This window comes from Rhipicephalus sanguineus, chromosome 5 (genome assembly GCF_013339695.2).
Source record: "Rhipicephalus sanguineus isolate Rsan-2018 chromosome 5, BIME_Rsan_1.4, whole genome shotgun sequence".
NCBI lineage: Eukaryota > Metazoa > Arthropoda > Arachnida > Ixodida > Ixodidae > Rhipicephalus > Rhipicephalus sanguineus.
This window is the reverse complement of record NC_051180.1, coordinates 7,374,048-7,434,995: the sequence shown is the minus strand read 5'-3', so window position 1 is coordinate 7,434,995 and position 60,948 is coordinate 7,374,048. Positions and strand designations below refer to the sequence as shown.

Here is a 60,948-nt window from a genome sequence, read left to right as displayed (position 1 = left end):
TTTATATATTGGCGGATTGTTCTCATCAGATAAAGAGTTGGAAGTGTGCGCTTCTTCCTATCTGTCTTTCTTCTTTCCTTCGTCGTGCCCGCGCAGCACGCTACACGTTCGCTACGCACAACTAGCCTGCAAGAAGGTCCTACTGCTTGGTTACGCCCTCAGAGGTGATTAGGATTTGAAGAGAACAATATGATATTCTTAACTGAGCACGGAAGGAAAATAAAACAGAGGAACAGGGCTGGCACATTAATCTGAACCGATGTGATTCTAGAGAGCGTGATTTAATTCAAAGCAGGAATCCTGACGTCAACAGTGCTCATTCGACGAGGAGGGCGTCTCGGTAGCTTCAGTTTTAACTTCGTGGGTTGACGGTATGTGCGCGCAGCAAGCGGTCACTTTTATTGACTAGCAGTATAAAGCTCTGGTTTCGTAGGCGGTGACATTATGGATGGGTCTCTCCAAGAATTCAGCAGGTGTCCACTGGGATCTTGACGGAAATACCTACAAAAACATACGCCGTTAAAAGCACCGGAAATAATTGCATCCATCATATAAAATCTAGTTTTACCTGCACTAGTTCAAACATCGTCTGCATGCTAGAGTGTTCGCACTGTCACACACAGTACATTGGGAAAACAGGACAGCCTCTTGATATTAGATGAAACGCACAATTGCGCGCGCATGGCCCAGAAATTACCGAAAGCAGTAGCACAGAACTATAATGTCGCAGGTCGCCACTACGTTGATCTCAAGCTTTACACACCTCAGCCAAACTGCCAGTCCCCGAGAGACCGATAATATAGAGTCATACCTTATTCACAAATTTATTACACTCCAGCCAAGAGGTATAAATCTTTCAAAGGGGGCTCTTGAATCCATCCGATATACGATATACACAACGAAAATCACCGAGACTGATTGATTGCTGTATTGACCAATCGGGGAATGAGACGACCATAATGAAGTGTCATGCAGAAAGATCAAGCGCTCGGTCCTTCTGCGTGTGTACGACTTCTTGTGTCCATAAATGACACGGAGAAGCGCAACGTGACAGGGACGAAGAAGAAGAGGCATACATAGCGCTGTCGTGTCAGTTGCGAATTCTCACCACCTAGCCATGCAGCGCGCCCTAGCAAACTTCTTGTGTGTAGTTTTGTTTACCGTTTTACGCATTTAGCAATCAGTCACGAAAGTTCAAAACGCCCCTGACCTTGGAAGCAACGACGAGGAGCAGCTTACCTTACGCTACGCGCCATGTGGAATTATTTGCTGGCTTTCTTGTTTCCTCCTAGACATTTCTAGCTTTTCTCGTGGGGCCACCACCATCCGCCATTTGTCAGCCCCATATCTTGGGAAATCCAAGGCCGTATCCGAGCCCATAGCCCCCGAGTCCGTAGCCTCCCAGGCCGTAGCCGAGACCATATCCTCCGAGGCCGTACCTCCCATAGCCGAGTCCGTAATACGGAAAGGGGTAACCGTAGCCGTAGTGGCCGTAGCTTCGATAGCTGCCCGTTGTTGAACCTACAAGCAGCAACAGCAGCCAAATAAACTGCAATAGAAAAAAAAGAGCCACATATTTGATGAATGCGAGTTGAAAAACTAACCTACGTATAGGGTACCTCACATCTGAAATGCGTATCGCCTGCCTGCGGTTACGATGATATTTATGTTCAAGAATGAAAAAAAAAGGAGAGCCATATGTATGGGGAATGTGAGTTGAAGGAACTAACCTACTTATAGCGTACCCCACATCTGAAATGCAAGTCGCCTGCTTGCGCTTACGATGATATCTATGTTCGAGGAAATGGTGTCGACATCTTGTAACACTTCGTGCAACCACAGTGATGGACACGTTTGTTTTCGCTTAGTGTTTGTGAGGGAAAAAAATATTAAAAAGGGAACTCATACGTAATTATGCCGCTGCAAGGCATTTGAAAGTTTGAAAGTTTATTTAACATAACACATGTATTGGTTACAAAAAACACACTTTTGGGACCCAACAAATTTGTTAAAGGGTCCCTACCGAAGTTAGCTCTAGTAAAAAAACATCGATAGCAGCAGTTATTATGCACACTGTAATAAGATCGAACAGAAGTGTCTGAGTTAAGTAAATTTCACACAAATTACAAATTTTTCGAGGAATGCTTAATATAAAAGGCATCTTAGGAGGGAAAAAAAGGGAGGGAAAAAGGTAACTGTGAGCAAGTGTGCTATAGATTGTCAATAAGGGAGTGCTTTAGGTTTCTTAGAAATGTTTTCAAATTTGTTATACTGGTTAGGTTACAATCGAGTTTATTCCAAAGAGATATGTACCCTTAAAGTTTAGTGTAGAGCGACCGTAATTAGTATTTACCTTAGGCAGAATAAGACGACGACGCGATACATTCAAAGCAGTGCGATGTGAGTGGTGAAGAGAGACTGTTGTCAAGACGAGTTTTTCATAGATAATTTGATGCATGATTGAGGCAATGTTGTATGCTACCAGATCATAGATATTGAGGATGTTGAGGCGTTTAAATAGATCTTCACTCTTAATGTGTATATTGTTCGGTCCTAAAATGCGGAGGGCTCTTTTTTGAAGCGTGTACACTGGTGACAAATGAGTTTTGTATGGGCAACCCCAGATCCCTATACAGTAACTTATGTGACAGTGAACAAATGCGTAGTAAAGGTTGATAAGTATGTTGGGAGGGAAGTAGTTGCGACATTTTGAAAGTATATGCAAGCCATATGAAGTTTTGTTAACTACAGAGCGCACATGAAGGCGAAATTTTAAGTGTTTGTCGATTATACCACCAAGAAACTTTGTCTCGCTAGAAAGTTTTATGGGATGGTTATAGTAAATGACGTCAGAATGAATAGACGTTTTCTTTTTTTCAGAGTGAAATAAAATAAAAACTGTCTTCGTTGGGTTTAAGTGAAGAGTGTTCGAGTTGCACCATTGGTGCATTATTTCTAATTCAGAGTTAAAGGGGCCCTGCAACACCTTTCTTAGTTATATTGGAATAGTCTCATTATTGACGTATGACTCTTCACGAGTCATATGCCGCAAAAATTTTTCGAATCCGTCAAGTCTAAGTGGTGTTACCAAATTATAGAGATCACGTTCCGCAGCTTTCTCCCTCAACTCAACGCAGCGAGCGCGCGGAGAGCTAGGCAGCGAGTCGAGGGAGGGAGCGCAGACGAGCGAGGCTCCGCCCAAGAGCGCCGGCGGAAATTTTTTCTTCATTTTTTTCTCTCTGACGTCTGGGCGCAACCACGTGGTCTGTGCCGCCACTTCCGGTCGGCTTGCGTCGTTCTCGTCGAGCGGAGCCGTATCGCGCGTGCTTGAAAACTGCGCGTCGGTTTGGTAATGTTGGGTGTGCACCTCGAACGCCGTAGTGTTTTCATCGCTCTGCCAACCATGGAAGCAAACCTGCGCGCTCGTTTGGAACGAATGACAGCTGAGATCGGTTTCGGCCCATACTCCGATACACCGCCTCGTAAGACGGCACTGGCAGACGACCCCGAAGCGCCGCCATTACCGGACGCCAGCATTGTTATCGGAGACACGCTGCGCCCGTGCCTCGGTCGGTCGTGAGAACGTGCCGACGATGCAGTTCTCAGCTGACGAGGCAACACTCGAACGGCTGCCACTCTCAACGGCAACCGGCGATGGTCAAAAGCACAGAAATATTCACGTTTTCGGCACTGCGCATGGCGAAGAAAACGGAACCACGCAACTACGAGCAGACGAGCTGTCGGTGAGACCGGAAGTGCTAATATTAATGTTTGTTCGGTGTTTTTAACGCGATAACATAATATAAACATACATATTATCTACTTATTGAACTCAAAATCAACAACGAAAGTAATAATGAGGGTGTTATCGTGATTATAACATCAGCCAATGGTGGAACTGCCGACAATCGCGTCATATTTTGCGGACTAATACATCATTTGTCAAGAGAAGAGGGAGCGATTTTCAGCTGACTTTGAGAATTTATTGTAAATTCCAGGCCGTGCGCATCGCTATAATATTTGGCTCGCGTGTTCTCGGGAGCCTCGACTACCGATCGGCAGCGCTTTTTGAGCATGCTCGAAAAGTGTTGCAGGGCCCCTTTAAGCTTATTGATTAGGTTGGATTCCTCACGATCAGCTATTATAAGATTAGTATCATCTGCATAGAGCACAGGGGTCGCACACAAAAGTTGTGAAGGCAAGTCATTTATATACAGTAGAAAAAATAAAGGTCCCAGTATGGACCCCTGGGGAACGCCGATGTTAATAAGGGTACTGTCGGACTGAGAATCTCCTAGCTGAACAATTTGTTGCCGATCTTCCAAGTAACTACGAATTAACGTCAGAGGTAATCCATTAATTCCGTAGCGAAGTAATTTTTCGTTTAATATAGCATGATTTAGCGAACCGAAGGCTTTTGCGAAATCTATGAACAGTCCTGCCACTAGATAGCCATTGTCTATTGACTTACGAATCATATCTGTAAATGTTGAAACTGCAGTTTGCGTGGACAGACCTTTTCTGAAACCGAATTGGTGCCGAGAAAGAATATTGTGCTTTTCCAAATAGTCATGCAGCCGGGAAGCGAATATTTTTTCAGGTATTTTGCTGAAGAATGGCAGCACTGAAATCGGACGATAATTTTCGATCCTTTCTTTGTCCTTCGATTTGTACAGTGGCAGTACCTTGGCAATTTTCATCCTTGCTGGAAACACACCCGTGACGAATATAGTATTGACGATATGAGCGAGAACTGGTGACACGATATCTGTGACAAGTTTAACGGCATGCGCAGAAACATTGTCAATTCCAGAGGCTGTGTTTCGCAAGCTTGAAATAACTGAAGCAACCTCAAGTTCATCTGTAGGATAAAGGTAAAAGGAAGCATTTGTGTGGGGTATATATGTTGCATCAAAAGCTTTGTCTTTGGATGTAGTGTGGGAGGAAAAATATGCGCTAAAAGCATGACATATACTTTCGGCAGTGTTGTACGTGGCATCATATTGTAAATTATTTTCTCTGGTGGGTGTTGTTTTACGTCTCATCCGAGAAACTGGTTGAGAAGGCTCCAGTTTTTTTTTTTTTTTTGAGTCGTTCCCGTTCTGTTGAACACAGTTGCTAAAATAATTTTTCTTTGCTACATAAAGCGTTGTATTAAGATATTGCGAGTACCTAGAGTATTTTTCTTTCAAGGAAGTGTTATAAGGTTGACGTTTAAATTTTCGATACATGTTATATATTGTTTTAATGGAACGTAACAGCGCGCCCGTTACCCAAGGGTCTCGCGGAATTTCATGCCTACTGCGCACGCGGTGAGTTGTGGATGCGTTGGATATTGCTTCTGTAAACTTGCCTACAAATGTGCTGTAAGATTCGGTAGAACAGCTTGAAGAGTATACGGGAGACCAATCAATCGCGTGTACATTTTGCACAAATACGCCCGCATTGAATAATGTCCGCGTAAAACACTTGTTGCTTGATTTCAGACAGTTTGACATTACAAAAAGCAAGGGTAATGATCATTTTAAGTAGACTGCCCGATATTTCTGCAATAACATTTTTGCGCTTGCATGGTTCCCCTTGGCTTCGCTAGATGGCGCCACCTATTCAGCCTGTAAGGGGCTTTAGGCCTTTCACGTTTACGGATTCGGTATTCAATGGTCGCTCTAGCGTCGGCAATCCGGGTGAAACAAGGTGATCGTAAGTGGCGCTCGCACTTTGGCTTATTTTTAATCGGCGGCTGGAGTCTCCGCAAAGTGGATATCGCGAGTAGCCACGAACGAAGGTGGATTTGCGAGATATGGCGGTAAACGTAAAGCCTATCCGGCGGGTAGCTTACGTTCCGTAAACGTTTACGTTCCGTAAAGGCTCGAGCATGCGCATATTCGATCCGGTATCCGGTAACACGGTACGTGATGAAGTATACGTACAAGCCAAATGTCACTATTAGCTGTACCTCGATCAAGTGAAAACGTTTTCCAGCCGTAATAGGGGGGCTATTAGCGGAAAAAAAGAAGGAAAAAAAAATAAGATGTAAATTTTTTTGTGTCAGTATTCCTTTAGAACGTTTTAGGAGATATGTAAACAGAAGCGATTGCTCTTAAATCTGTGGAGCAAAAGCAGACACATCTTGTCACTGGCAAGGCCATGTGTATTTATTTTACAAAAATTGCGAGAAGAGTGATGGCGAGAGCTTTACAGCGAAAAGTGGAGAAAAAATTCCAGCCACTTCCACGCCGTGAAAGCAGTGGGAGAACGAAGCCCCTTTGCATCTGGTGTTGCATTGTCTGTCTTATTTTGAGAGTCTTTTCTAATCATTTTCTTTGTTGTATATCGTTGTCGTTCCTTCGTTACTCTGTGTTAATCTATGTAATGAGCCGATGGTTCTGGAGGGCGTGGGTCGCCCTGGATGGCCCCTCTGCTATTAGGCTCAAGTCCTTTCTGTGATGCGCCCGAGTCAGTTAGGCCTATGTTCTTTCTCGACGCTGCTGCTTGGCTTCGGCTTCTCTGGCGCGCAGCTCTGTGTCCGCCCTGCGACGACGAGCCCGTTCACGAGCCAACTCTCCTTGGCGCTACGGTAGGCGCCAGCTTTTAAATGCCAAGCATTTCTTAGCGAACCAAATGCACTTTGTGCGTATCTATCTATCTATCTATCTATCTATCTATCTATCTATCTATCTATCTATCTATCTATCTATCTATCTATCTATCTATCTATCTATCTATCTATCTATCTATCTATCTATCTATCTATCTATCTATCTATCTATCTATCTATCTATCTATCTATCTATCTATCTATCTATCTATCTATCTGTCTGTCTGTCTGTCTGTCTGTCTGTCTGTCTGTCTGTCTGTCTGTCTGTCTGTCTGTCTGTCTGTCTGTCTGTCTGTCTGTCTGTCTGTCTGTCTGTCTGTCTGTCCGCCCACATCTTGGTGCTCTCGTGATTGCCTCCTTAACTTGGTGTAGACCAAAATTGGCATGGGTGGGAAAGATGATATGACGAATATGATTGTCTCGTCATGACATGAATAACGTGAAAATACGGTCGCGTACGTCGTCAAACTCTTTCCAACAGACACCTGTGGCACATACCCGTTTACCGTCGGTGGCGGTGTATGGGTATGCGCCACTTGCTGATGGGCAGTTTATATCTACCCAAGAACATCGAGAACAGGCATTGCTAATTTAGATGCGAGAGCGTTAAGCAGAACCGACATGGGCAGCGTTGACCCGACGAATGCAAAATGTAAAATTCAAGATCCCAGCAGGATTCGAACCCAAGCATTCTGCGTAACAGTCAGGTATTCTATACCACAGAGCCAGGCAAGGCCTAGAAACTGCTTTGGAAAAACACCCTCTGCAGACGTAATGTCGGCATCGTCAATTATGGTTGTGGTGCTGGCTATCTAATTTTATAACGAAGCAACAAACGCTACATATGTACTCCTATGATACAGGCGTCATGTCAGGTTAACGTCTGTGGTTCCAGCGTTGGCTCCCCTGTTATAGCAGTCTACTACACATTATGTTTGTATTCCTATGATTCAGCAAGCTGAATTCAAGCGTCGCTCGATCCCGTATGAATACGCTAACGAAAGTTACGTATGATAACACATCATCGCACCGTAAAGTGCACTTCCTTTCGATAACACTGACGTATGTGCTCTAACGTGAGTGCCGACGTTTCGTCAGACCATAAGTAACCCGTGAAGCGGCAGTGTTGCCGACGTGCCGGGTAAGCCCACGATGTGCACGCAACCACAGCACTTACAAAAACGCGTCGATCCACCCCGTAACGCTTGGTTCAAAGTAAAAAAATGCAGCATAGAACTACTCGCTGACTGCTTCGCATGATACCGATTCCCAGAAGGTGTGGGATCTGCCGAATTTGTTTAGGTTAGTTGGGACGAGAATTTTCCCTATTCGTAGCAGGGGCGGATCCAGGCGCTTGCTTTGGGGGGGGCGGTTGGTTGTTGGGGGGGGGGGGGGAGGGGGGAGGGGGGGCGTTGCCCAACTTTAAAACTTCACGTTAGTAACCAAATGCTCATTATTTTTGTTCTCAGTTGCATTGCTCAGTGCCATTTCATTATCTAAAATTTCGCATATTTCCGCTAAACATTGGGGAACACGTATCAGTGTTGTTGGTAAGAGGAGGGTGAAAGAGGGAAGGGCAGGCCACCTGCTCGATAAATGAGTATTCCCACAACGGCGAGCTCTAGTATTCCTTGAACGTAGTTTCGGAGTAAGCCTCCCTTTGTTACCCCGCCCCCTCCTCCCCATTGCCTTTTTTTCTGGCCGGTCGTGTTGCCAGAAAATGCCCTTTCTATCTCCGCAGCCTAAGGACGGTCAAACGGAGCTTTCGGAGTCGCGCTCGATTATACCCCGCGCACGTGCTCTCGGAGGCTTGCTCGGTACTTCGGCGAATATAATTCACAGCACCACTGCCTGCCTTCCTTCTTTTTTTTTTTTTTTTTTGACCAGCCGCTGAAGGTTGACTAAAAGGTAACTTGTTCTGCACGCTTTGTGGGACCACGGCCGGGCTAGACTGCACGTGCGCGCTCAAGCGCGCACGTGCAGTCTAGCCCGGCCGTGGTGGGACGAATGATGCCAGTTTGAATGACACAGAACAGACTCCTGTCTCTGAGAAAAAGATGGGAGAATTTGAAGACCCCTCGCTTTGCTGAAGAGCTGATGGCCCTGGGAGTGGGGAGGAAACTTTAGCTCGCTTCCATAAAGGCAGCAGTTGCTTTAGCAAAATAGTTGAGGCTTGTGCTCGTCGGTGCCTATTTGAAAGATGCAGGACGCAGAAGAAATCTTTTCTAGAAAGCCTGTTTCGCTCTTAACAAAAGCGCTGGGCTGTGTGAGGGGTGCTTCCCTAGTCTCGGATTGGGATGGACACAGCGACCACCTGAAAAAATTCTACGTTCTGAAAAATGGCCTTCGGTGAGGTGAAAAGCGGGGGGGGGGGGTTGGGTTGGCTTATAGCTTTGGGGGGGGGCGATCGCCCAATCGTCCCCCCCCTGGATCCGCCACTGATTCGTAGTCATAAGCTCCTGTTCAATAATTCATTCGGGGAAGGTGTCGTGCAAGATGGTATAGTGAAGCTCTCTTACTGATGGATCGTCTGCGATGGCGTTAGACGTCCGTTGTGCGGGGGAGGCCAAAGCCGCGTAAATATGGGATCAATCAGAGACGGGAGTAACGAGCTGCGCTGATAGTGCCCGGTGTGCAGGGCGGTCCCTTTGGTGGCCACCTATCGACTGGTTGTCTTGCCGCCGCCTAGATATGAGGTACAGCAACTCGGTCGTACATTACAAAATCACCCTCAGATCGGCTGCGTGAACGGTGACGCTTTATTACGCAGTGTGGAAAGAACCAGGTTTTGAGGTCACACTTCCAGCCGCACGAGCTGGAACGGAAGTCGTGTGTAAATGCCCTTATCACGTACTTACTGACCTGTAAACGAAAGGTTACATATAATTCTGCGCATTCTATAAAACTCGTTTTGGCACAGATGGCAACTTAGATGTCGGAAATATGTGTCGCTGTGGCGGAAAGAGAACCGAATGAAACATTATTGCCCGCTGAAAATGGAGAACTGCGACAGCAGGCGAAGAGGTGTAGCTCTGTAAACTTATTTATTTATTTATTTATTTATTTATTTATTATTTATTTATTTATTACAGGAGCGCTGTTACGGTCGTGGTTGGCCGTGTGTCGTACATGAAAAATTATCATCATGAGCAGGCGACGCAATCAATCAGCGCCCAAGCATTCTGCACAGATGATGGTTAAAGGGGCACTGACATTAAAGGGGCACTGAAAATTTTGCATCTTGTTTTTTCTGTTGCGATAAGTAGTTAACGACCCACTTATCACGGCTGGAAAGCTCGTTTGCTCGAGCGCGCAACCGTTCATTATTTGGAGACTGTTTTATAGCGCCCAGTCGCAGCTTCGGTTTCAGAGAGCGCCGAGTGAGGCAGGACCCAGAGTGGTGGCTGTGTAAGCATAGCTGGCTACGTGAGCACACAAAATCGCGTGCACATGAGCACCGCGTCGACAACTCTTTTCAACGAAGGCTTCCTGGTGCTGCTACAATGCCCTCTGAGGCGTTGTAAATATGCGTGACCCCCCCAAGATGCACTGCCGAGGCGAGGGACATCAGCCTTTGTACTCCCGTGCAAGTCTCCCCTACTTTCCGTTGAAAAGGTCTGCTAGGAGTCAGTGGGAGAGAGCGCCCGCAACAGTCGTGGCAGCCAACACAAACTCGTGACGCAGGTGGCCGTTGGTTGTTTACTAGGACACCGAAGGCGCGTTTCGCGTGGAGTAGGGGCGACGTGCACTTTAAACGTGATTTTAAATATGTTCTAGGCTACATTATCCGTTTATATTTCGTAGATGATGCGTGTGTGTCCACATAAATCTATCACACGGGTTATCCCGCCTTCGAAAGTTTGTGTCAGTGCTCTTTTAACAAGAGAAGCTTAAAAGTGGCCAGCAGCTCTGTCCAGCCTCGCGCCACTTAGGGCAAGCTGCGCTAATGTTTCTGTTCATTTATTGCCATGTGCGGCCTTGCTGCCAAGCTCTCATGCCAGAAAGGCATCAAGTTCGCCGTCTACGCCGATGACATCACCATATGGAGCGTCGGTGGCTCGGAGGGCTGGGTGGAGAGCTCCCTTCAGGCGGCCGTCGACTGTGTTGAAGCTTATAGAAAGGAAATGGGTCTCAAGCTCTCGACGTCAAAGTCCGAACTTCTCTTATATCGACCCACGAGAAGGGGACCCAAACCAAAAATCTGGAAACCTCTGGCAGGCCAGAGTATTCCGACGGTGGACTTCATACGTGTCCTGCGAATGATCATCGAAGCGAACGGACAGAACGGCCGCACGATCGACCGTCTGACTTCCAAGACGGAAGGTGTCATCTGATTAATCGCTAGAATTTCCAACAGTCGGTGTGGTCTTCGAGAGGATAACCTCCTAAGACTGTTCCATGCATTTTTGATGAGCCACATAAACTATGTCGCATCCATGCACAAGTGGCAACTCCACGAGAGGACTAAATTAAACACTCCCATAAGAAAAAGCATCAAGAGAGTCCTAGGCCTTCCTATGCGCACGAGCACAGATAACCTGATGAATCTTGGAGTCCATAATACCCTTGAAGAAGTCATCGGGGCTGAGCAAATGGCACAGGTCGCCCGGCTTTCAGTTAGATCAGCAGGGAGAAAGATCCTGATTGACACGGGGCACAACCCCCTCACGCTGGAAGTGCAAGACACGCATCTCACTGACAGCATGAGTTCTTGCATCAAGGTGTCTCCTCTTCCACGAAATATCCACACACAGTACAACGTGGGCAGGCGTGTCGCTCGAGCATCCTCTCTTTTAGCTCACGCTCACGCCAACTCTTCGCTTACATGTTTTGTAGCTGCTGCCCAGTACGGCGCTTCCGCTCACTTTGCTGTAGTATCCACAGATACTAAGGGTCGGATTCTATCCTCAGCGTCGGTTCGAACCTCTTCTTCTTACAAAGCTGAGCAGATGGCCATCGCACTCGCTCTCCTTGATCCGCAACGAACTGATATTTACACTGACTCTAGATACGCTGCTAGGGCATTCGCTTCTGGGTCCGTCTGCCAGGAAACTTTTAGGATTCTCGCTCACAAGGAACATTACACACCACACAATTGCTCATCTTGGCTCGAAGGTCGGGAGCCTTTCCAATGTCAATGAGCTAGCCCACTCCAAGGCGCGAGGTCTCACTTACCGCGCCGGGATTTGCGCGGCTCCGACGGAGGAATCAGCCCCCAGCCTCCATTTTAGGGACATTTTGACTACTTTCAATGAGGTCACAAAACGCTATCAAATGGGCCGTAGGTCTTTCCCACTCACGCACGAAAAGTTGTCTAGGCCACAGGCAATCTCTCTTCGCATGCTTGAGACGGGGACATACCTTAGCCTTTCCATTGTTAGTCATTACTTCGACATTTCAGCACTTTGTCCGGACTGTCAAGATCGCAGTGATTTTAGACATATGCTCTGGAGGTGCCCCTCTTTACAGGGAAGGCATCAAGAATTCTCTGAAGAACAATTTTACTCTATGATAAAGAGCGCGGTCCTACTACAACAACTCCAGGCTGTCCAGAAGGCCCACGACGCGGCGGTGAGGCTCGGCCTCCCCGTCCCTACGTGGGAGCGGCCCGCGATCCTTCCCCTATAAAACGGGGGTGGATTCCTTCAGGACCTAAATAAAGTTTTTATCTATCTATCTATCTATCTATCTATCTATCTATCTATCTATCTATCTATCTATCTATCTATCTATCTATCTATCTATCTATCTATCTATCTATCTATCTATCTATCTATCTATCTATCTATCTATCTATCTATCTATCTATCTATCTATCTATCTATCTATCTATCTATCTATCTATCTATCTATCTATCTATCTATCTATCTATCTATCTATCTATCTATCTATCTATCTATCTATCTATCTATCTATCTATCTATCTATCTATCTATCTATCTATCTATCTATCTATCTATCTATTTATTTATTTATTTATACGACAGTCTCAAAGAAAGTGTAGCAGCTGTGAAAAAAAAAAGAACTTAGTTTGCTAAAAAAAAGGCGCTAATCGTGTATACGCAGAAAATACATGAAGCGGAAAACAAACAGGTAAAACGACAAGACTAAGCTAAACGAACCAAAAAGAAAAAAAAAATATCCTATGTGGATTCAACATTTCAAACGCTAAACACTGGAAAAAGCAAAAAAAAAAAAGGAGTACACATTTAAAAGAGGAAATTCATTCGTATCGATAACACAAGTCATACAAGATCAAATAATAACAAAGGAAAAAAAAGAAGCATAAGGCTAATCAACTATTGCTAGTATTTTTCAAAACAAAGATAGTGAGTCTTGTGTAACGATATGATTGGTACACCGCACGTAAACTTGGCGCTCTGTACAGAGTGCGAGTAACGCAAGATTACGCAGTTTCGATACGCGAAAGCGAACAACGTAAATGGGCTTGGGATAACCAAATGACAAATAAATTATTAATAAACGCTCGATATCTACTGCCTAAATTTTTCTTGGCAAAATTCATACATGACGTTCAATTGTATCACGACTGAAACTCTATTGTGAGCAGGAAGCACTAAACGGAAATGCAATTTAATTACTATACAAACCCATTTGCGAGGGAACATTTTGCAAGAGCGCCGTAGGTGCCGCGTACGCAATCCCTCTCACTTGTGCAAAGGTTTATATCGGACAAACTGGTCGATGTGTTAGCGATCGAGCACGGGTACACGAGCGATCTGTTAATAATAATTCGTCTTTGCATTTACCCGTTCATTGTAGGGCACTGTGTGCCTTTGGGCGAGATGCTAGTATTCGATACTGGACAGAAGTGGGAATGCGCTTGCCAGAGAACTCATTGCAGCTTATCACATAGAGAGGAAGAGAGCATCCGTGATGGTTGTAATATCTGCTTGTCTTGATCTTCCGATCTTGATGGTTGTGTACGTGCACTGCACCTGCGAGCGCTAACGCGGCTGTGTATATATGGAGGGAAGCTTTTCTGAATAAAGCTTAGTTGCGAGTAGCGCTTGTCCTGCGCATCTGTCTTCTTTATTTGCCCGGTGTCGAATTCGCACTATCCAGTACTTAAGATTATGAACTAAGAAGCCGGGCAACGAATTTTGTTGAACATTTGCGATTCCCTGAGAACCAACAGCCGCCTAGAGCATTTACACTTGATTCTCTTGTGCAGTGTATATTGGAAGGAAACAACATGACAAACTGAAAAAAAAAAGACGGCAGATCCCACGCATTGTGGGAATCGATGTAATGCGAAGCAGCCAGCAAAGAGCTGCATACATCGTCTTGTATGTCGTTGAGGAAAATGCGTGTCATGGTTTTCATGTTAACTCCTAATATTTATGTTCGTCACACAGTAACGTCGCGCAATACCAGCTTCGGGGTCGATCAAGCTAGAGAAACGGCCGCCAGCGCCCCATGACCGTGGCACGCAAGTCATGCTGTACATGACATACGTGTCATGACTTTCATGTTAACTCGTGTTATTTATGTTCCTCACACGATCACGTCGCAAGATACCAATTTTGGTGTATATCAAGCTAGCGAAACGGCCGCCAGCACCCCATGAGCGTGGCACGTAAGTCATGCTGTACATGACATGCGTGTCATGATTGTCATGTTAACTCGTGTTTTTATGTTCGCCACACAGTCACGCCGCGCAATACCAATTTCGGGGTAGAGCAAGCTAGCGAAATGGCCGCTAGCGCTCTATGAGCGTGGCACGTAAGTCATGCTGTACATGACATGCGTGTCATGATTTTCATGTTAACTCGTGTTTTTATGTTCGCCACACAGTCACGCCGCGCAATACCAATTTCGGGGTAGAGCAAGCTAGCGAAATGGCCGCTAGCGCTCTATGAGCGTGGCACGTAAGTCATGCTGTACGTGACATGCGTGTCATGATTTTCATGTTAACTCGTGTTTTTATGTTCGCCACACAGTCACGCCGCGCAATACCAATTTCGGGGTAGAGCAAGCTAGCGAAATGGCCGATAGCGCTCTATGAGCGTGGCACGTAAGTCATGCTGTACATGACATGCGTGTCATGATTGTCATGTTATCTCGTGTTTTTATGTTCGTTACACGTTCACGTCGCAAGACACCAATTTTGGTGTATATAAAGCTAGCGAAACGGCCGCTAGCGCACCATGAGCGTGGCACGTAAGTCATGCTGTGCATGACATGCGTGTCATGATTTTCATGTTAACTCCTGTTATTTATGTTCGTCACACAGTCACGTCGCAAGATACCAATTTTGGTGTATATCAAACTAGCGAAACGGCCGCCAGCGCACCATGAGCGTAGCATGTAAATCATGCTGTACATGACATGCGTGTCATGATTTTCATGTTATGACTTGTCATTTATGTTCGTCATACAGTCATGTTACGCCATACCAATTTTGGTGCACATTCGATGAACCAAGCGACCAGGAGAGCACAAAGTCGTAGGCGGCTAGATAGATAGATAGATAGATAGATAGATAGATAGATAGATAGATAGATAGATAGATAGATAGATAGATAGATAGATAGATAGATAGATAGATAGATAGATAGATAGATAGATAGATAGATACGCTCAAAGTCGCAGAAGTTCGCTAAGAAATGCTTCGCATTTAAAATTTTCTCACCGCAATTCGTATGCTTACGGCCCGGGGTACTACCTATTTATCTGCAATCGTCGTTAAAGCTTTCTCTTATGCTCAAGTCTGTCAATAAATATGAAGTAACTTGGCGATCGGGGCTGTGAAAACCTGAGGTAATATAATAGTTGGTTTCGAGCATGATAAAAACATTGAATAACATGGATATAGCGACATCGTCGCCTTCGTGCTCCCATTTCAAATCTGCCGATTTTCGAGCCGCGAGCGAGGAGAGGGAAAAAGACGCTCTTCTGCATTCAGCTCGCTTTAGCCGTTACAGGAAATAGCAGTGCCTCCTTCTTGAAGAAGCACTTCGTCTTGCTCTAGATGATTTTTAAATTAAATTGGTGGTACCTGATCTCCCACTTTATCATTGCCGGGATTTATTGATGCAAAAGCCTTATATCTATCATGAGTCCAAACTCCGGCGAAGTTGGCATCAGCACGAGTGTTTAAAATGATCCCTCCGTCATAGGAATCGGTATAGCATGAAAGTGAAACGTGTCGTCACAGAAGTAGTTGATTGTTTATAGTGCATTGGTATATGAGAGCTTGTACAATGTCTGCTGCTGTTTGGCAGATATAGCACCGCTTGATGTGGACGCACCTACGTTGACGCCTAGTGGCACATCTCCGTACTGACGACTAACACCCATGATCACAATTTAAGCCTTGCGGTAGCTGCAGTTGTCAAGATATACCTGGACACCGCATATGGTGAATCCCGCGCAAAGATGGCATCGACAAGCACATAGTAAACTCTGATACTTGATATGCACTCCTTCAAAGCATCGTGAAACGCGACGAGCGTCGTGTCCTCCCTCTAGCCTGGCCGTTATGCTCACAGGGCGTGGGGGGAACGCGGTGCGACAGGCGAGTGTCGGAGAGCTATTTTTCGATATGAATGGATGCTATGAGCGAGGCTGGCGCAAAAGCCGCCACCTCGCAGTGTGTTAAAGTGTTGACAAAATTTCACTTCTATTGGAAACGCGCCGCATGGGACAGTCGTAGCAACGGCGCGTGTCTTTTTTTTTTTCTAGCCTGTGGCACACATGTCACCGCCCCGTTATAAAGGGGGACGCTCATAGCATCCATCCATCCATTCAAGAGAATCGTGAGATGAAATTGTCAAAGATAAGAGGCGCGTTCATGTAGCCTCTGTAATTGTTTGGCGGTAGCTCAGTGGGCTAAACGCCCGACAGCCATGGTCGTGGACCAAGAGGTCATGGGTTCGACTCCCGTCAACGTATTTCTTTATTACAGTTTTTTTCTTTGCCATCTGATGGCGTTCATTTTGCTGACGTCGTTCCGTGATGAAATTACGTTTCCGTGACGTATTTCCGTGACGGAAATACGTCATAAAGTCTTGGTGGACCCCAACATAAAACACTTTCGTGTTAAAAAAGAACTGATGAAAGTGTGGTTCGACGGCCCGTCGAGCTGCACGTTCACTTCGTCCTGCAAAAGCGTAAAGCCGAGGCGATAAAGAAGCTTCTTCAAGAAATGCAGTTCATCTGCGTGCGTCTTAATGGTTTCCAAGACTTGCCACATTAATTCTAGGATGTCATCGTAGCACTCAAAGTGAATGGCAATGTGAGCAAACGACTTTGAAAACAATGCCAGCTAATACACTTTAGTGGATACGTCACTGCTTCCTCCTTTATTCGTCTTTGCGTTAGTTAAGGGATGTGGGATATTTTTAAGCGTGAAATACTTTTAGCTCCTGTTGTCGGCGACCTTCAAGTGACCCTGAGCCAAATGCCAGACCCGTCATCCGAGCATTCAAATAAAATCATCCGGTCAACCAGCCAAATATCTTAAAGTAATACGGTCTTTGGTACCCAACCCTTTCCACTGGAGCGCTTTAATACGCTAGTTCTTGCGCAAACAAGTTACAAAACACATTGCTTCTGAGTTTTTAATGTTCCTCAGCAAGGCGTTGCTTCGGGTTAGTTGGTAATCCATAATTACGAGATTTATAGCGCGGAACTTCTACACAAGGGACAAAGGAACACGACGAGCACAAGCGTTAACTTCCAACTAACGTTTAATATCTGCGCTCGCAAATATATACAGTGAAAGAAAGAAAATAAAAGAAGAAACATCTACAGCCACTCATCTGATCAGCACCACACGTGTTCGTTGCATTGCATTTTTAACACCACATGTGTTCGTTGCATTGCATTTTTACCAGCTGCCATCAAGATATCCCATTTCTCTTTGGGATAAGAGAAGGGATGGTGCGCTGACACACTCGTAATCACCGCAGTTCATTGCTGCGGCTTCTATTATTTCACGCGTGCACCGGTCTTTGTCTCTAAACAACACTGCCGTATTGTCAAAGTACGGTATGCACCCACACTCCTGGCAATGTTGCCCCAGGTGCCCTTGTCTTCCTTTTGCCACGTTGCCGCTGAGCTCCCTTAAACGGTTGTTGAGGCATCTTTCCGTCTGCCCGACGTATGTTCTGCCACACGACAGCGGCATCCTGTACACAACACCTTCGGCGCATGCGACGTGTCTGTTCTTGTGCTGTGTATTGCATTTCCTTTTTTCTTTTTTTACTGGTGAAGTCAGATTTGTGGATGATTTTCTGGTCATAATTAACAGTAACGTGGAACATGTTCATGATGAGGTGGCAAAAATGATAAAGACATTTGAAAGGTGCCTCCAGCCTTTGCAAATCACGCACGAAATGCCTGAAAATAACATGCTCAAATTTCTTGAACTAAAGCTGCTTTTTTCCCCCCGTCATGTGTGCTGGATCTACGAGCCACGGAGCAGAAACCCCTTTTGCCGTTCGTGTCTGCTCACACAAAACTTGTAAAAAGGTGAATCGCACAGATGTGCCTGCTCAATGCACTCAAGAAGTCCTGCTTGCACCGTATCAGTGAAAGCTTTGGCTGTCAGATACAGCGCTTGGCTGCAGCAGGCTACCCAGAGCACTTGACCGTAGCTGTAGCTGAGGTTCTTCTGCGCAAGACGAAGAAGGCGTGTCAGCGGGATCAAACGGACAAAAACGAGGAACGAGATCAAAGGAAGGTGGCTGTAATTCCATATCTGCACTCAACGTCACACCGTCTGAAGAAGATTGGCGAAAATGCAGGCGTCAGAGTCGTCATGTCAGCCCCCCAGAAATTGACCAACTTATGCAACCTGACTTCACCAGTAAAAAAGGAAAAAAGGAAATGCAATACACAGCACAAGAACCGATACGTCGCATGCGCCGAAGGTGTTGTGTACAGGATACCGCTGTCGTGTGGCAGAACATACGTCGGGCAGACGGAAAGATGCCTCAACAACCGTTTAAGGGAGCTCAGCGGCAACGTGGCAAAAGGAAGACAAGGGCACTTGGGGCAACATTGCCAGGAGTGTGGGTGCATACCGTACTTTGACAATACGGCAGTGTTGTTTAGAGACAAAGAGCGGTGCACGCGTGAAATAATAGAAGCCGCAGCAATGAACTGCGGTGATTACGAGTGTGTCAGCGCACCATCCCTTCTCTTATCCCAAAGAGAAATGGGATATCTTGATGGCAGCTGGTAAAAATGCAATGCAACGAACACGTGTGGTGTTAAAAATGCAATGCAACGAACACGTGTGGTGCTGATCAGATGAGTGGCTGTAGCTGTTTCTTCTTTTATTTTCTTTCTTTCACTGTATATATTTGCGAGCGCAGATATTAAACGTTAGTTGGAAGTTAGCGCTTGTGCTCGTCGTGCTCCTTTGTCCCTTGTGTAGAAGTTCCGCGCTATAAATCTCGTAATTTTTATTGTTCGTTCAGAGTATCACTCAAGCTTCACCTTCTAGTACGCTGAACTTTTGTTTGTGCTTTTCAGTATCGACGTCCCAAAAGCAGACAGTAACGACAATTCACAGAAAGATACAAGGCACCACACACTTGATTGTCGTCTTCTAGCGCCCTCACCGGGTTGCCTGTGCTCGGAGGCGGCGCGGATGGTGCGCCGGATTCGATAGACGACGCCACTCTGCGTGTCTACGCCGCGTGGTTGGTGTTGGCCGACACGATACCTACAACGAGGTTCGGTTTACAGCAGGTTCATTACTGCTGAGTAAGTTCTCAGGCCTGCGTCGCGTCATGGCCGCATACGATAGCAAAGCCCAAGATTTATCCCACGCAGAGACATGAAACAATGGCTTCCACATAGACCAATGCATAGTATGGTGTGGTGTGGCGGAGTGGGGTGTACTCCATGCACTATGCCCATTTCAATATTGTGTATAGTATTATCTCCAACCAATCTGCTGTGCCGGTAACCATTTCATGCTTACATCTACTCTCGATTACGGGATGGATGGCCATTTTTTCCCTTTCATTTGTTTCCTAGTTAAAGCCAAAATAAACAAACAAAACATCTCTCGCTTCACTTCGTCCTCTCCAAAGCGCTGTTTTATGCCCTTTCATAATAGTTTATTGCTGATTATGCGTCTCGAGCTAGATGACAGCAATTTCGGTCAGAGTGAGCGGGTCATAACGATAGTTGGAAACGTGTTCGAAAGAGATGAAGCCTTTCGAGAGCAAACTAACTTATATTGAAAGCTTTTTGCAAATATTATTCATATCCTCTGTTCCATCTCATAGCATATTCAAACCCTATCCCGGATCATTTAGAGCCGAGTGCACACAAAGTTATAAGCAAGTAACTTCATTTTAGAACGATAGCTCCTCCAGGTAGGAATACCGAAAACGGCTTTGTGCGTGCTCCTGACCCTCGGGGTAACGCGACGCGTCCACCTCGTCACTGCGGCGTCGCGTGAGTGAAAATAAACTCACGGGGTCCCTTAGGCCTCAGACGACTCGAAGGCCATCGTCTTCTACTTCTTCTCAGTCGACGCATTGATCCTCCGAAAGCTTTGTGCACCTAACTTGGTTTTGCACTGCCTCCAGGATCGGAGTCATTGCAAGCTTTCTGCAGTGCTCAAGAAAATGTACAACACACTAGCCTGACACCACCACCTAAATAAGCAGAGACACTTATACATGCATGTATAAACAAATACAATATCCGAGCACAGTCGAGAAAGTATGCCTTCGATCGCTTGCTGCTAGATGATATGGATGAAAATTGCATCATCCAGGAGGATAGTAATGGCTGATGGGTGTTTAGCATATGACGTATTTGCAGTTTTAACAGATGCTGTCCATAGTTAGTTATAGCTTTTGGTTTTTGAGAAAATGAATGTCTGAGGTAATAATTTTGAATGCTGTTAGTGTAGGTAGCGAAACGTTGTTGGTAGTCAGTTAAGTATTCCATAAATGTAAGTTCGGAAAGACGGTGTTTATACAGTTAACGAATACTAACAACGTATTTTGATGAAAAATATTCAGACGAAAAGTGTTCATGGCACAATAACCTATGAATGAAACGAATAGGTTTTTCTTTTTTGCATGAGATGAACTTTGCTTAGATTGGTCTGGGATGTCAATTCCCAGATAAGGACGCAGTAGTGCAGACGACAATGTATTAGCGAAAAGCAGGATTATTGTTTTCAGCGTTTGGGTTACAACATTCCATATATATTGAACATAGTATTGATTTGGGAATGTGGCGTTGCAAGAAATTGTACGTGCAGTGCTTATAGTAAATTTTCATGGATTACAATAGCACTAGAAATTTATATTGCGACACGCTTTCCAAGGCCTCAGGCTTATATGAAAGTGGACTGCATTAAACAACTGGTTTATGGATAGCATCGAACATTATGAAAGTAGTTCTGTGCATCAATAAATTGCGCATTTCATCGGAACCGAATCGAACGGGGTTAAGGTTGGACGAGGTAGCACCGACAGAGATGGCGTTAACATTCATAATTTATTGCATTGAAACTGCAATGTATAAAAAAAAGAACGATCTGCGTAGATTAAAGAAAGAAACCAAGCATAAGCAGAAAAAGAATATCATTTCAAGACACATTTCGGCAGGCTGTCATACTTTCAATAAAGGTCTCATTTCACTGTCTGTAGAAAAATGCAAAAGGCGCGCTAACACGAGAATCACCGTGTTGTTTAATGTAACACACCTCACTTATCCCACGTGCCTCGTTGCTCTTCATAGCGTCCTAAAATGTGCACCGACATTTTTTCTTTCTTTACAATGGCCAGCCGAATGATTCGAAAGTGAGCCCTAGGTCAGCCATCTGACCATTGTAAAACACTCAAGCGTGTTATTTTGCCTGCAGAAACGTCGCGCAGTTCTGCCGTATCAACAACTTTCAACTCTAAACACCGGATTTTCCTCTGCTTCGCTGGCACAGTCACCTAGAAAGCTTGCAGAGGTGACATGCACTTTTGCAGCTTAGTAGGACTGACAATTGGGCTAGTTGGTAAGGATTCATATTTACGAAACGGCGCCACTTTTACAGCGACGTTGGTGGGATTTCTTGACGTTCGCCGAGGGCGAGTGTTGTAGCCACTGGGCTTCATATCCATCCTTGCAGAGAGTGAATATATCCGAACCATAGCAATAACAACTCCCAGCAGTGAATGAATGAACCAAAATAAACTTCCTGGTGGGACTGGATTTGAGCCCGGAGCCCCCACGCTCCGAAGGCGAGTGTCTTGACCACTGGGTTACACAGTCATGCTTGCAGAGAGTGCATAATATCTGAACCACGCGAATGCGTTGTACCGGCTCTGCAAAACAAATTAAAAAAAGGGAGAGAGAGAGAACACTTCCTATGAAGGCTTCGTCGACTTTCGTGACAGTGGTATAACAGCCCTCAACAGGACGAGGTGTAAAGCAGGCAGGGAGGATCGTCAGGAAAATTCCGGCTTTACGAAACTTTGACGTCAGACGTGTTTCAGTGGTTGCGCCATCAGCCTTTTATGGGGCCACTTAAGAAGCTGAGGAATGCTGCAAAGAACACACCGTGCGGATGATGCCCGAATGATGATCCACAGAGTACACGAGTTCGTACCTTCGTTGACAATTCTGTGGTAACTCTGAGTAATAAGACTGAAACTTAGGCTAGTTGGTCGTACTTCATGATGGAACGGCAGCGCAACCACACACGGACTGAAGAAAGAAGTGAAGGACTGAGAAACACGTGTTTCGTGTAAGTTCTTTCTTCAGTCCGTGTGTGGTTGCGCTGCCGTTCCATCATGAAGTACCTCCGAGTCTTGCGCCAGACAGCTTCGCTGGTCATCTACCTTCACGGAGTGGAATGGCTCCTCAATATTTTATTATATGAAAGTCAGCTTTTTTTTATCTGCTGTATTTGTAATCTTGCAATATGCATAAAAACACGCAACTTGAGCTATCATCATCCGCTGTGATGTCAGTAGCGTCAAAGCCCTTTGCGCCGCTGGTGAATCGCCTGATTCTTCCCTACTTGCGTGAACACTGGATTTACGTGAAATGGTTCGGTAGAAGAATTTCCACGGTAGCTCGTTTCATGTCTAGAACTAAACAATTTTAATGGCTTGGCTGCTAGAGTGTGTGGAAATTCATAGACTTCCTTTGTATCGGATAAGTTTATAAAATACGGCAACACTGCTTCAAAGGAGGAGGAGGAGGAGCGGTTGAGGAGATTAAAAGACGCTACTTCTGCTCTCGTCAACCTCTCCTCCTCCCTCGAAGCAGTGGTGCCGTACTTCATAAACTTATCCGATACAAAGGAAGTCTATGAATTCGAGGCCACTCGCACAGAGCAGCAGAACGTTCGCAGTGAGCGCAACCAAAGGAACCAAGGCGCGGGAACAGCGTTACGTTGAGGAAAGTTGTTTTCTTTTGCAGCTATCTGGCCTGGAAGGAAACTTGGGTCTCTTCGTATACGTGCAATCGTGTGTGTCTTTGACCAATCTGGCACAAATGACGTAAATCACCTCCCTTATCTGAATGACTCTAAGCACGTGCTGTAAAGTGCACCTGACATATTACGCAAAAAGTACCTTTTAGCTGAGTTTGCAGCACTGATATCCTGTAATATGAACTTAAGATCCACCGTCGAAGAACAGAAGCACTACGGTACTCTTAGACCAGTCAGTCAATCAATCAACTTTTATTTTTCGTCATAAACAATACAATGGTAGAGCGAAAAACCGGAGGCCAGGGAAAAAAGCTGCATTTGCACGTGGGGATAAGCTACGCATCGTCGAATCAGCTTGAGTGAATGGCCATTTCAATCCCGCCTACATGGTCGTCTCTTTGCTGGATGAATGCCTGCGCGTGCCAACTGTGGCTTGTGGGTTTTAGTCTCCTCTGCAACCAAGCTGTTGGTCTTGAGCGGTGCCTCAGTGTCACTTGTGCACAATGGCTTGCCTTTCTTTTCTACAAGTCGCTCGACGCAATCAACGTCAAAATGTATAGTAATACGTAAGTTACGGCAGATCAGACGCACCTGTTCCAACACATCTATATTAAAGGTCAGACGATGACACTCATGAGTCTGGAATTTAGTATTTCTAAATACCTGTAAGTAAATAGTTAAGCTTATCTCAGAATTTCAGAGCCTTATTCTCTGCGGAGAATAGACTGCAAGATCAACACGGCAGGTGTCCCGGTGGTGTTCGGGATCGGTCCACTCGCGAGCAATCGACGCACAAAGTCCGGGAAAGAAAGAACAAAGCTATGACAAAGAAACTCGCTCAGATATGTTGCTTAGAAGAATATGTTGCAGTAAAGTTACTTAGGTATATATTTTTTCACCATGTAATTGACTGAAATACAGATCTGGTCACCCACACCACACAGACTGTATTAAAAGCGAATTCTTTATATGGGGTGTGACGCGTCGAGCGATTCGTTGAGCGACAGCAAGCACTAGGGGGCACGGGGGGGGGGGGGGGGGGGGCTTTAGGAAGCAAGTTTTGTTTCAATAAAACAACTTTTCAGGTGCATTTCAGAACGTGTCGCAGGCTGAAGATGCCTCGCGCCTCGGTGGCAAGCGCTTCCATGCAAAGCCGACGATGGCCTTTTACGTACTCTCTCAAGCGCGAAAGTGCTCAGCAGTGACGGAGCACTTGGTGTGATTCGGAAAATAGGTGCAAGAGATGAGAGACACACGAGTGCAAGAGCTGTGTAAGCGTGCCATGAGTGCGACCAGAATCCAGTTCGCACTTACGCGTCCCATGTTGTAGCTCCAGAACGCACGGTGTAGGTCGGCGCAGTGACAGGGCCCGAAAAACCGTCGCGCAAGTTCCGCAGCCTTTTTATTCAGCCTGCGCACAACACGGTGGCCGAAAAACAAGAGTCGAGGCTAAATGGAGCGACGCGGCGGAAACGAAGGCGAACGACAGTCGCTCGTCAGAGCTGACGGGGCCGCTCTTCCTTCTTTCTTTTTTTTTTCGTTTTTCCCGATGAGTGAGTGATCCACAAACACAGTTATCGTCATTGCGGTCGGAAGCGCTTAGCGGGACTTTCCGGCCGCCCAAGTCACATCGCTCCTCTTGTTCGGATGTTACGAATGAGGTAGGAGGGGGACCCGGAAGACCGCTGTCGCCGCCGGTATGACGCTGATGTATGCGTGAGCTCCGACTATGCGGCAGTTTTACACCAGCCCCTGTGCGTGCGCTTCGATGACAGCGCCCAGCAGGGGTCAGTGCCTTCGAAGCCATTCCTGCACTACAGACAGCCAAACACACGAATATAACGTTGCGCTGAGAAACGTGGAAGCTCACGAATTGGTCGACCGCCGCCGGCGACAGCTGTCCCACGCAGCCAGTGCTACTACCTCGGTTTCACCGATGCGTTTGTGTAGTCCCGGCGGTTCTAAAACTCGTCGCTCGTTCGTACGCTGAGCAAGCGATCGTTGGTTCTCTTGACATCCTGCGGAGTAGACCTCACTTCCTCGCGCATTCGTTCCAATCACCTTTATACTTGAATATGTATATCGAGCACCGCTGTGCGCTGCTCAGTACACTCACTGTCTAGGTTTGAGGCATCATTTCCAAGGAGGGTCGATGCACGCTACGGCGTGGCAGCATACACGCCGTAACATGCATCGGCGCTATGGCGTGGCGGAAGGTATTGAGGTTATGAGATAGCCTTGCATCCGAAATCAAAAGTATTGATCGATATTGCGGCTTCACTGTTGCTGACAGAAAACGGTGTGGTGCATACCGTCTGTGTTTCTTCCTTATATTAAACCAAGTCTAGAAGAGACGGTACAGCGCGGACGCAAAAAAGCGAGAGCATTTCCTACACTGCTGTTTTTTTTTTGTCGTTCTTGTTGTCGGGTGCGCAAGTAATTCAGCGTTTAGGCACGACGCGTTCAAATGTGCACGCCAGTAATAGTAGCATCGACACATATTTCTCAGCTATACTGCTTAAACAAGTATACTCGCAGACAAATTGGTTTATATCCAACTACTCACGTGCTGCACACACACAAAAAAAAGAGAAAGATTAACTGGATGGAGCGCAGCTTCCGTTTTCGCACTGCGCTCTGTCCCGTCTGTCTTTTCCTTTCTTTTGCGCTTACACAGCACGTCAATAACAGCTACAGGTAAGTTTTCTGAAAAGAATGTTTTGTGAAACAAACATTCATGAAAAATTAAGGTAGCTTCGCACTAAGTGGTGCCAAACCTGAAGGAAGAGCTGGGCCGCCTTCCTTGTTTCTCTTTGTTATTATCTTTCTTTCTTCTTCTTTCTCTCTATTTCTTGTATCTGTCTTTTTTTCCTTCTCACTCTGCCAATTGTTTTCTCGCTTTCTTTCTTTCTTCCCTTTCTTTATCTATTTATAGCTCCCTCTTTATCTGTCTCTTCTCTCCTCTTATCTATTTACGTCTTTATTCCCAATTTATGTCTCTTCCTTTCTCCCTCTCTTTTCCGCGTGTTCATTTTCGTTTGACCTGCTGTAGTGGGGCTTGCCCAATGACTACTGCCCGAGGAGGAGGAGCTGCTTTGCACGAGGGAGGAGCACAGCTTACCGAGAGGTCAAACAGCTTCCCCGTAAACAGAACGAAGAGAGCGCATGATGACGATAGTTTTTTACGACGGAGCACGAGTTACCGACACCTTAAACGTCTTCGCTGTTAACAAAAATAGTAACAACCGCGACGAGTCTTCTCGCTGGTGCATTTCGCAGATTATGCAGTCAATAATTAGTGTCTGGACTGCCAAAGCCACGATATTGTCACGTGCTCGTGACGTTGAAGAACGCCGCAGTCGGCGTGTTCAAGACGAAACTCTTTATTCGGGCAAACTTGGGCCCAGGGAATCAAGTACGACCAATACACGCTGTGCACTGATAGCGGCAAGCTCTGTCGTCGGTAATCTCATCTGCGGTAAGGCGCGTCGGCATTTATACACGTTGCATTGAATATTCCAGCCTTATCGGAGGTGGCCGCGTTAGTTCCAGAAGTAACTCTACTGTTCTCGTTGCGCGTTCAAGCCTATAGAGGATTCTACAATAATCTGGAAGGCTCCCAGACACGCGGGCGAGGTTTGCGCAAGGCAGTGGTTATGCGTGTAACGGTCCGGTTGCATAAAAATATAAAAAGAAGCGCGCGTGGCAATATGCTTACTACGTACGCCGTAGTGGGCGGCTACGGAAATTTCGGCCACATGTGGGTTCTTTAACGTGCACCTAAAGGTAAGCATACGGGCAGGAAACCGATCCTGCGACCTTCGTGTCTGCACTGCAGTCAAGCGCCGTAATCACTAGGCCACCGCGGCCGCTTGCGTGTCGTGTGTTTAGCGAAGGAAAAATAGAAACGCCACGAGGCAATGGTTTGTTAATTATTTTGTTCACTAGGCAGGTGACCTTGTAGTTTCGTACAGTATAGTGAACGCAGTTTCTGAAAGAGTGCATTACAGGGCATCGACGAATAAGTAATGATGCGCCCGGCCCATATTTTTTAGTCGAAATAACGGGGCTAGATAAGTCATGCATATAGACTGAGCCCCCCATTCGCAACAAGGTGGCAATGAAATACGCAGAAATACCCAGCGAAGCCAAATCAAATTATTGTCGCGCATCTATGAAAGTGTAACAACTGATGGACCTTTCAAAGACAGCGTTCATGTGTTGTTTGCAATGAAACTTCGTATCAAATAAAATTCCTAGATATTTATTTATGTGAACACTCGCAATTGTTTGTTTGTTTAATGCATACACTATTGATTGAAGCGCAACTAAGGTTTCTCATTCTTGATTGAAAAAAGCCCACGTGGTCCCTCGTGCATTCACAGGGGACGAACGGGTGCCGCTTTAAGGAGCTTCGCCCCTAAAACGCGGCGTTGGTTACAAATACAACGATAACGCTGGCCTTTAAAAAGCGGCGTGCGGAACAAAAATTGCGGAGGGGCGAAGCATTAAGGGAAGGATGTTTCAGCTAAGCCGAAACCTGTGGAGGGGCGTAGAATGCAGTGTGAAGCGGTGTTTCCCAAAGCAAAATCACTGCTAATGGGCAACGAGAGACAGAGGAAAGATTAGACACAGAGACCCGCAGTCCGCTTTTATTTAACGCGCACGCTGCGAATCTTTATTGTTCAACTACGCACAAGAGAAATCTCCCACCGGCGCTACATTGCAGGTCAAGATCCAGTGCCTATATATACGGGGTGGCCGGTCAACCGTTGTGCAGCGCAGTTAGAGTGACCTAGAATAGGGGGAGTGTCCAAAGCGCCGCGCGAATACATGGGAGGAGCGAGGGCCTTTTGCGGTGAACTTCCGCGCCGCGGCGCTGCCATGCCGGACCCGTTTGGACCCGTTAAGGTCCCTAGATAAACCCGTGGGCTTTCTCCGCGGCGGAAGCCGCGTCAAAGCGGCGAGCGTCTGCTACGCGCCTGATATTTTGGCCGCTATTAGCTAAAATTGCGGAAATTTGGGCAATATTTAATACCGCCTCACTGCAACATAATACTGCAGCGACTCATCACACAGAGAACGCGTTTGTGTGTTGTGAAACGGGGATTTTGTATATATCCTTTCAGCTGGTTTGTCCCGCATCGGTCCACACTTCACGGCTGTTTGAGGAACGCATCCTGCGAGCACTTCATCGTGAGAAAAGGCGCTTAACTTACTTTCGTGTGGAATGACGAACGTAAACTTGCTGCAGGAGAGAATAAACTGGAGATAACCATGAGAACGTAGCAGATATGCACGTAGTAACTAGCCAACGCGCTTGCACCCTTCATGTCCTATCTTTTATTTCGTACATTCGATTTGTTTTACAAGGCTGCCACCCGCGCTCTGCTGTTTCAAGCCATTTCATTCGGAGCCGAATGCGTCAGTCGGCGTGTCCGCGGTACCAAAAGCAAAAATTACTCGCGTAACTCGCGTCTCGTTCACTTGGTATACACGAAAATTGGCACGGAGGGGCAGAAAGCATGTATGCCTAACACGACCGATAGGTCATGGTACCACTAACTTTACATGCTTGCCAACTGCTTAAGGACTAACAATAATAATATGGTGTGTGGCGCGCAAACCCGCTTTCTTTAGCCAGAAATAATGCTGACGATGTATGGTCTCACGATTTATTTAGGTCAGGCGATAAAAAACGTGGTGGTCACCAATATCGATCTCAACATGTAAGACTTACCCATACATTCTGAAGAACTGACCGAATAGGTAAAATGTATGCGAAAAAACTACACGAAAAAAAAAGGACACGGTCCCTTAAGCATTCGCCTCAGACGACTCGAAGAGAAAAGCCATCTTTTTCGTCAGTCGATGCATTGATCCTCCCTCGCCCCTCTACGAAAGCTTTCTGCACATAACGTGGTTTCGGACTGCCCACGGGATCGAAGGCATTGCAAGCTTTCTGCACCTCGCCTGCTTTTACATTTCTTCCGTGGTCGGCCACCCATCACGGAAGCACTGCAAAGCGACCATGTCATGTGATGGCGTCATCATATGACGTCACGTTGAGTGATGTCATGGTGACGTCATCGCGTGATCATTTTGTGCATCACTCGTGTTGGCGACACGGGACGGCAACGGTCAATTTTCCTGTTTGATGAAGCATCTAAGGCTTTAGCCTTAAAAAACAAGACAAATCAAAGTAAATGAAATGATAACAGTGCAACATTGTGTATGCCTCACTTCATGTTACTAGCGATCGCCCGAAAAGAAACGTGATTCTCACCTCAGAGCAGCTGATTACACGCGTCTGAGGGACAAAAGAGGCTTGCTTTACCCGTCTGGTCATCTCTTTATATTTATTCAAGAGATGACCAGACACGCTGTATAAGTACTACGGAATTTTCAGCACGAAATTCTAGTGTACGCTATATTGAGGTCATCAGAAAAAAGCGGGAAATTGCGGTCTAGTGCCCTGTTGATGCGCACACAATTGCCGCGGAAACAATTGCATTTTATGTACCCACTCGTCCACATCTTTTTGTAAAGTCTCTGAACCGGGCGAACGCTAACCGCCGAGAACCGTGAACATATCTGAAGTTGAGAATGAGTTGTTTGAAACTGTTTTCATTTCGTATGGTGAAGGCGTGAAGCAAGGCACGCATCTCGCGCGAACGATATATATATATATATATATATATATATATATATATATATATATATATATATATATATATATATATATATATATATATATATATATATATATATATATATATATATATATATATATATATAATAGCATGTTGCATTTTTTTAGGCTAGGTACATAAGGGATCTCTGCATTTGGACAATTTTCTGAAGTAATTGAGATATTACACTTCTATTTGACAATTTCATACCGCATTTTCGTTCAGACAGCTATTTAACTCGTACAGCAATAACGGAGGTATTTGTAACGTTATTTCATGATATCTGGATATTTCTAGAGCATTTTCCATATTACGCCTTTTATGCATAAACTTGTGGAATAAGGTTAGTTTACCTGGCATTGCTTTTCTTTAAAATGTTTGCGCACGGTGGGCCTTGTTGTACGCTACCTCAGAAGCAAAAATAAGCCAACAGCATTGCGGTCGTATGGCCGTCTCTACTCTTCTTTTGTTTCCCTTGCGTCTTCCCGGGGTGCTCTGTCCATAATAAAGTTCTGGTGGAGGCTAATGAAATGTCGAATAAAGCGGTGTGCACATGGCTAGCAAACCAGTGGCGATCATGAGTAAAAAAGCTGGTAGTGTGAAGCGGTCACTTAGGTATTTCAGCTGACCGCGCGTGTAATTTACCTTTTTTATTACTCTTCATTCTTGCATGCGTGATGCTATTGCCCGATTACTCGTGCGAATAAGTTTTTTTCGTTCTTTGCTTTTGCGTGTTTTTACACACGCACCAACGTTCTCAAACTCTGTGACCGGAACTAGGCCACGCTGATGCCACTTGACAAATGATTTTTTGCACTCTGTTGTTGCCCCAGCACTAACACAACGCTTAAAGATGAATAAGCTCCATTCCGCACAACATTATAAAAGTTAAGTAGACTTCAAGTGCCCTGTGTGGAATCTCGGGGCAAAAAACTACGGCACGTAGCAGACGCTCCTCGCTTTCCGCGCGCTTCCCGAGTGTGGAAAGCCCACGGGTCCGGCGCAGCAGCGGCGCGGTGCGGGAGTTCATCCCTATTCTAGGTCACTCTAGCGCAGTCAAGAAACGCGCTAGCAGAGGCTGCCTGCGTCGGCGTTGTCTCTCGCGGGCGAGGGCGCGTCCTCGTTCCTTGCGAGCTAGTACTTCATCGTTCATCGCAGAAAAAGCGTTTCCGTAGTCAACGCGCGGCGTTCGCTCTCTCTCGCCACGCGGTGAGGCTGAGGCGGTGGCGCCCTCTCTTGCGCTTAAGCAAATGGACCGTCACGACAGCCGACGAGGATGCACGCCAACACGTCGAGACCCTAAGGTGCTTCGACCCTAAAGCTCACATGACCTCTCAAGCTGAGGTGACAAGGAGATATCTTTCCCATCGAGTCGTCTCATGTAAATGCATAAGGGACCCTGCGAGTTTTTTTTTTCATTTATTTACGCACTCAGTTTTATTTATTTAGTTGTCCTATTTTTTATTTACCGATGCGTTCCCGTGCACACTATTTGAACGGCCTTCCGTTTACCATGGTTCGTAATCATTTCTTTGCTTGCGTAACACAATGAAGTGGATTTACCCAGCACTCACAGGCGCACGCACTGGAGGGGCGTTTTCCATAATCATGTAACGGAGGCGCCCCATAACTTACTCAGTAGGAACTGTCCCGTCATTAATTCAAGGGCAAGGTTGTGGCCATTTCAGAGTCTAGCGCGCACGCAAGAGAACGACCGACTGACAACCGGCAAACAGAGGCTCCTCTGTCTTCGTAGCACCTGTCTTCGTCCATTATCAGTCGGCCCTTGTATTGTGTGGTGCGCTAGATGCTGAAATGTAATAACAACATGCCCAAACTTACGTGATTCCAAGTTATGGCCATAGTGGCGGCCTAGGACCCCTGATGTTGATCCTAAGAACTGCTTACTTCTCATCTTTACCCCCGGAAAGCCAGGGACCAAAGGCAGGCCGTTGTGCGAAGCACGCCATCGCTTCATTTTCATTTTTCGCATCCATTGCGAATGTATTGCGAAGCAACTCCTCTGAAATGCCGGCTCGACATGCCGAAATTCCCTCCTGCGCAACGCCGTGATGAGCGCCAGCGCATGCGCGTCCCCTCCCCCTCTCTCTCCTCTCCTACGCTGCCCCCCTCTCGCGCGCCTGTCGATCGCGTTCCCCGCTCGCCCTGTGAGAATTAACGGCCAGACTAGAGGGAAGACACGACGCGCGTAGTGTTCCTCTTCGCGTTCCACGACGCGTGGTCGGTAGCATGCCCGAGGTCGGTAGCATGCCCAACGAACGCCAACGGAACGCGATTGTGCAAATGCTCCGGCTGCGCATCGCCTCATGGTCCCCTTTAGCGGGAGATGGTGTAAATTTTTTAGTGCACATGTAGCACATGTACCTATTTTCTATGGAGTGGGTATATTCTAATTGGTCGACATTCTGTACCTTGACATTACATAACGTTTACTAACTGGCGCACAACAACAATCTCACTGCTGATGTAGATAGAGCCTTATGCATACGTGCATCGAAACACGTTCTTTTACCGATACATTGTCAGCTTCTTGTAATCGGCCTTTTCTAATTTCTAAACATTTCTATATACCGGTTCGTTCTGTTTACGTTTTGTAATGATGACGTCACAACATGTTTATACTTACCCCTTACAACATATGCAATACTCTCACTGAGGCCCATTAAGGGTAATTTAAATAAATGAAATAAATGTAGTGATTAAATGGTAATGAAAGTGAACTAATAAGCAACGTTACGCCTATATATGCTTCACATGACTTTACGTATGCATAGAGACGCCATATATATACACACTGACTCTTCTTGAATTCCTAAGATATATGAGTTCTCGATTCACACTCGCAGTAAAAGAACGAATGCGCCTGGTAATTTAATTGTATTATCGATTCAGATGATGATTCTGGCATATAACAGGCATTGAACTGTCTGGTTTAAGGATGTGCAGCAGCTTTCCTAGGTTTATATGCAAACAGTAGGTTTATTTAGGCTCGAATGCAACACTTGAGGGAGCTTGAGTAACCTGGCGAAACCTTCGCGTTACGTTCACCACAATACTTCCCACTGAAATAAAAGCACCAGCTCAGCAACAACTAAAGAGAGACAGAGCTTCGAAAATTATTCAACAATATCGGAGAAACGAGATGCACGAGTTCGCAAATGTCGCCGTATTGCGACCACGCATCAAGGTCATCGTGTGCGAGGCGAGCAAGCGGCTAAGAAGAGAAAAAAAAATGGCGCAGCTTGCACTAAGTCGCGCAAGGCTGGGTCACGGCAGAGCTGGTGGGCGCCTGGCTGGTCCTGGCTTGGCTAGGCTTTCACCCTCTCACCTCTCTCTTTCCCATCCCTTGCTTTATTATACGACACATGGCTATGCTTCCTGCCTTTCTTCCTATCTATTTTTGTGCCTGTTTCTTTCTACCCCTTTCTCTCTCTGTCTGCTGCTTTCGCTGTCTTTTTCTCTCTTTCTTCCCCTTCTTTCTATCTATTTCTATTTTTCTGTACTATACTATACTATACTATACTATACCTGGACAAGGCTATGCTATGCTCTGCTAGCGTGCCTGGATAGCCGAGCGGTTACGACGCTCGCCTTCAGATCGTAGTTATGGGGGTTCAAATATCGTCTCGCCAATAATTTTTCTCTTTCTTTCTATCGTTTTCTTTTCCCTCTATGTCCTATCTCTCTATCTCTGTCTTTCTCGCTTTCTTTCTCTCTCTCTCCCTGCACTCGTTTTCTTGCCCATCAGAGTTATTGTATACCACGCCGGACAAATGGGCGCACGTGTTCTGGGACGAAGCAGCAGATGACGAAGGGAGGTCGTGCCGGTTCATGACGATGATAATATTCTTCCTACGACACACAGAAAAGCTCGAGCATAAGAACTCTGCTGCAAACATCACCACCCTGTGGAGAGGGATTGACCAGCGAAGCTGAAAGGGCCGGCCCCGGTGTTTAGCACTGGCTTTATCACGAAGCCATGCCACTCTGTATAAAGGTGAATGGCCAGCGAAGTATTGTAGAGCACGGTTCAGAGGTGACACTGAAACTGTGTAGAAGGTTACAGAAAGTTGGTTTTGAATGTATAGCGTACGCTCCTTTGAAGTTTTCCATTTCAACAACGTCTTTTTGCCATGACATGCGTCGTCTTGTCTGGCTTGCCGCGTGTGCTTGGCTTTTCGTGCACGATCTTAAAGAGCCATTTGAGCAGCGTACGTATTCTTGCCGTGTTCTACGCTTCGTGACGCTTTAGTGGACCATTGGTGAGTAGTGCCACATAGCTGCGCTAGGGACAACCGATCGTTTCGCTTCGCAGCTTCGCCGCAAAAGACACATTTCACGTCATGAATTTCGTGTGAGTGCGCGCCTTCGGTAAATAGTAAAGCATGCAGCGTTATTATTTAAGGCGAAAGGATTATATGTCTCGTGTGGACGTGACCTCGAACAGAAAGCTGGCGTGAAAAAGACTAAGGATATCGCAAGCAAGAAATATCACGTGAGTGCGAGCTGCGTGTTCGCTTCGTCTTCTGTTATTTTTTTAGCCAGCGTTCGCGCATCTAAAAAAGTAATAAAAGCGGCATTGACGGGACGTAAAGTGTCTGTTAAAATAGCCACATCGGGTGGCTTGTTTTATTATTATTATTTTTTTTTTCGCGTAAAGGCGGCGCTGTGATCAGCAGACCTGCGCGACTTGGACCAATGGCGGGTCCGGATTTTGGTGCACGTAGCATATGTGGAACTCATATTATTGAACAACTCCCGTCTTAGGCGAATGCGTAAGAGGCCCGGTGAATTTTCAGGAGAATTGGTGTCCTTTGTTCTTGCCCATTAATCAGTTTATGAATATATTATTTGTGTCTTTAGCTCACGTTCACTTTTGGACCGATATCTCTTAGCGCTTAACGTATTTATAGTCGAACCCTCTTGCGTTGATTTTCCTAATGAACAAGGGGCCCGCAACAACCCGGAACCTCATTTACACGATTGTTTCTTTAAGAACTGATACGACCTCTTGTTTGATGAGATCATAACGTAGCACGTCTAGAGAGCGAGTAGAACGGGAGCTCCATTTACTAGACTCAGAACAAATCTTTTCACTAGCCGAAATACTAGGCCAATGGCCATCAAGGGTTCACCATAAAGCGATTCAAGTCCTTCAAAACTTGATAATGCTACCTGGGATGACCACTGACTTAGCTACATTGCGTGTGTGCATTGGGCCAGAGATTAGTCGGTTGTGTTAAAACGAGAACGCCTGACTTCACCGAACGCAAGACTGTATTGTTTTTGTGGATATTTATTTCTTTTTCCCAATAACCTGGTGAAAAAAGGGTAGCCGTCGCCAAGACTCGGCGATAACTCCTTCATTTAATTTCAATAAAAAAAGGTGTACGTACACTTCACCAAGTTGAGGACGCAATAACGGCACACGACTCAGCACTTTCGTTTGTCGTTAAAAATTTATTTACAGCCGAAAACACTCTCTCTCGCTCTCTTTCTTTTGAAGAGTGGACTACCACCATCCATGGCCGTGGCCACCGTAGCCGCCGCCATAGCCTCCGTAGCCTCCGTATCCACCATAGCCCCCATATCCTCCGTAGCCTCCGTGGCCTCCGTATCCGCCGTATCCGCCGTAACCGCCGTGTCCGTAGCCTCCATATCCACCATAGCCTCCGTAGCCTCCGCCGTATCCGCCATAGCCGCCGCCGCCGTATCCGCCGTATCCGCCGTAGTGGCCGAGGTGGCCGGCACTGACCGCTGCAAGAACGGCTGCCACAAGAGCGACGAGGAGCTGCAAGAAATAGTTCCCAAAGCAGAACTTGGTAATGCCCTTTCGTGAGATTAACTAGCGTACCCTGCAGCCCAATAAAGCGCTAGCACGCTAGTGACAACGATAGATGTGGCCAACCGAATTCAGCATATACAGCCGCAAACTCCATTCTCGTTACTCCGACTAGAGCAATTGGACCATCGTGTGCTCTCGATGACCTTCCCAATGTGACTTCTCAGTCTCAAATATCGCCTACATTGGCTTGGTTCTTGTACACACGCTACCGCACTTTACAGTGAAACGTGTCGCCGTTGAGTGTACCGCCGAAAAAGTGGCTTTGCAAGAGAAAGTCTGGCAAGGCCTCCAAAACAAACAAAAAAAAACCGGGGGAGGGGGGGGGGGCACTAATACATTCACCGATATGTAGCATAATCCAGGCCACTGTGCTGAAATATTAGATTTATTATGCCGTGTATACACAACTGACGGGGGAAAAAGAAAGCGAACAGGCTGGCATCTAACACCAGAACGAGAACAGCGCTTGCCTCCACTGAAGGCAAGTGCGGACATAGAAATTTAAGCATAAAATATGGCATACTGGTAATAGTGAACAAAAATAATAACGGAATTACACTATGGCCATAAAAAATAAAAATAACGAATTATCGCATGTCGCACTAACTGCAAAAGAATGGTTAGAAAACACAGGCTTTGCTATTCGGAAAGAAAATGTGCTGTTCAAACGAGAAGCTGTCCAGAAGAAGAACTAAACCATGTTCCTTTTTCGTTTTCCTTTTTTGTGCGGTGATTCGACAATGCTAATAATGCGCTTATAGACAGCCGCTTTTTTTTTCTGTTTTCATACTTTCGCGCCTCACCAAAGCACAGCAGCAAAGTTGGAGTTTGCAGGGAAAGAATTTTACGCAAGGCTTGTAAACTACCTTCGCTGCTTTCGAAGTTGAAATGCCGAGCAAGCTTTTATTTTTCATTTTTGTCCCGTCCTTAAGGTAGCACTTACCATGCCCTTTGCGTGCCTCGTTTATATTCCATAATAATCGCCGAAGTGGTCCTCCTACATTTGAGAGAACCACTTTTCCGTGCCTTTCGTAATCTTTGTTCTTACGTGCAGTAAGCACACGATTGCTTTCGAGGCTTACCTAGGTTAACCGTGAGTTTTGCTGCTTATCACTGGCTAGCTATAATGTGCAGCCTTTGTCGTGAAAGTCGTCGCCGCATCGGAAAAGTACGATTCACGTTAACTTTGCGAACGAACTCCTTTCACACAAAGGCGTGCGTCAGGCTGCCACTTACCATTGACTTCATGATCACACCGGTTCGGGAAAGTCCGTGCGAAAGGACGAGGCTTCGGGTTGGTTGAATTGTGTGCGATGAGGACCGCAGGCGCGCTTTTATACCCGTCGACGGCCAGCCACAAAACCCAAGTGTTGCTGCTGGTGGGCGGGGGTGCCGGACCGGTGCCTCCCCCGAGCTTGAGGCGAGGGCTTGCCTTTAATTGGGACAGCGCGCGTCGTGCTGCCACTGCGCCGCAAAGACATTTATTTTTTTTTTCTCTCGGAAGCCGAAAGGGAAACGAGTCGGGCTTCCAATTCTCTTCTTCGGCAACTCTCACTTTCCATGACAGGGGGCCCTTCCACCCTTGCTCGTGCGCGTGGCTGTTTGTCTTTTCGGACACGCTTAGCTGTACGCTGCCTTTTTAGCTTACTCACGCGCCTTTCGCGGTTCTCTTGCTTCTGTCTCTCACTGTTTTGTCGGCACACACGCATATGCCGCTTGAGCAGCATCACTATATGGGTTACGCCCACCTGGGTAAAGAGTGCTTAACCGACAGGAGGGGATAGAAGAGAGGAGACCTGGGTAAACTCCTGGGACGAGCTCGATCTGGTCGCAACAGCGCACGGGACTGCCATGGCTCATGGGGACGGAGGACTCCACCCACGTCCAGGGCCCGTCGGATAACCCTGCGGGTTCTCTTTCTCCTAATAAGTGTCTTCACTCATTCACCTGGGTAAAGAATTGTGGATTGCAGCAAGCCGCACCAACAAATGGTCTGCGCTGTCAGAAGCGATTTCTTCGTACATGCTAAATGCATACATTTTGCAGTTGTTCATCATTTGGATTCTACCGATTTAAATCCTCCGAGGAGAAACAAAGCATTAAACAGTCTGTTCAGCACTAGGTGGGATAGTCACGGAACATCGCTATCAAACGGGATCATGCAACAAAACGTGTCCAATTAGGTCGACGGTAAGGACACATACTTCTGTGATGCAGTTCCCACCGCAACACATTCGCGCAGGAAAAACTTGGTGATAGGAACCGAGGGGCGAAGTACAATGCACTGCAGTGCTCTGTGCGTTCGCTTTCGCGGCATTTGGTGCTAGAGCTGGCTTATGAATGTGTGGCTTTATTGAAGCTTTATGCAGTAAAGAGGAAATCATCGCAGGAACAGAGCTAAATGTTTCTTTTACAGCGGTAGCGATTCTGTGGACACTCGAGGCGCACTTTCGCCGTCGCCGTCATGTTCCGTATGAAGTCCACATCGATAACATCACCGCGCATGTAGTATGCTCTATGTGCGAGTGAAAGCGTGCGAAGGCCGCTAACGGGCGCGGCTCAACAATAGCTGGTACGCGCAAACTGGCTCCATCGCGCGAAGGAGCGTGAAGGGGCCGCAAACACATGCGCTGGTGTTTGCGTTTTCTTTATGCGTGCGTCAATCTGTCTTTTGCGCGCTGCTTCATCAATACCATGGCTCACCAACAAGCCCATCAACATATATCAATGAAGGGGTGCCGGCTGGGGGGCTGCGTCAGTCGCGCTGGAACTGCGCACTTCGATCAAACGGGCGCGGTCGCGCACGCAATCTCGACAAAGATGAGCGGACAGCTCATGCCTCTGCACGGGCTGTCCTCTCACCGCTTACTTGGCGTTGAAGCGATAAGCAGCACGAAAGCCGCTTCGCTCGCTGGAGCGGCCGTATTCCCTTACGCCAGCGTTTTTGTGGAGTTACGACAGATCGAATCCTAAGCTGCTAGCCTAACATCGTATAACATTCCAATTCGTTAAAACATTGAGGCGCATGGTTCATACGCGCAAAGAATTTCATTTGTGAACAAGGCCCCCCTACGGGAGCTGAAACGTCTTTGTTATTAAATGCGAAGCATTTCTTAGCGAACCTCAGGCACCTTGGGCGTTTCTATCTATCTATCTAGCCGCCTACGTATGGGCGCTCTCCCGGTCGCCTCCATAGGTTGTAACGTACCAAAATTTGCATGGCATAAAATGAGCGTATGAAGAACACGATTCACTGGTGATGGCATGAATAACGCAAAATACCTGTCGCGTACGTCATGAAACACTTTCCCTCAGTCACCTGTGGCACATACCCGAACCAGTGTTCATCTTATGCGGGTATGTGACACAGGTAATAACTGAGTCTCAATAAACGCAGTAACCGCGAACATACACAATGACGCGGAAGGAAAGTGATAAGAATAGTAATTGGGGTTTTACGTCCCAAAAACACGATATGATTATGAGAGACACCGTAGTGAAGGGCTCCGGAAATTTTGACCATCTGGTATTCTTTAACGTGCACTGACATCGCACAGTACACGGGCCCCTGGCATTTCGTCTCCATCGAAATGCGACCGCCGCGGCAGGGATCGAACCCACGACCTTCGGGTCAGCAGCCAAGCACCGTAACCACTACACCACAGCGGCCGACGCAAAGAAAGTTAGGGAGATGAAGACAGAGCACCCCTGGAGGACGCTGGGCAACCATCCACTCGTCCACCTGGTCCGCAACATTGACCACGTGGATTACTAGATAACCGGTGTCATGCTTCCTGCAATAACTCTGCCGAGATGACCATGTCCCTCATGATTAGCGGTGACTTCAGCATTGATTTATCAAAACCCAACAACGCCTGGTTCTTAGACGGCATGAAAGACAGCTTGGATGTAGACAGGGCATCACAAGACCTCGGGGCCACGTCCAGGACAGAAGGCATCATAGATCATTTCTTCGTAAAAGCCATCCGCGGTTTCCACCAGCTCTACTATACCTCGCACTTCACTACACTTAGACCGTTCGTAGCCGCGATCACGAACGGATCCGATGACAAGTCCTGTCCAGCTGCTGGTACTCACTGATTACGGTTATGATGACCTTATTCAAGAACCACCAAGAACCCCTTCCACACATGCGCACGGGTTCGTGAAACGTGCTTGCGTTCTCCGTCATAACGGATAAGTATAAGCATAACAACTGTAACGCAACTCTAACAACCGCAACTGTGACTGTAACTTACGTGCAGTGCACCTGCTCCTGCCACTCGTCTGTGTATATATCTAGGGAAACTTTTCTTAATAAAGCTTAATTGCGTGTAGCGCCTGTCCTGTGTATCTGATTTCCTTCATTATCCTATTCGAATTCGCGCTTTGCAGTGTTCGCGCTTTCCAAGAATATAAGCACTACATATCAGCTAACTGCGTCTAGTGTTGGTAACGCCTATGTTGCTGTTGGTATCGTTAAGCAACTGTAAACAACTGGTTATATAACACATGTGCGACTCTTCAAAGTATGTGTGTGCGTATAGCATTTGCACATTTCTCTAGCGTAATTCCGTAACGTTTCGCTCAATGTGAAAAATTGCAACACAGTGCAACCTTCCTGCGCATGCTTCACATAACATCGATTCCCACGGTACGTGGGATCTGCCGAATTTTTTTTTAAGTGTTTTTGGTCGGCGTCTTCTTTTTTACCTTTTGACCATTCCAATTCGTTGCTGTCGCATTCATTGCTTCACCCTCGCGGCGAAACTGTTGCTCTTTTCTGTCATCGATGTGTTAGATGTCGAGGGCACAGACTTGAATACGAATCATTATTATTTGTTAAGTATTCACAAACACACGAGGATGCAGAGGACATAGGGAGTGAGCAGGCTGACAGCTGCCACCTAGAGGGCCACAACGCCCGTATGGGTGACTCAATCATCGCTAGATAAGATACGAGCTTTGTCACGAGTTTCAGGATGCAAGCACAGAAGCCGACAGTCCTATATTAGCCCAAAATCTTCAAGCGTAACTTCTGGCCAACTGCACTGCACGAGGTGTTCCACGCAGCTTTCTTAAAAGGTGCATGTGGTCAACGGCACGCTGTTTGCGGTCGTATTGAGTAATCCACGTTTTCTCATTAAGCGCGCGACTAAGTAGTATCATGAGTACATGTGTTGTGGCACGGTTTATTAGCAAGCTTACTTTAAATAGTGCCACAAGACAGGGTGTTATGGTACAATCGATGTTCCTATCAAGTCTATTTTGGGCTCGAGCCCTACTCGTTTTTTTAATAGGCTTATTGTCTTGAGTAATGCGGATTTCTTTAGATTTTGTTCAGGTTTTTACTCACGAGAGTTCAAAAAGAGAAGCACATTGTGCCGTTGTGCCACTATTATCTCCCAAAGCATGCTAAACACTTTCTCGAATAACAACCGTGGTTTATTCTTCGTTAAGCTTAGTTAAAAAGTATGAGATATCCTAAGTTGGTACAAGAGCACGTATTTTATACGCCCGGTGTAATAGATATCATAATGTCATGATGCAAAAGAAATTTCGCTCGCATCATGCAGCAACGAGGATATGGGTTCAAGTTGCGTGGATGTGGTAGTCGCAATGGTTGAACGAACATTTCATGACGCGCTCACATCGATGCAGCGTACAGAAAGCGAAACTAGCTCAAACGAGTTTTACATAAGTTTCTTATGGCGCTCTGGAAGTATTCCTTCTAAACGGTTTCGGCCTCGATTTAATACATGACAAAAAAGAAGGTTATTTCGTCTCGGCGAAATTTAGTAATTTTTATTGCGAACGTGATAGGCCATGTAAGATTTCTCTAGTCTGTCAGCTCCACTGCTGGGCAGTATCGAAGATACATGTATCTTAGATATCATCTTAGAAACTCCTTGGGTATCTTGTACCTGTATCGCAATACGTCTCGCAAGACGAATATCTGTATCTGTATTTCCAATACATTCAATAATGTATCGTGTATCTTCAGATACAAGATACTCCTATAGGAATACCACCGTACGAAACAATAATCGCTGGCTGAACTCCGCTTCTCAAGCTGGTATTTCTACCACTAAGCCACCAGAATAAAAACTAAACGACAGTGACAACTAGTCTTTTATTTTTCCGCCAGAGTGCTTCAGTGAGCACAGGCTATTAGGTCTACGCGTCCACATTGGTGGAGCAGAGTGATGTGATGACACTCGGGCCATCTCGACAAAAACTAGCGCGCGAAAGTCTACGCGCATCTGACCTTTTCTTTTCTCGATGTTTACTTTCTGTAGTTGTGTAAGTGTTATGACATTTGTTCGTAGCCACGGTACTGTGTTGCGTACTGCAATGCGTGCGGCGTCTTTCGCTCAAATTATGATGCCGCTATAGTGTCGCTATCGAAGTTTGTCTCACGTTGTGCTTCGTTTACAGTCTCAAGAATGCAAGAATGGAGTTACTTATTTGCGTCTCGCTGCTTTCACACATCAGCGATTCGTAATGTCTCGTGGATGTAAGCTTCACTTACGTATGATGAGATTCACTTATATACAAATGAGATAATAACAACCGTCGCACCCTTGTTGCCGATGCTAGATGCAATGGAACAAGTATTTACGTAGCAGAAGATATTTTGGCGTACTGTATCTTTGTTCTTCCTGCTAAATTATTCAAGAAGTCATTTTAATGATAATTTGACCGGTAGCTCAGTGCTGTCTTTGCTGTCTCCCGTGTGCATCCCCCACATTACGTGGGATTCTGTACAGTTTTTGCCCGTATGTTTGCTGTAATATGTCTTTTGAAACCTTTCCCTATATCCACTCCTTGCTTTATTCTTATTTTTTACCTGCCTGTGTCACTTATACTATTTACATATATACATTCCATGTGAGTTTACGGTTATTTAAAGGCGATGATGAGGACAAAGGCAGAATAACCTAGCTGAGCGTCTAGACTATAGCGAAACAAAAATTGTGCTTACGATTTAGTAAAATAGCGAAATTCAGTTTGCATTATGATAAATGAACTTATAAGAAATCAAAAGATGTTATGAAGAGGATTTAAGAAACATAATACCGAGTACTCCGTTTTTGTTATGAGCGTCCCCACGAGCCGTTTTATGCTGTTTACTATAGGTGCCGAGTTTTCTATTGTCTGACCTTGACATCTAAGTTGACGATACATCATGCTTTATTGTCATACTTTTTAGGGGTTCCGCCTGCATCGTCTTTGTACAGGGTGTTTCACGTAACTGGAACGTAATATTTACAAACAAGTGGTTAACCTCAACTGAATAAAACCAACGACATGGTTTACCGTCATGTGGCTTTCGTTGGGGTATTTTTATGTATCGCTTAATTTCTTAATTCACTAAGATGAATTAAGCAACATTGATAATATTCACTTTAGGGCCAAGTGCGTTTCGTTACTTTGTCAAGGGCATTCCAAAACAACCGATCCAATTTTTTGTGGAAGCGTACATGGGGATGGACACCAAGGTGGTAAAGTGGGCATGTTGGTATTCCATGTTGATGAAGGGTAAGAGCGCACTGAAGACGAACGCACAATGAAGGCACACACATAGCGCTACTTTCAACAGTTTATTTTTGTGCTCTCGACACTACTTATAGGGCATACCATGAGCACATCTGCTGCGAAGAAGTAACACCAACATTAATAAGCATCATAACGGACACCAAGGAAATCAAACTCCTTTTTTCGTCAGCGCGATAGAAGGCATACGAGGTTTCTGGACCTTCGCCTGTCGCTCGGCTGCGATCATTCGTGTTGGCATTATGAACCTCGTGCTAGTAAACGCCTACTCCCCTACCGCTCAGCGCATTCCAAACTAGGGCGATTACGAAGCTTTGCTTCAAGAGTGCCCTAACGAAGTGGTGTCACCATATGGTCCAATTAAGTTTCGACCAGCAGAGAAAGAGGCTGCTGGACGCCGGGTTTCCCCAGGTTTTGCTTGTCTCCGTAGCTGAATGTAGGCCTATCCTGAGGGATAGCAAAAACAAAAACCGAAATGCGGCGAGGACATCTGAGCGAGGGAATCGCATAAGGGTGTTTGTTACCTTACGTACACGCGGTTTCCCATAATCTGAAAAAGTTTGCTCAGCGGGCCAAAGTGCGCGTGCTCTTTTCAGCGCCAAAGAAGTTCGGAAGGCTGTGCAAGATTACGACGAGGAATGCGAACGAAAACCGTGGGTGCAAAACTGATCACACAAATAAGTTCGTTGATTGCGCTGAGTGTGTGGTGTATTGCCTGCCGCTATCTTGTGGTCGCAGCTACGTCGGACAAACCGGTCGTTGCTTGAGTGACCGGCTGCGTGAGCACCATTACAATGTTAGAAACGTGGCAGGTGGGTTCTTAGAAATACATTGTAAGAAGTGTGGTTGTATTCCTTTGTTCGACACGTGCAGAGTTCTGTCATGAAATAGAAGTCAGCTTACACGCGAGATAATCGAAGCAGGAGAGACTGAAAAGTTGGGTGACAGGTGTGTTAGTATATATGCCTTCTATCGCGCTGACGAAAAATGAGTTCGATTTCCTTGGCGTCCGTTTTGATGCTTAGTAATGTTGCTGTTACTTCTGCGCAGCAGATGTGCTCATGGTACGCCCTATAAGTAGTGTCGGGATCACAAAAATAAATTGTTGAAAGTAGCGCTGTGTGTGTGCCTTCATAGCGTGTTCGTCTTCAGTGCGCTCTTACCCTTCATAAACAGGGGCATGGAAAGAAACGCGAACAGTGCGGCATCTAGATTCTCCACTGTTTCGCATTTACTTTCAAGCGATTGTAGCCTGGGTGGTAATAAAAAGACAGTAGAGTCTTCCATGATACAATCAAGAACCATTCTAGGATCTTTTTATTGTCACCATGGTCGCGGCGTGATGAAAACAGCGCGCAGCATTCGTCACGTTTCTTTCCATCCCCATTGTACATGCTACGTGGTGACTTTTTCCGGCGTTTAAAGAAAGCCGGATGAGTATTACCACGTTACTGCCCTCTCGCGCTACCGTACTGCAGCGCTCTCAAACGTGTATCGACCGCGTTCAGTCTTCACACGATGCATCACACAAAATATCGCCACCAGCGATGTTGCTGCTCTACACCTGTCGGGTGATGCGGTGTTGCGAAAACGGTAGTACGCTTATACGGACAAGGTAAGACTGCACAGTGGCAACCGCGACATTGTCCGGAGGCTTCTTCATGACGTTCTTGCAAATAGATGGCAGCCCGGTAGCTGATCGCCAGGTAGAGCAGCGACACCCATCAGTTGCAAAAGTGTCAAGCAAAAACCACTGACAGCGCAGCGTATAAAGAGCTGTCGTGTTAAACAGCCAAACAAATCTGAATAAGTTGTTTTGGAATGAAACTAGTATACTTTGCACAGGAAAGATAGAACTTTCGAGATACAAACCGGCATTTCAATAAAATTTAATTACGCAAACTTGGTCGCACTAAGAAATTTTCAAGTAAACACTTTCGTACATAGGTCTTTGCTGCTTCATTATATCGATCTGTAATAGCAAATTTGCAATTATATCGAGGCATCTTAAGATACAGTTGGGAAGTATTGTATCGCGCGGATACAATAATTCCGGAAGTATCTTGTATATGTATCTCAAATACTCCTTGCCAGAGTATCTTGTATCGTATCGCGATACAATTTCAAAGTATCTTTGCCCCACCATGGGACTCAGCTCGGAGACAACGCATTCGTCCGCACTTGTCAAGAGCCTTCCTTGCGCACGGCTAGCGCTGCGGACACGCGGCGCTCTGCGGGATCAGCACATCTTACGTGGGGAGGCTTCCTAAAGAACCGACAAGGCCAACAGCGCTGTCTCGTGGAATAAGGACACAGTTGGTTTTGCGGTCACGATGTGTGACATTAGCGCTGCGCTGTTTCCTCGCCTTGTCCTTTGTCTTTTTTGCTATTTATAGATATGTCTCAAGCCGACATTTTCACCAAATACTACGAGCTTTTCTTCGGTAAACGCTGACAATCATTTGTCGCCATCCGCGTGATGGCTTTTATGGGGAATATATAAATTTAATGACGGAAACAAAAGAAAAAGAAAGCTCGACGAGGTTTATCGTCAGTCTTTGCTCTTTGTTCGGTTTAGTTACCTTTATTGGTGGTGCTACGTTAATAATGATGTGGCATATTAGGCGGATCGGAATAAACTCACGACGGCCAGTGCAAACAGAACACGGTAGAAGCAGCGCCTGTGTCGTCTCTCCTCTCCTTGTGCTGTGTTCTGTTTGCGCTGGCCATCATGACTCCGTTATTAACCTTAACAAGTGTTCTTGCTAGCTTATCGTAGTTGAGTCTTCTAGTATTTTTACTTCAGTCGGAAGGGCGTGCAATGAGCAAGAAAGCAAAACGGCTTCTTCTTTAGGATCTAGTAATAGTATGCCTTTCCTGTGTTTCATTAGAGACGATCACTTTACAGTTTAAGTTGATTTATAATATCTTCAGCTTACTTGCGGTGGTTGGGAATTGGAATAAAAATCATGAATATAAGACTTTCTTTCTAATACTGCCACTTTCTCTAAAGTGACAGTATGCTCGATGCCAGTTGGATAGGGGTGTGCGAATATCCGAAAATTTCGAATAACGAATCGAATAGCGTTAATTAATGTACACCGTAGTGCATTATTTTTTATTACTTGGGTATTATTATTTTTTTTTTGCCGTGCAGCTAAGTCGGCGTACATATTTGTTTCGTTTCGTCCCTATCAAAATGCGGCCGCCATGACAAGGAACCGAACCTGAGGCCTCGTGCTTAGTAGCAGTGCACCGTAGCCTCCAAGCCACCACGCGGGTGCCGTATTCAATTCAAATAATGCTCATTCTGCCTTATATCGTCAATCCGTTATTGCTCAAGATAACTGCGAACTTCCTCCACTCCAAGGTGTCCTTAGCATCCACGGTTGATGATTTCACTCTGTCACGCGAGGGTATTCTAAACTTTGTGTTGAAAGTTCATGAAACTAGACAGTAAAAGTCCAGTGGTTCTGATGACGCGTTAAATATTTTCTTATTCGATATGTCGTTGTTTTATATTTAACAAGTCACTGTCAACGGCATCTGTTCCTTCGTTGTGGTGGCGCGCTAAAATTCTACCTTTATGCGAGGCTGATAATAAGCAGATGTTAACTAACTACCGATCAATCTCCCTAACCTTCTGACCTTGTAAGCTGATCGAACATCATCCACAAACATATAATAGACTACCTGGAATCTGTTTAACAACGTACTTAGCAATTGTCGAGATAGTTTACTCCGTGGTCTCAGTACCGTAACGCAACTTGTTGATGCTAACGCATTAGATATTAGCCTACAGATTGATTCTATTTTAAAAGCATTCGGCACTGTGTTCATCGCTAACTACTCTAAAAACTCAACCTCATCCTTAACAATAATGAGATTCTTGACTGGTTAGCCACCTTTTCCTTTGAACTTCTAACTGTCCTACTGCATCATCCGGTCCTCGGCCCTCTTCTGTTTATGTTTTACATTAACGACCTACCGCAGAATATAACTGTTAACATAAGTCTTTACGCCGACGACTGCGTGCTACATCATGAAATTAACTCTCCTGAAGATCATCTTATTCTTAACACCGCATTTTCAGACTTTTGCCCATGGTGTGACACCTGGCAAATGAATATCAACTTCAGCAAAAATGTGCACATGTCATTTACAAAGCGCCTAACACCTATTTCCTAATATTCCTTCAATAACTCGGTAAAGTTAAGGGAATATGTGGCACTAAAATACCTGGGGCTTCTTTTCACTCTTAATCTGTCTTGGAGCAAACATGTAGAAGCAATGCGTAATAAGTCACTAAAAAGTGGGGCTATATGTTAAACGGACTCTCCGTGTAGCTCCTCAAGATAGTGTTATGATCGGACTTCACGGCTTGGCGCCGCTGGATCGTCGGAATGGTATGGCGGCATCAGCCCTGCTTTCTCCGACCTCAACGTTCCCCGAAACGTACTAGATGCAGCGACAACACTGCAATTGTGTCCTGAACCCTTCAAGGCTGTCGACACACCTGACGTCACGGCCAATTTTCAGGAATGTGCGCCGCAGTAATGCGTTCATTGTGTGTATGGTTCTTTTGCGGCATGGTGACCCGACTAGGAGCTGGCCGTCAGCTGCGCCGACGGCGATATCGAGGCAAGGAACGACTGCACCTGACGTCACACCTGACAACGCAGCCTGTTTCCAGGAATGCACCGTCCGTCGTCCAGGCGCGCCGCTTCTCTCTTTCCTGGAGTGCGAAAGAGGCGGTGCTTACTTTTCGTTTAGTGGGCGGAGATGAAGACTACGTGTTGATTGGACTGTCTTGGACTTCATTGTTTTCTCCAACAGGGAATCATGGGAAGGCCCAGGCTTTATAACGCGAGCGTCGAGACGCTCCAAGCAAGCGTCCACAAGCTACCACGAGGAGGAGGAGAAAGACTTTATTTATCCCAAGAGGGAAGGGTGCGGTGGTGGAAGGAGCAGAGGAGCCTACCCGGCGTAGGTCTCCGCTACCCTCTTGGCCCAATCCAGGATCTGGTCCTGGACCTCGGGCGCCGAGCTGCACATAGCAGCCTCCCACAGCTCCTTACTACTAATGTTTAGTGAGTTAGGTGGGGGGTTCAGAGTACAACCCCACATGATATGATCCAGATTGGCTCTTTGTTGGCAGAAAATGCATAAAGGGGAGGGATATATCGCAGGGTGTATAAGATGGCGAAAAGAGGGGGTAGGGAACATACGGGTCTGTAACTGGCGCCAAAGTATTTCGTGGTGGCGAGTAGCTCCCCAGTGTAAGGGGGGGGGGGGGGGAGGTATACTGTGCGCTGAAGGCGGTAGTGGTTTGTTATGTCGTGGAAGGTCAAGAGACGATCCCTCGCACTGAAGGGTGCCGCGTGGTCTAATACCCCTGTCACACGGGCACCCGTTAACTCCGTGCAACTCCCTCGTCGTTACGTCAACGGAGATGCGGTCCGTGTCACACGGTCTCCCTTACGTCAAGGAAGTTAAACGGAACGTTTCGCAAAGGGACATCGGCGATCTCTATTAGCGGCGGAATGGAGTACTCTCGTCCCCAGTAATCTGTAGTTACGGGAAAAAACGCAAGCACAAAACAGCCGCAGTCAACACAATAATGAATTTCATTAATATTGAAAGTTATTTCACTGCATAATCCAGTCATAACCTGCGTTTAATGAAAAAAAACGCGTATAAGTGCACATACTCTCCGCACCATGCGTCGCGAAAAGTCGTCGTGCCGCCATTTTGAATAAGTGTTCCCGAGTCCGTGTGCACCGTTGTGTTTACGTCTGTGCATCTCGTTTCCTTCTTATTGCGGTGCTCTTCATTCTACTTCAGCACTACCAATAGTCATAGCAGTCGAGTGACGCGGGTTTTCTTCCTTCTCCGTCGATGCCGGCACTCGTACTGGCAGCACACGCGGACTGTCGTGGGAGCCATCCACAGCAAAGGCTTCGTGGACTGGACGTGAGACCTGTACCCAGCTGATATTGGAAAGGACAACGTGATTTGGGTGGTAGCGCAACTTCAAAGAGCTCGGCGACAACTTGCATCGTGTTTGACAATCGGTACGCGTAGAAAAGACGCGTACCAAAACAAACGTGCAGTGTTGCCAGCACTCCTGTCAAAATTACTGCCAACATGCTTGCAGGTGCACGTTTATGTGATAAAGACAAAAAAAAAGTTTTGTGTTGATGTGATTAAATTATACTTTTTATAATCACACATACCATTGAGAATGTTTTCAGCGTGATTAGACGCGAAATATTGCATGCAGACGTAGGTGCAGCAGCGCCTAATGGACCCCTTGCGGCTTCTGTCCGAAGCTCGTAAAATTGCCGTGTGACATGGGCACAACTCCATCACCGTCTAACTCCCTCATGGAGTTTTACATTGATGGAGTTTAACGAAGTTCGGTGGTGGCCGTGTGACAAGGGTCTAAGGCGTCGTCGGTGGTCTGCGCCCGGCCTGTCATTCCTCGAGCACTGGCATGAGCAGCCTCATTGCCACACAGCCCCGCATGCGCGGGCGTCCATATGAGAGCAACGTCTTGCGTGGGAGAATGTTTATTAAGAATTGAAAGGGCAGTTTGTGAGATGCGACCAGCACTGAAGTTACGTATGGCAGTTTTAGAGTCACTAACAATCATAGTGATATTGGGGATGGATAAACCCAATGCGATGGCAGCCTCCTCTGCCTCCTCCGAGGAGTTGACAGTGACGGATGCCGTTGTGATCGCCTTGCCGTTGGTATCCACAGCAGAAAGGGCATAGGACGAGGAAGATGGGTATTCTGCCGCATTGACATAGAGCACGTCGTTGGCTCGTAAGTTTTTTCTGCAGGGCATTTGCCTTTGGATTCGACGTTTAGTATGACAAGTAGGGTGCATGTTTTTAGGGAGGGGCGGTATGAGTAATTGGTTGTGTATGTGGTGGGGAATGTTATGCTTAGCATTGGTGATAGAGGTGAAGTTAATGCGGGTAGTAGCTAAAATGTGACGGCCTGCGCTAGTGGTCGCGAGCCTAGCGTATTGAGCTGTTAAATGGGCTTCAGTAATTTCTGATAGGGTATTTATGACCCTTGTCCGATGGAGTCGTGCGTTAGAGGCATTGCACGCAACTCCTAGAGCGTATTTGTAAACTCGGCGAAGGAGGGTGTTGACGAAGTCCTCCTCTGCTGGTTTAAGATGAAGGTAGGGGAGAGTATATGTGATTTTCCTAATCACAAAAGCCTGTACGAGACGAAGTAGTTCTGACTCCCGGAGCCCTCCGTTTTTACCCGAGATTCTTCCTATCAGTCTCAGGGTGTTTTCAATGGTGTTGCGTAAAGTCTCGAGTGTGTGCGTATTAAGTCGATTGTTTTGAGTAAATAAACCTAGTACACGAATGCGTGAGACTTTAGGAATCAAGCACCCATTAATGTGCACTTCGATCATTGGAACGTGTTTGTTTCGACGGTGAGTTGGTAGAAGGAATAATTCTGATTTGCTAGGGCTGCAATAAAGATTAATCTGAGATGTGAGTGCAGCTATTACGTCTACAGCTGCTTGTACTGTGTCTTGAATGTGTCCATCTGAGCCTGCTTTCAACCATAAAGTGATATCATCGGCATAGATGGAAAAGTTTAAGTCAGGGATATGTTGAAGAGCGGTGGCTATAGGTAGCATAGCCAGGATAAAAAGGATGGGAGAGAGCACCGACCTCTGAGGCGTTCCGAAGCTGCCCAGTGTGTAAGTTGGGGAGTGTTCTGGTCCTAATGTTAATGTTGCTGTGCGGTCTGTGAGGAAGCTGCTGATGTAACAGTACATTTTAGAGCCAAAAGAAATGTGGTTGAGGCCAGCATATATAGCTGAGTGGGCTACGTTATTGAATGCTCCATGTATGTCCAGGCCGAGGATCGCCTGAGTATCCTCGCTCTGGTTAGGAATTGTGATGTCGTGTTGAAGTCGAAGCATTGCGTCTTGCGCCGAGAGGGAGGTTCTAAAGCCAATCATTTGTGGAGAGAGTAGCCCATTATGCTGCACGTGCCTCTGGAGGCGTGCAAGCCTAGCATGCTCCATAGCCTTTCCGAGGCACGATGTTAGGGAAATGGGCCTAAGATTTTGTATTTGGTGAACGTTGTTTGGTTTGGGTACAAATATGACTCTGGCGTCTTTCCACGAAGGTGGAAGAGTGCCCGTGTCGAAACAGTGGTTAAAGTATTCAGTCAATGCTTTAATTGAAATGGGGTCAAGATTTCTAAGGAGTTTGTTGCTAACGCGGTCGGGGCGGGGGGCCGATGTGGTACGGAGTGTTGCGAGGGCGTGCCTAACCTCTGCCTCCGTAATTGGTGCATCTAATGACTCATTAGGTTCCCCTGTATAAGAGGGTACAAGTTCCTTGCGAAATTGGGGTAAGTGTAACGTGCGGAGGTTATCGAAGAGCTGTCCTAAGTGGTCACAGTGCTCGTGTAGCAGTTTGGTGATGGCGTGGCAGTGTCGTGTGCGAGAAGTCGTGGGGTCTAGCAGATGCCTAAGGAGTTGCCAAGTTCGTTCATTACTGAGGCTGCCGTGCTTTCCTTCACAAAGCTGACCCCATTGTTGCGCAGCCAAGTGAGTCGCGTATCGCTCGATTTGTTTGTCTAGCATTGCTATCCTTATGCGGAGTTTCCTGTTGTGGCGCTGGTGTTTCCATCGTCGCAATAGCGATTGTTTTGCTTCCCACATATGGAGAAGCTTAGAGTCAAGAGTAGTTATTGGGGTATCTGGGGGTACAGTTTCGGTGTGGATTTCGACGTCTTTTTGAAGCTGTTGAGTCCACTCCGTAAGGTCTGCAATGCGTGAGGGGGCGGTGCTGTTGCGGGTCTCTCTCAACTTGTCCCAGTTTGTGAGCGTCAGTGGTTTGGGTGCAATGGGTCTGTGTTTTAGATTTAGAGTGATGCTAATAATGTAATGATCGCTCCCAAGGTTAGTTTGGGTGTTAGTCCAAACCGCCGGGGAAGCATTGTGAGTCAGGGTGAGATCGGGGGACGTATCTTTGTTTACACTATTTCCCAAGCGAGTAGGCATCTCCGGGTCGTTGTGCAGTGTAAAACGGTGTGCCTGGATATGGGACCAAAGGGCTCTCCCTTTCGGTGTAGATGTGGTGTAACCCCACGCTGGGTGGGAGGCGTTGAAATCCCCTACAATGAGAAGGGTGTGTTTGCCTGCCGAAGACGTAGCTCGGGCGAATAGGGTATCGAAACGATGGCTTTTGTGTTGTGGTCGACTGTATACATTAAGAATATATAAGAGTGGCGAGTTAAGTTTGGGAGGTAGTATTTGGAGAAAGTCGTGCTCAATGTCGATGTCGGCAAATTTCGAATATGTAACTGTAAGATGCTTCTGAGTTAAGACGGCGGTGTTAGGTTTGTCATCGGCCGGGTTTTGATGCGTTCTGTAGCCTGGCATCTGTACAACACCATTTGTTTCTTGTAGCGCAATGATTGGGGGAGCGGTAGTTTGCGATTTCATATACTGCAGGAGGTTTGCCTTTTTTCGTCGAAACCCCCTGCTGTTCCATTGCCATACGCACAGTTCAGTGCGGTTACGAGGTGCCATTTTCGGTAGGTGGATTTGGCTTGGGTTGGGCAAGCTCTGGATGGTTAGCGTGGACCGTGTCGATCCACTGCGTAACTCTATCTAAGGTTTGCTGCATTGGTAATATGGCTTGTTGTATCGAGGCTACAGATTAATGGAGTTTCTGCAAAAAGGCTGTGGAAAAGGCAATAAAATTGTCTAGTTTTTCCTCGAGATTGCTTACTCTTTCTTCGACTTTGTCGACCCTCTCCATTTTTGCTTCGACTTCATCTACTCGCTCTTCGAATGACACTGGGGGAGTTGAGGCTTTGCGCTTTTGCGCAGGTGGTTGAGCGGGATCCCTTGGTATAGGGGTGGTAGAGGGAGGAGCTGGTAGTGGTGAGATTGGTGTGGGGTTGGGAGGTGAGGATGGGGAGTGTGTGGAAGTGGATGGTTGTTTAAAGGACTGGAGCTCTAGACGTAGCTTTGCATTTTCTGCCCTAAATTTAGTCATCTCATCCTGCATTTGTTTGAGCTGCTTTTGAATGGAGCTTTCAGGAGAGGCTGCATCAATTCAGCCTACCTCATGTCCAGGGCCAGTCCGGGGGACGGGGTCTTGATGAATGCTTTTGCTTCGGCTTCGGCTGCGGCTTCGGCGTTGTTGTCTTGTGAGACTGGTTGAGCGTCCTCTTTGGGTGTTCTTGAAAGATGTGCTTGGGTCGGAGAATGGAGCTGCATCTGGGCCGAACGGTGAGGGTGCATGCTTCGGTTTGGGCTTGTAGCGTTGCGGGCACTGGGGCGAGCCGGTGGGGTGGTCATTATGGCACACCACACACTTAGGTTGACAGTCGTGATCAAGTAGTGGGTTCGGAATTCCACACATTGTACACAAAGACTGGGGGGCACCTGGGCAGACGTCTGGTCTGTGTCCAAGTTTGCGGCAGAGAGTACAGGCTTCCGTCTTATGACGATAGGGTACGCATCGGGTGATGCCACCCTGGTAGCTTATGTAAAAAGGCACACGGGTACCCCTGAAGGTGACTAAGATGGACGTTGTGGCACCCATGCGACGTCCGTTCAGAATGAGGCCTAGTCTGTCATAGTCCAACAGACTTGACAAGATGGTTTCAGCTGTGTGTTCCATAGGAATATTACAAATGACCCCTCTGCAGGTATTCGATGGATCCGTGATGTGCGTTACTACTCCAAAGCTGCGCTCGTCCATCTTGATGGTCTTGATTCGAAGGTACTCTTCTGTGCGTGCCGAGTCCGGCGTGCTAATGAGCAGAATGTTGCTTACGGAGTTGATGCGGTATTGGTCATGTAGAGAGCTTGTGAGCGCTGCCGCTTGAAGGACTGCATACATGAGCTTCGGAAGTGGAATGTCAGCACAACTCAGGCCTCCCCGTATTCGCAGGACTATCTTATAGTCATCCGCTGGAAGTGGAGGCGGTCTGGGGGCATTGCGACGAGCCGACGGGAGGGTTTTCTGTGGCTGTTCTTTGGAAGCGTTGATGTCAGGTGTCGTTTTCTGCGGGGATGAAGCGGGCTTTCTGGCCCTGGCATAGACTTGACGCCAGCTGCCTTCACCGTCTTCAAGAATTTCGGCGGGGGGAAGCTCCTCTCCTTCTACTTCGTGGATGACCATGTCGGTAGGCCTAGCCGCTATGCCCACCGAGAACTTGTGGAACGGTGCCAGTAAGTCAATCTTCGTGGGCGAAAAATGCAAACAACTCACTTGAAATCACTTTGGATGATGTAGATGATTCCGTAGGAAACTCCGCATACATTTACGTGGCGATTGAGACTTGAGCAGTCAAAAACAGGAGATTTGCCGGAGCGCTTGCAAAACGTGTCCGCTCCCGGTGGCGTCTCGCTACCACGAGGCTTCGACAGGCCACGTTGAGGCTACGTCGACGCGACGCAGCGTCGCTAGACGACGCCACGACATGCTGCCAACTCATCATGTAAATAAACGTTCCTGTTATCAGGTCCGGCTCCTGATCTCGACTTCTCCCTGAGGCCAGGCTGCTCCTCGGTCCTATGGGCAGACCCCCAATCACATCAATCGCAAACTGCTGACTTATAAAACATCAATCCGACCAATTCTTGAATGCGCGTCTATAGTGTGGGAACCCTTTTGAGAAAAATATATGCACAATGAGTCTGTATTTTTCGCCTTCCTATAACCATTCTAGTATTAACCTTGCCCCTTTGTCAACACATCGTTGCACTGAAAGTGTAGAGTTTCTGCACTGTCCAATGAATTCGTCAGGCCACTCTTGTTTGACAAATGTACTAAGTTCGCTGATCATTACTGTACTCGTAGCTGTCACATATACTAAACCTTTGAACATTTCGTACTAGAACAGGCATGTTCAAACCATTTTTCCCCTCGAAAATAGAACGCTGAAATTCTTTACCTGGAGATGTTCGTGCATTGCCATTTCGTGACTTTTTGTCTTCAATTGATGTATGATGTTTTATCCTCACTCCTGCAATGGCCCGGTGGGGCTGCAATAACAGAAGTCGAATAAGGAAAGTATTCAGCGCGTTATCATAAGCCATCACGTAGTATACTGTCAGATGAACCTGCTTGTTTGGCTACATGGCCTGACATGCAAGAATCTAGCTCAAAAAAATTACACATACACAAAAAAGAAAGCGGTCGTCCTTGTCTGATATGCTTGCTTATTGTGTAATTTTTTGCGCTCTATTCTTGTAGCAATAAGTCTACCTGGCGCCTTGAGTTCCATTCAGCTTCTCTCGATTTGCCATCAGTGATGGCTTCTGTATCGCAGCAATGACGTTGTAGTGGTGCTATGTTAACTCTAAAGTGCTTTCTACTGTGCATGTATCTTTCTTTTTACTTTCTGAAATGGCCTTTGCGTCTTCTTCGTAGTCCCTGAGCGGAAGAAACAATGTTGCTTTTCGTGTGTCCTCAATGGAGATAGATTTGTATTTAGCATGTGACTACGGTACGACAAACGACATTATTCAGCACATTTTGTGATTAAGATTACCCGCTGCCTTAAATGTAATGCTACTGTTGAAACACAACCAAACCAGCACGTATTCAATAGGTAATATTAGCCATTTTCATCGCCTTTGGGTAGCGATTTCTTCCTTTCCGAAAGCCAATGCTCAAAGGAACGTCGAATCAGAACCGGTGGGTTGTTTCTCCTCCAGAATTCCAGCGAAATCTAGTTATCGGTCGAACAATGTGTTCATTCTACGCACCTCCTGCCGTGATATCCATTTATCGCAGTTCAATCTCGTCGTCCGTTTCTGAATATTTTCCTGAACGTACGTGCTCGGTCAGAGCTAGATGGGAACTGATATGAGCAGCGAGGAATGACGCTGAAAAAAAAGGGCACCGTCCAACGATTTATTCTCCTACTGCTCCTTTCTTTGCGAAAGGAGCTTTCTTTTGTTTTTGTGTGTGAATACGATGGCATAATAAAACGAGCGAAGCCCACTTCTCGCGCGACACGTGTCGTTTTGCCGCCTGCTCCGTCCATAACTCATCGGCAAACGGACTGCTTTCGTGTGCCTTTATTTTCTACTGTGTCCCCATTGCTGGCATCCGACTTGTGGGAATATTTTTCATCGTAAGGTTCCTGTGTAGCGTTTTGTAGCGAAGTATCAAATAACACTCGTTCACTATCATTCTTGATTAAGATAACAGTGTTTAATGTGGCTCTTCGAGCCGTATGTCTTACGTTTATAGCACTAATCAGTTATCACTGTCATAATATTTAACAGCGATTGACTTTTGAGCCTCTGTAGATGAAGCTCGGCTGCACTATACGTCCACTGATAAGGCACATCTAGGTGCTCTTTGGCATAAAACAAAGCGCGTCCTCATAAGTTAAACCCACGCTCTATTTGTGTGCAACTTCTGCCATAGTAAAATAAACAAGTCGAACAATGTGCGGAGCAGTAACACCAGTAGCAAACGCCAAGGTTCGGCCAACAATGAACACTGCGTAAAGCAACGTGACTCCCATGGACTAATCTCAGCTGAACACGTATGATATGCGTCGGCAAAACTTGCTTCGGCAGAACGAACTTAAGAAACGAAGACGAGCAAAGACTGACTGAGCACAAACTTTTAACTGAATCTTTTACTGCTGTACGTGTAAGGCATATTTAAGTGCCGCTTGTGAAAGCCAAGCCAGAGCGGTAAAACCACCGCTCCGGCGGTCTTCTCTCCTTTATCTTATGCTGCCAACGCTGAATTTCTTTCGCCTCTCATATTAATTATCCCCACTCGCAGCGTGCCCCGAAACGACTGCCTCATGAGGCAATGTGTTTGCAGCATTTGTGGCACTCTTTCTTGGTGTCTGGCTGGTGCACTGTTTCTGCTTATCAATTTTGTGAATTAGAACGCCTCATGCCAGCTGAGAATGGCGACCCCTACTCGGCACGTGGCGATGAAGAAATTATTACTAATATATTTGCATATAAATGATGTCAAAATAGAGGTTGCAATTTCAGTTAGGCTAGCACAAGCGGGATGGTGGTTAAAAAGATGGACTAACACGAGATCGTTAGAAAGGCACGTACAGTAGAGGCACCTATGTCGTCGTCATGATGACAATGATGATGATTAAGAGCCCTTGCACTCTCGGGTAAATGGGGGCAAGCGAAGCTTGGCATCTCACCTACTGCTTCTCTGTCTCTCTCTCTCTCTCCTTTTTTGCATTGAGCAATGCTTCCTTCTAACGTGAGATGCGAGAGACGCTGTGGCGTCTCTTGCATTTCGCCGCCAGTTTTGTTCGACTTTTGCGTATGTACTTTTCTACTGTGAGTACGAGTCGCCCGGTGAGACTCCCTCTGTGACTGCGACTGTGCTTTCGACGCCCTTCGGTGGTTTTTCGTGTCACGTGTTTCCTACCGCGAGGCCCGAACGCTACCATGGCAGAGTTTGCACCCCCCCTCCCCCCCCCCCCCATTCGCGCGTCCCTCGCAAGTACCATCGCCGCTCTTGTAGTGCGTCAGCTGCGTCCTTGGTGCCCACCAGCTACGAGGAGCTCCGACTCTGTCAGACCCTTCAAGCAAACTCTGCCACTATTGTGTCCTTGTCGCTCCTGTTGCCGCTGTGCTGCCGCGCTCAGCCGGATGGCACAATCTGTGCCTCTGCAACAGCCGACTTCACCCGACTCAAAGTTAGCCCCTCCAGTATGCTCTATGGGCCTCGACAGCTGGTATGGTGGCGCTGCGACGCTAGTACAACCAGCGCCGCCCGTAGCAGCCGCGCGCGTGAACCCGTCGCGACATGTTGCAGGCGGACGGCCTGTGCGAGCGGCGATGGCATCGCGGAGCGAGCAGCGCGTCTTGTTCTGCGGGTTCCGCAGGATTGAAAACCTGAATGAATACTTCAAACGAAGCAGTCTTCGTCGAGGCAGTGATCTATACGACGGCAACCACGTGTACGGCGTCAGAGAAGAGATTATATTTGCCAATGGGCCCACATTATCGGGAAATGTGTTGCCCAAATGAAGAACATAGAGTACGACGTGCGCCTACAGGTAAGCAATGTTTAATCAAGTTCAGTAACGTTTGTTGGCAGGCTAGTTGGGGATGCATAACAGCACGAAGAAGAGACACGAAGACCAGGCAGAAAACGGGACAGAGTGCTGCGTCGGGCAGCACTCTCAAACGGACAATAAACAGGCAGCACTCTGTCCCGTTTTCTGCCTGGTCTTCGTGTCTCTTCTTCGTGTTGTTATACCTACGAAGTTTAATCAAGATCTTGCATTATTTGCGTATAAGTAAAAATACCAATTGCCCCTATTAAGCAACGAGCTTCACCACTTTCTCGCTCGTTCTCGCTGTTCAACAGGCGTCTATTAATACTCGATGTTCGGACTACTTCTCTCGCTTTTAAAGCGCCCCTAAACCACTCAGACGTCGAAATTTAGTTGTGGTGTTGCAGTTATGCACGGGTCTACAAGGAACACGTAGCCGTGAGAATTTTTCGTAACGGTGCCGTAATAGCGGAGTTACACGTGTTTGATGATACAAAGGAGGCCCTCGCTCGTTTCGCTCTTTCCTTCGCTATGCTCCGTTCGTCGGCTAGTCTCTCTTCCTGGTTGAGCGCTCGTCGTCGCCGTGCGATGAGGAAGAGCAGCAAACGAGCGGTCAAACAGGTGTTGTAGATGAGAAGCAGTCGACATGTTGACGTCAAGGCGAACGTTGATGGGATAAGGAACGCCGAGAGGCACATGATAGGAGAAGGGAGTGTTCCTTGGAATTTGTGGGGCGCTCGCGGCTCGTAGCGCTGCCGCTTTTGGCATTGTTGATCTTGACGGCATTCCGACCTCGATGCGCGCGTTTACTTGAAATGTTAAAAAAAATATCGGAGGTAGTTTGGGGCCCTTAAGTGCGGAGCACTCCGCACTTCCTACACCTTTCACGTTGAGTGCAATTCCACGATTTTTTATGCCCTCAGGTTCGTTCGGGCTATTCAGTGATCTCTACACATTTATTTTTTAGTTGTCTTCACAACCAAGACACATCGTGGCAGCCAGCTGCACGTGTAAGGCTGGGTGCCGAGGGTGGTGCAAGCACGCCGCGGCCTTGGCTGTATTTGTAAACAAGCGGGAACACACATCGTGCACCGACCTACCATGTGCCTGGCTGGGGCCGCCAGCGCGTCCGCTCCTTGACACGAAGAAGAAGATCAAGGACCTCTTTCCAGGTAAAATATTGAATGCACCGTGGTACGCGCTTCAATAACATGTTACTATCGCCCGCCCAGGTCGCCCTTTGCCAACGCCGACACTTAAGCCGTTGTGCGCGACGGTAATGCTTGCCCAGTTTCCGGATTTGAGGTGCTCTCTGAGGCAGATCCTGGATGCCGAGGATTGCTCAGAGAATGAAAGCGGTACTATGGATACCGCTCCTATCGGGGATGGGACTAGACACACAGATCCCGAGCTCATAAGAGAAATCCTTGAACAGGAGCGCAGTATTTACCACATGATGGAAGTGGAAAGCACACTTCCTTTGAAAATTCGAGCCCGCAACATGTTGGCCCCCTTGACAAGCCATGAAAGGGTGTTTTATGAGACAGCTGTTCGTAAAAGCATTGCTGAAATCTTGGATATTGAGCTCCAGACTAGGGGTCAATCAAAAGTTCAAAGGTTTGTTATGAGTAGTGTAAATGGCCACTTGTCTGGCCTGGCATATTACTGTTCAGTGTTTTACCCTTTATACCATACTGCTCATTGCAGGTGGCACAAGGAGCGGCGCCTCCGTATCCCTAGTTCATCTGCTCACAGAATCAAAACACGGGAAGGAGAATTTGACAGCCTTGCAGAGTCACTTCTTACATCACGTCCGTTTTCAACTGCGGCCACTTGCTATGGTAAACCATCCGCCATATGCCATACTAACCATGTTAAAAATCTTCCACCAGTGTTGCTGTTATTACTTATGTATGTTTCATTCATTGTATTGTTTACAATACAAGCGTTATGAACAGAAATTCACAATACATAATACCAATATCTAAACCCGTTATGTTTCAGGAAAGAACAAGGAAGATGAAGCAAGGCGAGAGCTTGCTATGGCCTTACAGGCTCCAGTTTTTCAGGTAAAATCACAACTGCAAAATTTTTCACCATTTACTGATTCAATTCTCATCAGCAGGTTGGACTGGTTGTGCACCCCCAGCAGCCCTGGCTCTGCTGCAGTCCGGACGGAATCATAATGGCTGATGGTACAGCCCGGGCAGTGGAGATAAAGTGCCCTTTCTCGTTGAGAAATCGAGAACTGCTTGACGCAGAAAACATGATCTGCCACGTTAAATACATTCACTATGTTAACGGCAGGCTAGCACTAAAGAAGAATCACCCGTACTACACACAAATTATGGTTGTGCTGTACATCTTAAACCTTGAAGAAGCATTGCTATTTGTTTACTCAAAACAACAGAAAATAAGCGTAATAATTGAAAGGGATGAGAAGTTTCTGAGCGAATACATCCCTAAGCTAGAGTGGTTCTATTTCAAGCACATGTTAAGCCGGCTCTCAAAATTGCCTTAAGTGAATTCATGTGTTTAGATGCTAATTACTACAAGTGTCGACACATACGAACATGCTTATTTGCAAAAAAAAGTCATAACTTGGCTTATTTTGATACAGTGAGCCTTGAACACTTGTATATAAAAAAAGACTAAGTTTCATGGAGACACTAAAAGCAAAAATTAAGTTGACGAGTATTGCTGAAATAGCATTCCGGGAAC

At 46.5% G+C, this 60,948-nt stretch overlaps 1 protein-coding gene and 1 long non-coding RNA gene across 2 annotated transcripts; both read right to left on the bottom strand.

Annotated features, from left to right (window-relative positions):
* Window positions 1–258: 258 nt before the first annotated feature.
* On the bottom strand, window positions 259–24,456 carry LOC119393158 (uncharacterized). The gene is made up of 3 exons (XR_005183867.2): window positions 24,352–24,456; window positions 1,240–1,549; window positions 259–501 (listed from the first exon to the last, which is right to left on the bottom strand). It is a non-coding gene; the product is annotated as an uncharacterized LOC119393158 (long non-coding RNA).
* A 10,743-nt stretch (window positions 24,457–35,199) lies between these two features.
* Window positions 35,200–36,996, bottom strand: LOC119393157 (neuropeptide-like protein 30). Its single transcript, XM_037659982.2, has 2 exons — window positions 36,832–36,996; window positions 35,200–35,541 (listed from the first exon to the last, which is right to left on the bottom strand). Exons 1-2 carry the CDS (start codon window positions 36,841–36,843, stop codon window positions 35,263–35,265), a joined length of 291 nt encoding a protein of 96 aa, XP_037515910.1. The 5' UTR covers window positions 36,844–36,996; the 3' UTR covers window positions 35,200–35,262.
* Window positions 36,997–60,948: the final 23,952 nt, after the last annotated feature.